Source organism: Papio anubis, chromosome 11, assembly GCF_008728515.1.
Source record: "Papio anubis isolate 15944 chromosome 11, Panubis1.0, whole genome shotgun sequence".
NCBI classification, from domain to species: domain Eukaryota; kingdom Metazoa; phylum Chordata; class Mammalia; order Primates; family Cercopithecidae; genus Papio; species Papio anubis.
This window is the reverse complement of record NC_044986.1, coordinates 57,774,603-57,828,882: the sequence shown is the minus strand read 5'-3', so window position 1 is coordinate 57,828,882 and position 54,280 is coordinate 57,774,603. Positions and strand designations below refer to the sequence as shown.

At 37.4% G+C, this 54,280-nt stretch overlaps 1 long non-coding RNA gene across 3 annotated transcripts; it reads left to right on the top strand.

The window, feature by feature from the left end:
• The first annotated feature begins 33,071 nt into the window (after window positions 1-33,071).
• On the top strand, window positions 33,072-39,474 carry LOC103887592. Of its 3 annotated transcripts, none has more exons than XR_001906445.3 (5): window positions 33,072-33,425; window positions 33,708-33,827; window positions 34,501-34,552; window positions 35,368-35,433; window positions 37,896-39,474. It is a non-coding gene; the product is annotated as an uncharacterized LOC103887592 (long non-coding RNA). The 3 variants fall into 3 exon arrangements; XR_001906447.3 differs by having other exon boundaries at window positions 34,498-34,552; XR_001906448.3 differs by lacking the exon at window positions 35,368-35,433.
• The last annotated feature ends 14,806 nt before the right edge of the window (window positions 39,475-54,280 follow it).

Genomic DNA, 54,280 nt, shown 5'->3' with positions numbered 1-54,280 from the left:
CAAATGGAACAGAATAGAGTACCCAGAAATAAATCCATACATCTACAGTGAACTCATTTCAACAAAGGTGCCAAGAACACACGGGGAAAGGATAGTCTCTTCAAGAAATGGTGCTGGAGAAAACTGAGTATCCATCTGCAGAAGACTGAAACTAGACCTCTATCTCTCACCATATACAAAAATCAAATCAAAATGGATTAAATACTTAAGTCTAAGACCTCAAACTATGAAACTACTAAAAGAAAACATTAGGGAAACTGCAGGACATTGGTCTGAGCAAAGATTTCTTGAGTAATACCCTACAAGCATAGACATCCAAAATAGACAAATGGGATCACGTAAAGTTAAAAAGCTTCTGCAAGCAAAGGAAACAATCAACAAAGTGAAGACTCAACCCACAGAATGGGAAAAATATTTGCAAACTGTCCATCTGACAAGGTTTAATAACCAGGATATGTAAGGTGCTCAAACAACTTAAGAGGAAAAAAATTGTAATAATCCAATTTAAAAATGGACAAAAGTTCAGCCAGGCGTGGTGGCTCACGCCTGTAATCCCAGCACTTTGGGAGGCCAAGATGGGCAGATCACAAGGGCAGGAGATCGAGATCATCCTGCCTAACATGGCGAAACATGTCTCTACTAAAAATACAAAAAAAAAAGAAAAAATTAGCCAGGTGTGGTGGCAAGTGCCTGTAGTCCCAGCTACTCGGGAGGCTCAGGCAGGAGAATGGTGTGAACCCCGGAGGTGGAGCTTCCAGTGAGCCGAGATCATGCCACTGCACTCCAGCCTGGGCAACAGAGTGAGACTCTGTCTCGGGGAAAAAAAAAAAAAAAGACAAAAGTTCTGAGTAGACATTTCTCAAAAGAAGACAAACAAATGGCAAAAAGGTATATAAAAAATGCTCAACATCACTGATTGTCAGAGAAATGCAAATCAAAACTAAAATGAGATCATCATATTCTAGTTAGAAAGGCTTTTATCCAAAAGACAGACAATAACAAATGCTAGTAAGAATGTCAAGAAAAAGAACCCTTTACGCTGTTGGTAGGAATGTAAATTAGTATAACCACTATGGAGAACAGTACATAGGCTCCTCAAAAAACTAAAAATAGAACTACCAGATGATCCAGCAATCCCATTGTTAGGTATATACCTAAAAAGAAAGGAAATTAATATATCAAAGAGATATCTGCATGCCCATGTTTATTGCAGCATTGTTCACAAGAATCAAGATTGGAAGCAACCTAAGTGTCTATTAACAGATGAATGGATAAAGAAGGTGTGGTATATACACGTAATGGAACATTGTTGTGCCATAAAAAGAATGGAATTCTGTCATTTGTAACAACATGGATGGAACTGGAGGTTATTATGTTAAATGAAATAAGCCAGGCACAGAAAGACAGACTTCGCATGTTCTCACTCATCTGTGGGAGTTTAAAAATTAAAACAATTGAACTCATGGAGATAGAGAGTGGAATGATAATTACCAGAGGCTGGAAAGGGTGGGGAACAGGGGGGAGGGGGAAAGTGAGGATTGTAATTGGGTGCAAAAATATAGTTAAATAGATTAAATAAGATACAGTATTTAATAGCACAATAAGGTGATTACAGTCAACAATAACTTACAGTACATTTTAGAATAAAGGAATGCAATTGGAATGTTTTTCGCACAAAGAAACGATAAATGCTTGAGGTGATGGATAGTCCATTTACCTAGATGTGATTATTACACATTGTATGCCTGTATCAAGATATCTCATGTAACCCATAGATACATACACCTGCCATGTACCCATACAAATTAAAAATTGTAAAAAGTCCACTTACTTACATAGGTGGAATGTGGTTGTTTTTTGTCAGTGATACAAGGGGTGAGCATTCATAATATTATTTCCATAATTATTACTTTAGCCACTGGACAGAATTGTCTTCAGTGGCCAATTAATATATTGAGGATGGTTTCACTTGTATGGAAATCATGTCTTTTTATTTTTTTAATTGAGACAGGGTCTTGCTGTGTTGCTCAAGCTGAAGGACAGTGGCATGATCATGACTCACTGAAGCCTTGAACACCCGGGCTCAAGTGATCCTCCTGCCTCTGCATCCCAAGTAGCAGAGACTACAGGCACATGCCACCACACCTGGCTAATTTTTAAGTATTTTGTGGAAACAGGGTCTTGCTATGTTGACCATGCTGGTCTCGAACTTCTGGCCTCAAGTGATCCTCCTTCTTTGGCTTCCCAAAGTGCTGGGATTATAGGCATAAGCCACTGAACCATTCTGGAAATCATGTCTTGTTATGGGGCAATTAAGGCATAAAAATTTAACCAATTTTTGTATTACATTAGTGGAATTATTGAAATAAGTATGAGGTAATAAGAAAAAGACAAATCTCCTACCCCTATAGAAAAATAATAATGTAAGTGAGTGTATCTCAAAAGAAAAGATAATGAGAAGAAAGACATGAAAAGTGTTCAACTTCACGAATGTTGAAAGAAATGCAAGCTAAAACAATCATAGCTCCTCTTGCCCATCAACATTAGCAAACATGAGGGCAGGACAGTCTCATGCACTTTTCGTGGGCATGTGCATTAGCAGTATTTCTGGATGTTCGTATGACAATATGCATAAAAATTTTTGCATACTCCTTGACTTGGAAATTATATCTCTAGAAATGTGTCTTAAGGACATAATCATAAATGTCTGCAAATACACCTATAATTTTTAGTCTAACATTGTTTATAATTGTAGGGGAAAAGGGAGAAATAAGGTAATGTCCAGTAATGGGTTAATGATAAAGTAAATCAAGTCAGACTCATAAAATGAAATTTTAGATGGTTACAAAGTATCATATTTGAGAAGTTGTTAATGATAAATTAAGCGAATACAATGCCAAGTAAGATATATACAACATGATGCTCATTTGTGTATCTATCTGTATAATTATTATAATATATGTTTATTTAATGGAAGAACTAGAGGAATGTTGTCTAAAATATTAAATGTCTTTTGGTGATTTTTTCTTGTTTATTTGTACTTTGCAAGTTTTCTGCAATATATATGCAACATTATTTTTACTTCTTAATAGAAATTTACAAACTTAAGAATAGAGAGAGCAGTATAATGAACTTCTGTGTAGCTATTCCTCCCATTTCAACAATTATCTACTACACTTCTTTAAAAAGAAAAATGAAAATATTTTTTAAAAGTACAATTACTCAGAAACCATTGTGCTCAAACCTCCTGGAGCAACTTATTAATTGTAATTCTTTATAAAGAATTTGTTATATTTTCCCTTGAAAAACGTTGTGTTTTCACTGCCAAAGTCCTGGTTTTCAAAGCTTCGGCCTACTCACCAACAATGTTTGTATGAGAAAGCTAAAAGCATTTCAGTGTTGTTAATGAAAAAAGTAAATCAATAATGTGATTTCTTATTTTTTTATTCCAGTAAAAAACACATAGGTTTTCTGGCAGTTTATTACTATTTCTTTGAACACATAAACAAGAAACGTAAGAACAGTAAGATCTAAAAGGTGATGTAGCCAGCCGTGTGTGTGTGTGTGTGTCATCTCTTTTCATCTAGTTTAGGGATCAGGGCAGAACTTGGTAAAACACATTTCAGTAACAGGGCTGTCTCTCTGCTCTGCAATCAGTTTTGGGGGCACTTTCATTCTTGAGTTCAGAATTTGAAATGTAGTCTGTGCTGTGCAAGCAGATGTTTATAAGGAGCTTGTAGAAGAAGGTAAGAATCAAGGGTGCTCCAAAGGATTAGGTGCCTATATGCCCAAAAAAAGGCTCCTGTGAGTTTAAGTATTTTCCTCATTGAAGCATAAAAGACACAAAGAAGTGCAACAACCACCATTCAGTGTATTTCCAACTAAAAACCTCACCTCTAGATTCCTGTGTTTCTACTGAGCTTTAAAGGCACATTTTTCACACTGTGTGTTAGTGGGAGTGTGTGCATTTTGATGGACTAACCCCTCTGGTGAACTTCAATGTGTGCTATTTTAAAAAATCCTGGATAACTTACTTTTGGAAAGTGGATATTGTTTATTTCTTTAATTTCCACAAGGCCCAATGCTGTGGTTCCAATACACTGGGTATAACTGGACCATAAAAATAATAAATGCATGACAATATGAGTATAAACATAATACATGTCCTGCATTCACATGGCAAATTGTCAATATCCATTGACATTTGTTCTTATGGCATCTATTAAGGCCACACCATATTTATTAACTTTGGTTTGATTACACTGCTCCATTAACTTGGTAATTTCATTACAGTTTAAGAGGGATTTTAGCTGCCGGATTTAGTTTAAATTTTATGCAGAAGTCCAGAAGTCCTTGGGCAGTGAACACATTTTATATAAATCAAATAAATAATTAATGAATGAGAGCTATTTCAGAGAATCAGAAAACAACAGAATCAGGATCAGATAACTTTTCAATAACACATACTGAGAAACTGTTCATAGAGATTAGAATCCTAAAGCTGTGTCAGGTGTATTCATATACTTGTTAGTCAAATATTGTCATGTAGAAATATCCATGTCAGAGGGAAACCGCTTCAGTCACAAAATTGGTCTTCAGCTCACATAGACTGTGAACAACAAAGAGAGATGCTTACATGGGGCAATAGGATGAGTAAATTTGCTTGTTTCTGAACTCATTTTAAACACGATATGGCAGATATTTGATGAGTAAAATGCTTCCCTGATTTAAAAAAAAAATCCTATAAAAGTTGCCAAAAGAACTGGTTAGGAGTGAATATATTGGGTAAGGACCTCTTTAGCATGTAGTCAGTCTCATCTGTAAAATATAAAGATGTCATTCTGTGTTATTTTAGTTACTATCTATTGACAAATCATAGATTACACCTAGGTTTGACCTTTCTGTTCTCAGCCCACTTATTTGTTTAATTTATTGTTCTCTTTGAAAGCCCTAAGAACAAAAAAGAAAAAAAAAATGTTTTCAAAGCCTTGAAAACAAATGAGTAAACACATGTTCTACTTATCATTTGTCAGACTGAACAAAGCTCTTTGGATGTGCTCAACAGCTTTTGGAGGAAGACAAACACTATCAGTGAAATAAATGAACAATTTCATTGGGATCAGAAAGTTTCAACAGAAGCTATTAATTTTTATGAGCATTAACTCTGACAAAAATCTATGTATCTGTAGGCTCCCCCACCATATTAACATCAAGAATAAAGAATCAGGCAATTCAGATGAAAATTGTAGCATATGGTAGGGTCTTTAAAATGGTGGGAAGATAGGCCAAAAATTATGTTTGTAAATTTCTGAAATGATTTCCAGAAACACATTACAGGCTAAGTGCTTTATACAGTATGTATTGTTAGCAGGTGTTGTGAGCACTTTATTTCTTACACACAATGCTGACATTTTACTCCTTTATACTCTTTAAGGGAACAAGCAGCATAATTGGAATTCCTTTGAGAATGATTTGTTAGTTATTTTGGACCTTTACAGGGAGTAAATGGTAAATAAGAGCTGAGTTTTTGGACATTAGTATCTATTGGTTGAGCAGATTATACTGTAAATTTTAAAAAGGAAGGGCAATTTAGGCAATGATACTAACAGCTGCACGGTTATTGTGTAATAGTGGCCCACCTGGGCTGAATTGTGAATTGCAAAACAAAGCTGAATGCTTTCAATTCCATGATGTATTATGCTACAAGGGAAGCTCTCAGCTAAGCAAAATGTAGAGCTACTGTCAGACCATTCCTCTGCCAAATTACTACTGCACTGAAAAATGACTACAGTGATATCACTTGGTGAGATCATCACAGTCTACTTCTCTTAATGTTTCCATCATTTCCGATCCCAATTTTACATCTCAGTAATTTATTTTCAGTAATGAAGTGTTTTCTCCTCCTTCACTTTGGGAGAGCATATACTACATTTAAAAAAAACTTATTCAGCTATTTGAGAATGAAAATACATGCAGTTTCCTCCCTCCATCATGAGCAATGTAATAAGTGAACAATGTCTAGCTAATGAGTTACTTGTTATGATTTATACTGGTAATGTGCAATTATTTTAAACATAGAGGAATGTTCTTATAAGTGGATTAAACGCAGCGAACATAAGCCTTCTTGTACTTAAGTATTTACTACCAAATGATGTGACTGATTAGCTTTGTTCAAGTTTACTCACAAAGAAAAAAAAAAAAAAGATTCCTACATCTCCATCAAGATCCTGACTTTTCATTTCTCTAATTTTCCTCCGTACTCTATAGTGTTGAAGAGAATAATGGAGGCTTCTCGAAACATGAATTCTTAGAAAAGGAAGGAGTTGAGACATAGGGAAACCATGTGGTCTTGCTGTGAATCATTACAGATATGAGCCAAAGAAAAGTTGGGCATGATACCAAGCATTGTTTTCTTTCCAGGTTTTTCTAAATCTGGCCGAGTTTTACAAACACTTCAGGGGAAGTTCAGAGTTCTGCATTTTATTCCTAGATCTTTCATATGACCCTGAGAAGTCACTTAAGCTTACAGATGTGGGGGAGATGGATTTTAAGCCACCTTTCAAAATCGATCTGTAATAAAAGATATTCATTTGGATGCTTTCTCTTCGTACACACTCAGACGAATGCATGGAAACAGTGATATTGTATTTTGATGCAAAGAATAACTCAATTTTTAATAAAGTGAATGGCTGCCTGCATACATTTGTTAATCAGTTTTCTCTTTACTTGTTTTCTTCCAGTAATGTGGTTTCCATTATACATTTCAATTCTGCTTCATTGCTGGTAAGCATCTGTTTTAAAATACAGTTAAAAATTGGTACTCTTGGTCCAATTCCAAGGGGCAAAATCAGCAGGAATAAGTAATCCCACAGCCTTAAGAAGAACCTTCTTAACCATGGAAAGAAAAGCAATAAGTACTAAACTTTGAATAAAAGAGCCATAAATGAGTCTGGAAGCCTCATTTACATTGTAATGTGCATACCAGCATGATGTCATTATCAATTAGTGTGAGTATTTTCTAACAGCCATCTATTCGGAGTATGTAGTCATTTAGTTTATGGTTATGATTGTAGTGTGTGTGTGTTGGTATCAGAGAGAGAACACTAAAGCAGCAATGTCCATGGCAAGTAGTAATACTGAAAAAATTTATGCCAGTCATGAATCAGTCCTCCTTCATTTAATATTATTTATTGATAGGAGGTAGGTAGAGTACCTCAATAATCCATGTGTGTTGAATAGAATAATAAAAATCCAGACGTAATTTAATCTTTCTACTGTATGAGTTAAAGCAATAAATAAATATATGTATATTCTTTTTTTGTCAGTCCTATCACAGTGTAATTTTTTTTCTTTGGGATTTTGGAAAGCTATCGTTATTGTTGAAACTAATATTTCATTCTCTGTGTTTTGTCTTGCTCGATCAATTTCATTATGTTTCAAGACTACTGGTGCATGGATTAGTGTAGTCTGAGGTGTGAGGTGAGACTGTTCTCTTGAGTTTTGGGTTTATTCTTTATAATTCTGTGAGAATAAAGGACATTTGCATGGACATTCATGTAGAGGTGTGCAGCGATTTTGATGGAGCAACTATGCATCCTAGGCCTGGTTTCTTGCTTTTAGACTGTCTTTTAAAATTAAATTTCCTTTATTTCTACTTCCTTCTGTACATATGCTCTGAAATATTCCATAGATTTTTTAAAAAATCCTGTTCTTTGTTGCATTTCCACATATAAATTCATCCCAATGATTATTAAATATTTTCTGATTTGTGAATTCAGAATACAACTATGATAGCTGAGACTCACGAATGAAAGGTATCCAGGTTGTTCATATATTTGTGGAGAGTATTTCTCAGTGATATTATTGAAAAATATAATGGGTTATCTGAGAAATGTGCATGTTGCTTAAGAAAAAGAAAATGCTGGAAAATGGTGCTTGGTTTACCTGTACAGTAAAGTACAAAATAGTAAACAAAACAAAGCAAAACAAAAAAGCAACAACACCTTGTTTCTGGACTCTGCTGTAAGCAGGCTTTTTTTTTTACCTGAAAGGCTGTGTGTGTGTGTGTGTGTGTGTGTGTGTGTGTGTGTGTGTTTTCGGGACAGCGGTATCTATTGGTCTCCGGGCTGTCAGGCTGGGGCTGTGGTGCTTTGCTGTGAGCACGCTGCAGTTTGGTGACCTGTGTAATGTTCTGTGTCTTTGTTAATCATACAATGGAAGGACTGAATTTACTGAATCATGTGCTTTATTATAACTCCAGAAGTGCACCGTAACCGCCTGGTGGGAACTTTCTTGGAGGGAGTTATTCTGGTTGCAGTCACTATGTAAATACATCTCTTCAATTCCTGTAAAATGGCACCAAGACATTCTGCTACAACTGAGTTAAAAAGCAAAATAACCCTTTTGATAAGCTTTCCTAGTGGAGGTTTTTTATGCTGCATTTAATACTTCATGGTGTTAGCATGCTAAATTGCCAGGGTGGTAATTGAATGAGATAATGTATGTAAGATCGCACCGGTACAGTGCCTGGGAGATGGTGAGCGCTCAACACATGCTAAATATCCCACAATGATGCTGGCGATCCACTGTGTTCACAGTGCGTATTAGGTTTCAAGTGGGCATCCACCTAACTGCTTTGTTCGAAAATTTGGATGTGCTCCATTTTTTCCCAGCACACGAATGTGTATTTTTTAAAAAGCTTATACACTTTTCCACCTGATTCCATTCTCTCTTTTTCTTACACTTTATCCATCAGAATCCTAACTCGTGTCCTATCCATCTCTCTTGCTCCATCGTCCTCTTTCCTGCATCTTATTATAAACACTCTCACGTTTCCCTCTAAGCCCTGCTCATAAAATCCTTCTTGATCCAGCCTTCTCTTTAAGCAATTAACTTAGGTTTATTCATTCCTTCCTAGCCAAACTTCTCAAAAGAGCTGACTACTTGATGTCACCTCCCAACTCCCGTATAATTCGAAAATAACCAGTGATATGGCAGAGTGAATATAAAGATACAAAGCGGTCTGTGCAGCATTTAGTGATCAATTGCAAATTGAATGTGAATGAGGAAAAAGAAGATGCTTCCTCTCTAAGTCATCCTCCCAGTATTTACATTGGGAGCCTGGATGGTTAGTCATTGCCTTACATACTGTGGGGGATGCCAAGAGAGGAAAGGCATGGTGTCTATCTCCAAGCTGCCTATGAACTGCTTGCACAGAGGACCCCATACATAGCAAGAAAATTGAGAATGAAAAGGAGTATCAGGTGGGTGGTCCAGGCAATGTAAGTCATGGAGTCAAGTGAAACAGGCTCCTTAGTGCATACGGAGGCACATTTGAAACTGAGGTCAGCGAGGATCATGAAGACAATGACTCCCGAGGTTAAAAGGCAAACAGACACCCCTTGTTTGGGAGGGGAATAGTGGCAATATTGGAGCTAGGTTTAAAGGTTGGGTCCTTTAAATGTGACAAGGTTGAGGATACAGTTCCGGGGGAGGGAATAGTATGTAAATATGGTAAATGATTTAATATGGTAAAATGTTTTCAGTAGTCAGAGAGGAACAATCTGGTTAAGAAAGAAAATTCTTATGGGCGGGTAATGCAAGTCAGCACAAAAGTAGTACCTAATGCTCACGTATTCAATAAATACGTTTCCTGGAAAGTGAAATAAATAAGGATTAATGTATTTTGTTCTTTAGAAATCATGACACCTGGCTCTCTTGCCAGTGAGTGAATGCTCAGTCACTAGGCTGTCATTGTGGCCAGTCTTACCTTTATATAAATTAAGCAATTGCATTAACTCTTTCAGGTTTTGTGGGACTCTATCATTTGCTATGTGAATAATTAACAAATGCCAGTTAATACACTTGATGTATTAATAATGGATGCTACCTACAATAGAGAGTGTTACTGACTTCCTGGATGTAATTTTGATAAATATTTGAATGTGATTAATGTCAGTGCATTTTTTACTATAAGTATCTCAAGAAATTATTGAGTTATATGGTACTCTGTGGGGCAAATTTAGGAAGGAATTATATTATGCTTATTAATTACCAGATACTTCACAGGTCTTAAGTCATTTTTAAATTCCACTAAGTTCATTATGCTCATAAGAATAGGGCTAAAAGGGCTCAATTAGCCCCACCTTTCCCAGAATGTAACTTACTCCTCAAAGCCACTCATCAGATTTTACATGGCCAGAGGTTCAATTAATAAAAAACATTGTTCTTGTGGCTTCCAGTCACCCACAGACTTAATGTGCTTATTTATTGCTTAATGGCAATATTTTATTGGTATCTATACCAATAGATTTGTCAGATTTGGTTATTCTGTGTAATGTTGCAAAATATTCCTTATTTTCTTTTCCTTCTGAAAGTTTGTGTTCCTCTAAAGAGGTTCTGTGGAATAACATTCCACTAGTAATTTTGAGGGGTGCTGCCAGTGGGGTCTAGAGCTATGGGAAGTAGAAGGTGCAAACAGAATGCATTTGCTTGTTTATATACAACCTGGTGGATGTCTAAAGAAAACTGAGTATTATTATGATTGAGAACATTAAATCATGTCATCAAAGGAATTAAATCAGATCATAAAAGGAATATCTACTTAATTATACAGTAGATGATTTTAGTCTCCTATTCAAAGACTACACCTGTAACCTCACATAGTGTTGCTGTGAAATCTTCCTCCGACAAGGCTCACTAGACACTAAGAGCTGAAAGGGAAGTTAAGTATTGTTCAGTTCAAATGCTCAACATGACTAATCATCAGGGTTTTAGTCTAATTAAAACCACAGTGAGATATCAACTCATACCTGTTAGAATGGCTTTTATCAGAATGACGAAAGATAACAGTGTTGGTGCGGATGTGGAGAAAAGACGCCCCTTGCACACTGTTGGGGGGAATGTAGTACAGACATTATGGAAAACACCATGAAGGTTGCTCAAAAAATTAAAGATAGGACTATCATATGATCCAGCAGTCCCTCTACTGGATACATATCCAAAGAAAATGAAATCAGTATCTCAAAAAGATACCTGCACTCCTGTGTTCATTGCAGCAGCATTCACAATAGTCAAGATATGGAATCAACCTCAGTGTCCACCAATGAATGAATGGATAAAGAAAATGTGGTATATATACATAGTGGAATACTATTTGTCCTTTCAAACAGTGAAATTCAGTCATTTGTGAAACATGGATAAACCTGGAGGACATTATATTAACTGAAATAAGCCGGGCATGGAAAGATAAATATCACATGATCTCACTTATATGTAAAATCTAAAAAATTAAACTCATAGAAACAATGAATAGAATGGTGGTGGGTGGTGGGGAATTGGGGAGACATTGGTCAAAGGATACCAACTTTCAGTTAGAAGAAAAATAACTTCAAGAGCTCTGTTGTACAACATGCTAACTGTAGTCAATAACAATGTATTGCATGCTTGAAAATAGCTAAGAGAGTAGATTTTAAATGTTCTTACCACAAAACAATTTTTTGGTAAGAAAGTGTGGTATGTGAAGTGAGGCATATGTCAATTAGTTTTATTTAGCCATTCTACAATGAATATATATTTTGAAACATCATATTATACAACATAAATATATACAACTTCTATTTATCAATTGAAAGATAAATTAGTAAAACAAACAAAAAAGAATTATTTAGTTTGCCAGGCTATTTGCCAAATGAGGAGCCTGAGGCCCAGAAGGTAGCTGAATTACCCAACTTCTTGCATCTAGACCACATCTCTTCCTTGTACCACTCTGCCACTTACATGAGGGCCCTGGATTCTGAAAGTTCTCTGAGATTCTATGGTTCATTATTTTGTTGTGCTTTGGAATCATTTGGTTTTTTATTTTTCTTGTGAGTGCAGGATATATTTCGCTAGTAATACAAACTACTTTTTGTAGTTTAGTAAATGAAAAATATTTACATAGCTGGGCGCAATGGCTAACGCCTGTAATCCTAACACTTTCGGAGGCTAAGGTGGGTGGATCACCTGAGGTAAGGAGTTCGAGACCAGCCTGGCCAACATGGCGAAACCCCATCTCTGCTAAAAATACAAAAATTAGCCAGGCGTAGTGGCACACGCTTTTAATCCCAGCTACTTGGGAGGCTGAGGAAGGAGAATCGCTTGAACCCAGGAGATGGAGGTTGCAGTGAGCCAAGATTGTGCCACTGCAATCCAGCCTAAGTGATGGGAGCTAGACTCAATCTCAAAAAAAAAAGAAAGAAAGAAAAGTATTTACATACATGGAGGATGTAGTAAAATTACTTTTCATTTACTAACGTTTGGATACATGGTGGGTTCAGAGGCTGAGCTTTGCTGTCTGACCGGCATGGATCCAAGTACTGACCGTGCCACTTCTTCAGTGACATCTGATAAGTTACTTAACCGAAACCTCAGTTTCTTCATGAGCAAAATAGCATTTGTTTAGTTATATGAGCATAGTGAATAGTCAATAAATATTGCCCTCATTATCATTCAATCAATACTTATTGATCAGTTGAATCCGGAAACAAAATTCAAGGGCTTCATTATTACCTTTAAAAATGTTGCTCATTCCATATTTTTAAAAAAGTGATAGTGATAGTATTTAGAGACAAAATTTGTGAATTTGTTCAAGTATGTTCCTTATTGGTGATATTTCTAGATTTATGAACTTCATGACCTATGGGTGCTGAACTTGTCTGAATGACACAGAACAAAAACAACCCAAAAGGTAATTTATTGACTTACTGGTGAGTCAGAGGTAGGTCAGATTTCAGGCCAGGTTTGATCCAGAAATTGAAACCATGTTACCAAAGATCCCATTTACTTTCTGACTATCCTCTTTGCCTGCCAAAGTGTCTACTTCATCCAAGAAAGGCTCAGTTTCTGGGAACTGAATGCTTCCTAATTCAGATTAAGCAGTGAAAAAGAGAAAATCTCTTTTGGTAGCTCTCAAAGAAGAGTATAGAAATTTATTTGTTAAAGAAACTCTCAGCAAAGATCTTCTTGTGTTTCATTGACCCCCACTAGGCTCTGGTTGTTATGTCAGAGATTGAATGTGTTAATTGGTTTGCCAGAATCCATTTCTGGTGTGGAGAATGGAGTCAGCTTTTCCTGCACTAAATACTGTGTTGGAGAAGCAAGGACACTCAAAAGAAAATTAGAGAAGGCTTACTAAGAGAGGACAATGGATAAGGGTAGGCCAAAATATGCACTACATATTCCCAAAGCTACTGGTGTGTCCCAAATTTGAGGTCTAGTGTTAACTGTGACCACAGCTCTCTATTTTATATAACATCGAATTCTTTGCCCGTACACTGATTAAAACAGGCATTATGAACATAGCGTATTAGCATGGACGTATTTAAAGAATTACATCTATTTGTACTCAAACTTTCTCAATCTCTTCTCAAAGCAGTGACCCACAGAAGAGTTTGCTATTCTTAGACAGGAGGTCTAGATTAATTATAATAAATATAGCACATTCTGAGCAATTCTGAATCTGGAGTGTGGTATTTGAAGCTTTGAAACCAAAGACAAATTACTGGCATTATTTTGTATTATCATGTAACTGAATTTTCATCTTCAGAAAAACGTCTTATTAAGCAAGATAGAAATGAGGTTGGAATGGATTCATTGGAATCATTTTGGCCAAAAACATATTTTCTACTTTTAGCAAATTACAGCATTATCAACATGTAATCCTTCTTATTTTCCCACATGTTATTTAACAAAATATTAGTCAAGTTGGAAATTATTTTTTTTGTTGCTATCAAGGAAATGTATGCTCTCAGTTCTGGCATCCTTCAAGCATTTACAGATGATGCTTCACAAATGTCTGAGGATACAGTGTTTATCCAAGCTGCAGTAGACTAAAAATAATCATGGCTCCAAAGTGGTTTGCATCCCCATGGAGAATATATACCTCACTGACAGGAAAATTATCACAGAACCAAACGATACTAAGCACAACAAAGTGATGCAACCATAAACTCTCAGAGAATTTTCAGAATACAGAATTATTTTGGACTTTGTGGCTTTTGAGTGCACCAATGAGCCTCATAATAGTGGCTGAGCTCCCCGGAAGAATGGCAGTATTGTGGACAGTCTGTTAGTACTTGGAGCCATGGATTTTTTTGAGTCAGATGAAAGACACAAATGCTCAAACCAGAAAACGTCTTTTCCACCCCAAATTTCATATAGAATTTTGGGGGGTTCATGTACTCCCTAAAGCTAATTTTTAGACCTAAGTAAATATAAACCATTTTTTATCAGAATGCAAAAATGAAGCCCGACTTCCTTGAATTTTAAAATTTAATATCTGGCTTCTTACTGGCAAAGATGTAGTGATTTGAAAGACCTGAGTTCAGTGTTCCCCAAAATATATTTCTAGTAGTTTAATCTAACAGGAATAAGAACCTATGAAGGAGTAAGAAAAATGTAGCATCAATGGATTCTTCTAATGCCTTACACTTAGGTACAATGAATCTTATATAAATTAATGAAAAGTCAGTCTTAAAATTATGCAGAGCTAGCAGCTCAATTCCAATGCTATAAAAGTAATAATGGGCAAGTATTATTAAATGATTCCCAGTTATTTTGGTCGTACACAAACTACTTCATTATTGTACAATTTTTAGGCTTCTAAATAAGGTTTTCTTAATATGTGAATTCATTAGAATATGCCAAGTAGTTAAAGTGCCTGGCTAGTTTCCTTCAATTTTTTGCTTTTATAACTTCAGCGAAATTTATTTTAATGAATAATATATTATGTTTATGCTGGTATACAAACAATTCCATGAAGATATTTCTGACATTCTAGATTTTAGAGTCGATTTTACTTCTGTCTTTTGATTTTTATAATTGCTAATAAACCGAGTGTTTTCTAAAATCAATCTTCTCACCAGAGAGATCCGAAACATCGACTCAAATAACTGAAAAAACACGACTGGTCCTAACACTGAGCAAAACTAGGTGGAAAATTTGTAATGATTTGTAAACATTTCACACTTATTATGATTCAGATATGGACTGTGGCCCAGAAAAGATTTGGATTTATTTTGATTGTCCCTGTAATTAGCTCAGCAATGTTTTTCTAAGTTATGATTTCATGCTGACTATTAGAAGTTGCACATTGTTGAGATGCCACATGTAAAGAAGATATGGGATTATATGGCAATAATTAAACACACTATAAGGTAAATTGAACAGGACTGCAAACCAAGAAAACATGAAGTAAATGTAACATAGATAGACTTAAGAAGGCGAACTGATATCTTGTTCTGTGTTTTAGATAAAATTCTAAGCACATAGCCCAATTCAATTTTGCACAAGCAGAGAAAAACTACAGTGCTAATGAGAAATATGGGCTTTACTACTATATTGTTACCCTCAGTGTGGAGATCAAGGCACCACGTGTTGGCCCACATGCTATACCACTGATATCTTTTCTCCTGGGATGAATGACAGCAGGACTGGCTACTAGTTTGTGGGGCCCAGTGAAAAACGGAAATGCAGGACCCCTTGATCACCATTCATTAAGGATTTCAAGATGGCGACCAAAAGTTTTAGACACAGCATGGAGCCCCACCTGAGGACCTGGACCTGTCTTGGTAAAAAGAGAAGAAGGGAGTTATAGAGGTGCTTCTGAATTCTATCTGTCCGTCTCTCCCACTCCTCCTGGGCTGGGCGGAGATGTTCAGAACAGGACGAAGGAAAGAGCCAGCTCTCTGTTTGGTACAAGTTTTGAAGGCAAGTAAGATGACAAGGGCTGCTCCTTTCTAAAATCTATCCTCAAGATAGGTTGTGAGGATTAATGAGTTAATATCAGAAATTGCTACAGGGTAAATCTTCACTTGCCTAAAAGAGCATAAAATTTTTATTTTGTCTTTTATGCTTTCTGACAATCCCTTCAGTCTGCCACTAGGCTTTTAGTGGAGCGTGTGGAGAATTTAGGACAAGATGATGAATCTTACTCAAGGGCATCTTGATAGCTTTGCAAACTTAATGCAATAATGTAGGTCTTGGGCCCTGTGTCATGAAGTAAACAAAGACAGCTGAAATTTCAGATAAAAGAGGCTATAGCTCATCTATTGTCATTATTTAGGAGACAAATTACGGCAATGGGTATTTTTTTCCCTTAAAATCCCTTTTATTATTGCATGTCTAGTTAATTTTATTTTGAACAACTAGAAAGCTACAAAGATACTCTGTTGAATGTTTAAAGCTGTACTTTATTTTAAACAGTGCATACAAAATATATTTTGGCCTTGAAAAGTTAAAAAAAAAAAAGGTAGGTTGTACAACTTGGAAGCTAGGTAAAGCCCCAAATGAAGGCTGTTGGAAGAACTAGGACAGAAGGAAAGTGGCAGTCTTCTTGGGTTTTGCACAAATGTGAGAGTCCAGAGTCCAGAGTCCACATGGGTTCCTGCTCTATTGCCACAACCTGAGCTGTGCCTTTGGTCTTAGGAGCCACTTGAGGGCATCTACTCTTCTGAGTTGCTAAAAAAAAAGTGCTAATGAAGCATTTAACACTTGTAGTGGGTTGAGCTAAGAAAGAGGCTGCCTATAAGCAGGGAAAATAGCCAGAGGCAGTCAAAGATAAGAAGGGAAGGGCAGGGATGCCAGCATACATCTAACAGTTTAGGACAGTAACTGGTTCAACTTTATTTATTTATTTATTTATTTATTTATTTCTGAGATGGACTCTCTCTCTGTTGCCCAGGCTGGACTGCAGTGGCTCGATCCTCCTGGGTTCAAGCAATTCTCTTGCCTCAGCCTCCCTAGTAGCTGGGACTATAGGCACACGCCACCACACCCAGCTAATTTTTGTATTTATTTTTATTTTTATTTTTAGTAGAGACAGAGTTTCATCATGTTGGCCAGGCTGGTCTCAAACTCCTGACCTCAAGTGATCTGCCTGCCTTGGCCTTCCAAAATGCTGGGATTACAGGAGTGAGCCACTGTGCCTGGCCTGGTTCAACATTTAGACTTGGAGGCTTCTTTTTCTTTTATCCAGTGCCTGCAAACCAGTTCCTGCCTTCAAGGAGCTTTCAGACTTGCAGTGGAGATCAGGATATCAGTAAGTGTGGAAAATACTGATAACCTTGTGAAGGATTTGAAGAGGATAAGAGAAAGAGAGAGAAAAGGAAAACTTTACTAAAGATGGTGCTTTCAGGAGTCAAACCTTGAGGGCTATTGATGGGGAAAATGGGCGGAAATGGGAAGGCAACAGGGACTGTACTCTGAAGAGAACATTATGGAATACCGACTGTACCTGGATGGAGCAGAACACTTTTCATGTATCTGTCTCCTGCAATCTTCACAATAGCGCCATGAGACCAACTGCTAATTAGCTTGTTTTTGAGACAAAAAAGGCCTTTATTTCATTAGAGACCCACCCCTGCCTCCCAAAATGGAACATGATTAAGATCCTTAGAATAGCTAAACAACAAAAAGATTATGGTAACCCCCCTGTATAATTCAAAATAAAAATAAATCATAACACAATACATTCAAGTGTATGCTAGAATTAAAACATTAGCTTATGTTCTGAGTTTTTCTCAGGTCTATGTCCTGGGTGAGTTAATTGAGTATGGGCTTGCATCAGGTTTGAGTAGCTCTTCAGCTGCTGAACCCTGGTGAGGTGCTCCTAGCTAGCTTACTGTCTGAAGCAATACTGCACCCAAGGGTGACAGAGCCAGTAAGTGGCAGAGGAAGGATTCAAACTTAGGTCTATCTGACCTTTGATAATATGGCTTTTAAGAACGTGGCTTTCCCAGTGAGCCATGCCTGGGGTAAGTCTAACTCCTGTGTGTCTGCTCACCTCAGGGGAACCTGCTCATCACTTAGGCGCAGACAAAGAGGTCTTAACAGAACATCTGTGAAGAGGTAAAAGGCTTCCTGGGACTCTCTGTAAAACTTTGTCAAAGGGTTTTTCAGTGACATAAACTTCCTCTTATCTATGTTGTATTGTTACGTGAGAAAAGCACGCTACAGAGAAATATATATATATATAGCAGGACCCCGTTTTCTCCTAACAAAATGCTCCTATATTTACATTTGTAGATGCTGTCATATGTTTGTGGGGTTACCTTAGGTCCTTGGGGAAGAAAAGGATAAAGAAAGCTGAGGAAAAATGATTGATTCCTAGTGTGATGTGAATGAAACATATGCACTGTATCGCAGTCAGGCCTCCAGCATTGCCACAAATAGGTCATCTTTGACTGTTCCTATGAACATGGTTTCAAGGTAACGTGGTTAAAAGAGAGCACTGGGCTGGGTGCGGTAGCTCACACCTATAATCCCAGCACTTTGGGAGGCCGAGGTGGGCAGATCACCTGGGGTCAGGGGTTTGAGACCAGCCTGACCAACGTAGTGAAACCCCCATCTCTACTAGAAATACAAAAAGTAACTGGGCGTGGTGGGGGCACACTTGTAATCCCAGCTACTCAGGAGGCTGAGGCAGGAGAATTGCTTGAATCCAGGAGGTGAAGGATGCAATTGTGCCATTGCATTCCAGCCTGGGTGACAAAAGTGAAACTCCTTCTCAAAAAAAAAAAAAAAAAAAAAAAAAAGAAGCACTGATTTGTTTAGATGCTGGAGCTAAGGTCAGTTTTGGTCTTGGATTTCTTTTGTTATTTGAGTTTGGCTTTTTCTCTAAGATAAAATAATAAAACAAAGAATTCCCCCAATCTGTGGACATTTGTGCTTCTAGGTGTACAGCCAGCAATGACACACCTTGTAGCATGAGAGGCAACTTCACCAGGCCTCTTGACTCCTCTCTGTGCTTCTATATAACTTTGTTTTCTTTATTTTATATATAACTTTTTTTAAAGACTGGGTCTCACTATGTTGTCTGACTGGCCTTGAACTCCTGGGCTTAAGTGATCCTCTGACCTTAGTCTCCCTCCCAGCAAGTAACTAGAGCTACATGTGCACGCCACTGCACCCCGCTCCCCTCTGTGTTTCTAAAGGGGGGCTACCCACTCTGTTCTCATGGGCCACATGCTGGCAGTGACTGAAAGTCCCTAACCACACAGCCCTCCCTGCAGTCAACAGTAACAGAGGGAGCCCTCTGGGAAGTTGGTAAACAGCAATGCGCATGACCTGTCTAAAAGGGGCAGGCAAGGCTCCCCTCTTGGAGGCTGTTGCCTTTCCGGATGGTGAGCCCAGTATCTTCAGTTCTTCCAGTTCTTCTCGAAAAGTACGAAATTCAGATTAGAGGTGAGCACTCTTTGTTTTTAATGAGTGGCACTGAATCGGATCTGAAAAAATGCTATGCAAGCCAAATTGGATACATTTGCAATCACATGCCATTGTGCCTTGAAGGGGAAAGGGCCTATTTCAATCCTTTAACAAGAGCTCAGGAAAGTTCAAGTGTATGGCTTTTGGATGGGGTGCCATATAATGTGGGTGAAGTGGTGGAGTGTGGTCTTTAGGTTGGGGAAAACAGAACATATATGAGAGATTTCACAAAGTCACACACTGGGGAAGAAGGGTAGCCGTGGTCCCATAAAAAGATATTGTTGATTCTTTTTGCTGATTTTTCAGTTTTGCTAAGTATCTATCTTTTTCCAATTATTTTCTCTGTCTTAGAAAATTGAACTCTGGAGCTCGAACTCCAACAGTGTCATGCTACTTCCATAGGAGGGAAGACATTCTCACTCCAATGCGCGTGCACACACACACACACACACACACACAGCCCACACAGCCCAAGCATGAAGAAACGTGAAATGTTGTTTTTCTCTTTTGATTACTTAAGACTGAGGGGTAGGAATGGACTGAAGTAAATACTATAGTGCGTCATCGCATGTTCTGAATTCCAGCATAATTCAAACACCTCCCACTAAGATTTGTCATTCTGCCTCTAGGCAGGACTGTTCTTAAATTGTGCTTGACGTATTTAAATTGTCCTTGACCTGTGGTATTCATTAAGCCCTCCTGGGAATCAACTCTCCTTAGAAATTCTCAGAAAGTATCTTTCTAAAAAATGAAATTCTCTATCTCTATCAAAAAGATAAAGGTATTGCCTTCACTCTGCTGTATCTTAAAGGGCAAAAAAATGTAGGTTATCATGTAGACAGTAGAATTAAGTCAGTGCCAGCAAGAATTCAAGAGGGATGCCTTATATAGCTCATGACTTAATATCGGCAAAAGCCTCCTCCCCAGTCTGTCTTCAGAAAAGAGGCACAAGAATTCTGGAACATCATACTCTATTAATTTTTAAACAGTGCTGGAAAACTACTGCTTTTAAAACATGGAAATATTAAGAATTGTTCTGTGCCCAAAACAGATATTCTTATTTTAGAAAGTGCTTCTTCACCAACTATCATAACATTCTTTTGCAAAGAGCTAGTTAAAAAGGAGTAAAATTTTTTCTGCATTGCAAGTCTGTCTTCTGTGTTCCGTTTCAAGCCAATAGCTCATTTTATGCAGGCACAAACCAAGAATTTTGAAATTTCTGAGTCATCATCAGAATAGCATATTCTCCATGATCTGAAGACACATTTCTTGATAACACTTTGATTACTATATCCCTAGATGGATATCTCTGGTACATTGTCTGTCTAGCAGCCATATATTCCCACCTATTTGTCTTGGTAATTTCAGGCTCCAGAAGAACATATGGGCCATATTCACAACTTCTACCATTTTCAGTGTTTATCTTTATTCCATCAAATTTCCTAAGAGTTCTTTCCATTTCCCTTCTGTCTCTCTGTTCTCTTCATTTTTTTGAGTGTGCTGATCAGTAATCCATCTTTGTAGAGCTCCAGTTTAAAAGTTTGTGGGATAGGGAAGTTCAGTGTTAAGAAAATGGCAAATCCATAGGCTCAGGTTTTAGTCCTGGCTCTGTCATTGTTTAACATTAATAATTCTTATAGGTCGTTTAGCACTCCTATGTCTTAGATTCGCCACTTACCAAATGCAGTGACAGCAGTTTCCTCCTACCAGCTTAGCAGGACTATAGTGGCAATGAATAATGTACATGAATTACTTTGAGATTCTTTAGAAAACTCTTGAGTTCTTGACCTCACTCTGCCAACAGCTCTGTTTGTAGCCTGTGGAAGTTGCTCTGACTGTTCCTTGCTTTGGTTTCTCCACCTGAACAATCTGAGTGATAATTACTTTATCTACTTTACAGAGATGCCTGAGTTTCCATAGGCAATTGTGCTACTTTGAAAAGAATTTAAGGCAGTATGGCCTAGCTTCTGGAATAGAAGGAGTAGTGCACTATGGCTATCAATGGCCTGTTATGTGTAGACACCTGCACTTTATGTTAATTATATGATCTCTCATAACCTTTTACCGTCTCTGCCACTGTTTATAATAATCTCTATTTTTCATGCAGATGAGAAAACAGGCTTGGTATGTGAAAAACTGGTCGAAGGCCACAAAACCTAGTAAGAGGCAAAAACCAGAAGTTGAATCTAGTTTGTCTCATTTTTGAGTGTTTTTCAACTTAAATAAGTTATGGCTGGTATATTTTTATTAATTGTTTTTTTTGAGATGGAGTTTCACTCTTGTTGCCCAGGCTGGAGTGCAATGGTGTGATCTTGGCTCACTGCAACCTGTGCCTCCCTGGTTCAAGCAATTCTCCTGCCTCAGCCTCCTGAATAGCTGGGAATACAGGCATGCACCACCATGCCTGGCTAATTTTGTATTTTTAGGAGAGATGGGGTTTCTCCATGTTGGTCAGGCTGATCTCAAACTCCCGACTTTAGGTGATCTGTCCACCTTGGTTTCCCAAAGTGCTGGGATTACAGGCGTGAGCCACTGCGCTTGGCCTATTTTTATTAATTTATATACACGTTGGTATAATTGGCCTTTATTATAAAAATTTTGGAATATATAGAATTTTGATCTAAACTTCTGAATGTCACCTGTTCCTGTATCAAAGACAATGGCAACTTTAGAAATGACTTTAGGGACAAAGTAGCTGAGTATGGTTTCTAATAAGAGTTTAACTACAGATGTCACAAGGAAGTATATACTGTATTAAATCTATAATGACAGAAAGCAGATCATTTATTGCCAGACAAAGGGTTGGTGGGAGGCAACTTTGGAAATGGCAGAGGGAACCCTCTGGGTTGATGAAAATAGTCTATATTTTAATTGTGTTTACCTAGGTTCATAGATTTGTCAAAATCTGTTTGTCTTCACACTTAAAATGAGAACATCTTACTGTCAATAAATTTTACGTCAATAGACTTGATTTATAAATTACAGATATTATCATTCAATTGCCATCTGATCGGGCAAGTGACTTAACTGTTCTGTTTCATATTCCCTCTGTGTACACAGGGACTGTACCCACCTCAAAAATTGGGGGAAGTATTCAATAAGGTAATCCATCTAGAGAGCTTACCCTCATACTTGTCCATAGTAGGCACTCAACATATGCTTATTCAGCAAAAATATGTATCAGACATTGTTCTCAGTAGTAAATAAGACGAAATTCCTGCCCTCACTGGGCTTATATTCTAGACTTGGGGAGGCAGAGAGTAAGCAGCAGGGAGACAAAGAAATGACCAAGATACTGTCAAACAGCAGTGAGGGCTGTGAAGCCAGGCAAGCGGGGATGCAATAATGACTGAGGATGGCGATCATTTCTCTGAGTGGTCCCTGTGAGGAAGTGTCCTTTCCAGTGAGACCCAGATAATATCAAGGAGACAGTCACAGGGAAATCAGGCTAGTGTTCCAGGCAGAGGGAACAGAATGTGGAAAGGACCCAAGGTAGGAGCCAGAAGTAAGAGGAGTAAGCCAGAAGTTAAGAGAAGCAAGCCAGAAGTAAGAGGAGTAAGAGGTGAGTTTGGGAAGCAAAGCAGCAGGACAACTCAGCTCATCTACGCGATGGGAGGATGATGGAGATCTGATAGTAAGTAGTGAATCTAAGATGTAAGTGTGTTAAATGACCTATAAGAATTATTAACCTTAATGGGAAGGATGTGATCTGATTTACATTTCAATGAATTTCTTTGGCTGCTGCGTAAGGTATGGATTCTAAACGTGTGAGAGAAGAAGCCGGGAGACAAGGAAAGAAATACTGCTGCATGGCCTAGGGTAGTAGGAATAGAGACGGTGAGACGTGGCCAGATTTGGAATCTATTTTGAAGCAGAGAAAATAGGAATGCCAACAGTTTTGATGTAGCAAAGGATAAGGCATTTTTTTTTTTTTTGGCTTGAACAACTAGGTGTAATATTGTTGCTGTTTACTGGCTTGACATTCACTGATTATATTTTAATATTACCGAAAAGCCATTTAGTGAGCTATTAGGTATTATATCATAAAGTGTTTCTGGGCTAACTACTGATATAAAGTGTGTGTGTGCTAAGTATTAGCTTGGGGTCAAATCCTTAGCTTTAGATTTTAAGCTCCCTATTTGTAAAGTAAATGGTTGTGCTGGAACCATTTCCTACATCATAAGGGCAATTGTGATTGCATGTGAGTGTGCATGTGTAAGTGTGAATGTGTGTGTATGTGCAGTGTGTTATTGAGGCTCCAGAGTTCTGCTTTCAAGAGTGACATTAGAAGGTAGAGCCTAGAATTTCTTACCAACAGGGGTTTTGAAGTTACCCCTTGCTCACTTCACTTGTACTTTTCTACAACTCTGCATAGTCTTTATGGAGATGAGATTTTGCCCACCTGTGGTTCTCTCATTATTTCTCTCTGTTTCTAAAGCAATGAGAATTCTACCAGTCATCCCCAGTATCTCTGGAGTGGCAAGTCGGCAAATGTCTAGGAGATTCCTCTAGTTTCCTGTCCTAGCTTAAAGTTCAATGGCTGAAGCTTAATTGTAGCACTTTGGTGGACAGGTTCAAAGTCAACATCACAGTCGTTGATGAGTACAGCTTTCCCTCAAACCTTTACTTTCTTCCTCACAGATTATTCTTCTTGCTTCCCTCTGCTTGGATCTCCCCTTGAAAAGTCACTGGAAGTTTTACTCAGTGTGAAAGACTACTCTGGGATAAATCATTAAACCACATTTCCCAGGGGAAAACTGATAGCAGGTGGAAGCTTTAATTCAATAATAATAATTAATAATAAGTAAACAGTCGTTGCAGGCTGTTGAGCACATTCTACCTGCCAGTGCTTTATAGGAATTCTCTTTCTTAATCCTTCTAGCTAACTCAAACGTTCTCTTGTGCAAACTTGTAAAGCATTTTTTTTTTCCTACTTCTAATAGTGGGTTACACAGGCACAGAGAGTAAGGTAATTTGCCCAAGGCCACACAGCCAGTAAATGACAGAATTGAGACTTAAACTCAGGTCTGTATGGATCCACATTCCAAATTTGTAACTACTAAACTATCAGACCTCAATCCATCTCAACTGTTGAAAATGGTATGCTATAGCAAGATTTCCCAGAATCTTGGCTGGTAGTTTCTTGGCTGCATATTAAATCAATACTGTGATGCTGATCGTGGCACGTAGAGAACAGTACCACTAACATGGTGGCTACTGCCCTCACTAAAAGCCAGATTTTTGGTTTTGCTTATATGGATGCCTCCACTTACACGGATGCATCTTTTCATTATGGTTTTGGCCTTCCATCAAGACATGGAAAATAGCATCACCTTCATATTCAGACTCAAAGTTTCCTGATTTTATGTGGGCCAGTCTATGTTTTTTTAAGTACACCTTTAACCCCTAGGTGTTAATTCACTAAGAATCTGTTCATTAATATGATGACTAATATATTATTAATCATGAAATTGTATATGCCTCAAAATCTCAGTCAGACCAAATACTTACAATACTTCCTGTCCCTATATGAGGAAATTCAGATATGTGATGTTTAGCAAGTTAGTTCAAATGTTGGCATTGATGACTGACAGAAAGCACAAAGACTATTTTTCAGATTCATGTTGCTTTAAGTTCTGGCCAGAACATGTGAACGGAAACAACACACACGAGAGGAAGGGTGAGAGAGACAGAGAGAGAGAGAGAGAGAGAGAGAGAGAGAGAGGGAAAGAGAGAGAGAAAGAGAAGAAACACAGAATGTATTCACATGATATTGCTGGCCTGTTTAAAAGCAGGAAATGCTGGAATTGTGTTTGAAAGCATGATCTCATGGGATTTCTACACCACTTCAGAGGAATGAAGTATTTGGTTTACATACATAATCAAACACTGGGAGCTGGCACTAGAACCAGCCCAAACAAAACCTGCAACTCTTCCATTGCTACTTGCAAACTTTATTTGCTGGAATTGGAAACCCAAAACTATTCGCCCTCTTATGACAATTTATTATTCAGAGATGATGTCTTTATGTGACTCAGATGTACTTCATTTGAGTGATGGAAAAATGGAGGTCTGAATCACAGAATACTAACAAAGCGATGCAGATGAATCTATTAAAGTATATCTCCTCACTGTTTTGTTTTTGACTTTCAATTGGCACTTTTTCTTGCCTCTCAGCTTTGAAACTTGAGAATAAAATGCCTCTGGAAACAAAGCAAAGCAAAGCAAGCTGGAGTGTGTGTGTTATACAGAATACTGAGAGAGATCTTTATGCTGTTCACAGCTACAGCTGTCACCGATTTTTCATCTACAGTAAGGTCAGCCAGACAAAAAGACCCAAGACAACACATTCAGTAGAGTCTTTGTTCCCATCTCAGCCTAAAAGAGATAACTTCTTGTGGTGACTTCCAATTATGGTCATAGTGATTTTTCAGCACATCGTTGGTTTGGATTAATTGTTGGTCATATGGGAGAGTCCTTTCAAGCTTCTAAAATAAAACAAATGTAGCCTCTGTTAATGATGTTCACCCCAAAGCTTCAGAGATAAATTCCCTAACTTTCCATGCTGGAACCTCCACTTTGTTTTGTGGGGAAAAGGATTCATTATTAATTCAAAATGAACGTTAAACATAAAGAACCTACTCTGTTATTCAGTGTTTGATAATACAAATTACTATTGAGATCCTTTCTCCAATTTGCTCTGTTTTCCTTCAGAACTTTTTCTCCATCCTTTTTCACCTCTAATGGCTAGATAGGATCAATCTTCTACTTATTAGGTACTTAAGGAACAGTTAGTAAACTAAGGTTTAAGGATTATTCAACTATCAATGGAATCCATCTTCTAGTTATTTATGGCTATTAAAATGTAAAGTTTTTGCACGTATCTTCTTTCCGTTCATATTAAGCATAACAGAAGGTAAATTTTAAAAAGCCAAGGAACTTTTATTCCTAGTCTTCCATATTTTTTATTTCAAAGATATGATTTAGAAATGATTTTTGTCTTTGTTGAAACATTTGATATATAAGATGTTTGTTTTTGAGGATTAAACAGAATCAAGAGTACCAACTTAATTTGTCCAGTAGAGCTTCTTTTTTTTTCTTAATGTTGAACTTCAGCTTGAATGGAGATCAGTGTCTTCTGTGTTTTCTTCCCAAAAGATTGTCTGATGTTCTGTCTGCTTCCAGAACTTCATTTTTATAAAAAATTCCAAGAGAAGGAATTTCACCTGTACCAGGACCTGTGCGAAACAGGATTTTCCTTGTGTTACTCTTTACTTTTCTCTGTTACTCGTGTGGCTACATACTGAATAGAAAGAGGTAACACAAGCCTTCACAGACCTCAAAATCTATAATTAAGAACTGGATCTGACAAGGTTTTTTTTTTTTTTTTTTTTTCCTACTGACAAATAAATGACACTTAAAAAAAAAAAAGCAAAAGGGCAAAAATTGTTCCTTCTCTTCTTCGTGGAAGAACACAGGGAGGTGATTTTTTTTTTTTTTTTTTTTGGTAAGTCCTTACAATGAGTACACTGTTGACTTGGCATGCAGATCAAAAGACTGACAGATTTAATTCATGTTTCCATGCTATACAAACAATGACATGTACAAGCCAATCTGGGCTGCTTTCAGCAAGTAATTGAAGGTAGTGCAAACACAGACTTTAAAAGATCAGTGGTGCACAACTGAACTGTTCGACAAAAAGAGATCCGACAGCGCATATTCTTTTTACTGTTTCGCTGAGATTCCTCTTTGCCTGCCCTCTGCCCTGCCCTTACCCTCCTGGAATTAATAGCGACTGATAGCCTGTGCATTGTGTCAACGGAAATGGACACACGCACGCTGTGTATTAACTCGCTTGTCTGCTGCTGGGTGAAGAGATAAGCTCTGAGAGTGCACAAGAATAATCTGAAGACGCCTGGAAGTTAACCACGAGAAATCAATGTTTGCATAAGCTTCCATTACACAGGCAGTACTTTTGCTCTATAATGGGGATGGTCTGGGTAATAAGGTAATAAATTCATCCACAAATATATAAAGGATGACCCTGCAGGATTTTTACATGACATTTTCTGTGGATCTAACTTGGTTGGAAAATACAGGAAGCATTTTTCTCCGGTAATTTGTGTACTTGATGTATTTTTTTTTTTTTCAAATTGCATGGTACCAGCAATTTGGTTTTTAAGTACAATAGTCTTTGAAAAGTACTGAAGAAAATGAATAGAAAATCACCAGCATCATAGCAAATTATCCCAGGTCAACACATAATGCTTTCATTTTCTAGATGTCTCAATTTAGGCAGCTACTTTGGGCATTTTCGTGTAAGGATGCTTATAAGTATTCCATGTTTAATAATACATTTTCTGTTGTGTGTTACCGTAGGCTAACACCATTGTATGTGTTATCTTCCACATTAAGGTTTCACAAGAAATGGATTTAAAACAATGTAGCCAGAGGCAGTGCTTTTGCCTAAATGTTTCAGATGAATTATTTGTTGAAGATTCTTGCCTTTACTCTAGGGTCATAGATAATTTCTCATGATTCCTCCTCAATTATAAAACAATCATTGCTTTATACAAAAAAGTTTTAACATGTGGTTTCCAAGTTTTTTTAATGCCCAGAGTTTGAACATTTGGAAGTTATCTATCCCATAATAATTAATTGGCAAATCTGTTTAAGAATAGTTGGTCTTGCTTATGACTGCCTTAAAAAGATTTACATACACATTGCTAGCTTAGTGTAGAAAAAATTAGAACTTCTAAATAAGCAGAAACAACAAAGAAAGTATCTATTAATATAATACTTTTACCCCAGAATAATTATTATTATCATTTGAGTCATATCCTTTCAAACTGTATGCCCATTCTGTTAGGAAATAAATAGGAAGCTTGAGTCATTAATCATTTTGGGTATATACATGAAAGTTACTGTGTTTTGTTTTGTTTTTGTTTTTGTTTTTGAGACAAGGCCTCACTCTGTTGCCCAGGCTGGAATGCAGTGGCACCATCTGCAACCTCTGCCTCCCAGGCTCAAGTGTTCTCCTGCCTTAACCTCCTGAGTAGCTGGGATCATAGGCATGTGCCACCACCGCCTGGCTAATTTTTGCATTTTTAGTAGAAACGGGGTTTCACCATGTTGGCCAGGCTGGTCTCGAGCTCCTGACCTCAAATGATCCTCCCACCTTGGCCTCCCAAAATGCTGGGATTACAGGGGTGAGCCACTGCACCTGGTCAAAATTTAATGTTTTTTTTTTTCTCCCATGGAATTGTGCAGAGTGCTTTTCCTAATTCATCTTTTTCTCTACATTGAGTTTCTTTTATGCATTTCTTAGATTCTAGAGTTTTTGAGTAGGAAGGATCAGCCTATGCAGGTCTATTATAAGGTGGGAAATGATAAAGTAATATTTTCTGAATCACATGGACTGATTAGTGGCAGGGAGAGAAACTGGTAAAGATAAGTGATTCCTAAAAACTCTGAGCACAAAATGAAATCTTTGAGAATCATGAATGTGAGGGACAGCCAAAGAAATTGGGCAGGCTTAGTCTGGAGAAAGAGCTTCAGATAAATTTAATTGTCTTTTTATTAGAATGGTTACCATGTGGAAATCTTTGTGTCTTAGTAGTAGCTGCTATAACCAAAATACCATAGATTGGGTGGCTTAAACAACCAATGTTTATTTATCACAGTTCTGGAGTCTGGAAGTTGCAGATCAGGGGCCAGCATGATTGAGTTCTTGGGGAAGATCCTCTTTCAGATTTACAGTTGGCCAACTTGTCTCCTTATTTGGTGAAGAGGGGTGGGTGGGGAGAAGGAAGGAGAGAAAATGAGGGAAATGGAGGGAGTAGGGAGTCAAGGGAGAGGGACAGGGAGGGAGAGAGAGCACAAACTGTAGTCTTTTCTTATAAGGACTACTAATCTCATCACGAGGGTTCCACTCTCATGACCTAATTACCTCCCAAGGGCCCTGTCTCCAAATACCATACCATACCATCACATTGGAGGTAAGGGTTTCAACACAGGAATTTTGGGAAACACAAACATTCAGTCTATAACAAGTGCTGCAGAAGAAAGAAAAGTAAAACTACAGTACAGCTTGGAAATTACCACAAGGAGACTTGAGATCCTATTGACAAGGAAGAAGGGATCAGCAACTGGAAATTTTTCACAGCGGTATCAGCTGCATTTAAAGTACTGAACTCTTAGTCATTGAAGGTAACTGGGGGATGCAGAACAGCTTTCAGTCAGGGTTGCTGGATGTGGGTTTGCTTCGTGGGGAAAAAAGTTAGACTATGTGAGAAACCTCCTTCTTCTTCAGAACCATATTTCCTTCATGCCAGGCAGCCTAAAGGGCCCAATACTGTAAGAGTAAGGTTGCATGTATATATCATGTTGAAACCTAAATGGCAACTGCACAAAAACTGTGAGCAGTAACAAAATCAGTTCTGGTTTATATGGTTGTTTGAATAAAACCTCCAATTATCAAAATATCAACATCTCTTTGCCTATGCCAGATGTAAGACATAATTTTAATTCTAGAAACATAGAATTTACAATCTTCAAAGTAATCAATAGGAATTAGAGCTTTTACTTCAGTGGTATGGATTCTATATCTCACCTCAAAATGGATGTCATGAGGAAACCTAAGAAAACAGGGACTGATGTGTAACACATTTGATTAAGTGAACTGTGTTCATTTCGTTTTGCGCAAAATCTAATCAGTCTGCATATGAAAGCACTGCAATAGCATAGTCTAGAAGCAAGCAAATATAAATCACCACTTTGGCAACCAACCAAACCAGCAGGGAACAAACTATAGAGATAATTCTTAGGTAGTAGAATAATCGCATAACCCACATGACTTTATGTTATTCCAGAGACAGAACAGGCTTCAGCATTATTCCTAAATACTGTGCAATATCTGCTAATTGTAAATCAGGACGTTACAAAGAGAAGGTGAGATGATCATTGTAAATTAGGATATTACAAAGAGAAGAAAAGAGCTATAGCTAGAGACAGATGCTCCAATTAGCAAGATATCCACTTCCAAATTATTATGTTTTCAAATAAATTCTGACATGCAATTTTGGAACATTGGAAAATAATACTAAACCAGCCTGAGTAGAAACAGGAAGTAAATCTTGGCAGAGCTGTAAGCCTTCAGCGTATTCCCAATAATTCATTGCATCGTTGAGTAGGGGGTGGTGCACAGAATGATTTTCAAAACCAGTCTTTAACTTGAGATGGTTTCCCCAAGCTTGGAGTTATAAATTGAAACTTGCGAAGTCAGAAAAAAAAAAATCCTGTTATTACTAAATCAGGTAGTTCATCTGGATAGTTTCAATTGATCTGTAAAGACCCTCATGTTCCAAAGTACCAAATACAGCTGAAAAGCCTTATGAGCTTACCTTTACCCTTTGGTCCATGGTATGCATCATTACACATCTCAGCAAATCTGTACTGATCTTACTCACAGGCATCAAGTTCTGTTTTATTTCCATTAAGTCCATTCATACCATATAGTTGTGACCAATGTACGTCCATAAAAATATTAACCCCACTCCCATCCCCCCCAACCACTAATGCATAAAAACCAGTTTTTTCATAGAGAAGAGGACATGAGATGTTGAGTTCAGAAAGCTCCTTTCTTGATAGTAGGGGAAAGAAGAGAAGGGCAGTGTGATCCACAGGTGACCTATGTCAGAATCAGCCGTATGCTTCCTACAAAACAAAGCAACTTCTAGGCCCATCCCAGGCCTATGAAATCAGATTCTGTGTGGGTTGCAGTAGCATTTAAAATATGCTCACTAGGGATTTTATGGCATTCACATTTGTGTATCATCGGCTTGAGGAGAAGTGTTGGGGTTCTTTTCTCCAGCACTCTCCACAACCTAGAGAATTTGTGGGTGATGTAGAATCGGTATTAAGTAATGAGTACTGGAAATAAAAAAGAAAAGAAGGCCAAGGGAGATGAGATGAGGAAGAAAAACATGAGGAATGACAAGTTGGACGATCAAATAATTTGAAGTCTGAATGTCTGAGTACAGACTAATGTATGATATATGTAGACATAAGCTATTGAAATCAAAAGCAGTGGTTGGGGGATAGAGTGAGAGAAGGATATAAAACGGCTGTGTACTTAAGCTGTCATTTATGTCAGCCCATTGCCTGTCATTGGAAATAAGCTGAGAACCCCCTTTGTATAACACAGTGATGAATCTTGGAAAATCTTACAAGCATGTTTAAGTGCCATTTGAAACTCAGCTGAATCTTTTCTCTTTGAGTTAAGTTGATACAGCTGTTGCCAATGTGATGCTAGTAATGATGTTTTATGCCAGGCAGTATTCTAAACCCATTAGATGTATTATTTCAATTAATCTTTACAATACTTTTCTCCAGTAAATGCTGTTAATCTTCCTGTTTTACAGATAAAGGCACTGAGGCCCAGAGAAGTTGAATACTTTTTCAAAGTTTCAGTTACTTGGCAGCAAAACTAGGCTTTAAACATCGAATACTGACTTCAGAGCCCATGCTTTAAGCGAGGATGCTGTTCTGCCTCAAACTCTGGGACTATGTTATATAGCAGGGGCCAGCAAATGTGTTCTGTGAAAGGCCAGATAGTAAATATTTTAGGTTTTGTGGGCCATAAAATCTCTGCCATTACAGCATGAAAACCATAGACAAACTGTAAATGAATAGACGTGGCTATGTTCCAATAAAACTTTATTTATAAAAACAGATGGCAGGCTGTGGTTTGTGGACCACTGTTCTATAGTATTTTAAAAATGTCTACTCTTCATGGTGATGTAAAAGAACTACGAGTTTCTATTTTTAAGGTAAGACTTCTGTGAGCAAAGATTTTGTATTCTCTACTGATGTATTTGAAAGATTCTACCCCTTATTTGTGTCAAGAGGCAAAAGGGCATGTGCATAGAGGAGCTTCCAGAAGTCATGATGGGCCTGCTTTGAGGTCTTCACACTGCCTCACTTAGTTGCCCCTGTGATCAGAAACACAAATTCATGAAACAGCCAGCTGGGCTCAGGGGTGGGGCTTTCTAGAAGAGAGACAGGTTTTACACATGGAGAGTGTAATTCACCTGGAAGAGGGTCTCACCTGTGATCCAGGCTTCTTTCTCTCCATGCTTTCATCTCATGGGATGACCAAACCAGGCAAGATCAATGAGTCTGAGGACTACACTGGTATATGTGCTATATGTGCTATAAGCTTTCTTGCTTTGCAAATGCATATTCCAACTGAACACTGTTTGCAAACGTTTGCTTCCTATTTCATCAAAATGAGAGGACCTTTCCAGGCTATACTCTTTCAGATGGCCTGTTAATGAGTGACTTGCAAAGAGTAAATATTATTGATAGTGGCTCTCGGAAATTCTCTATAGCTCTACAATTTCATTTTTCTCCATCTGTGAATGGGGACTATGACAGCTGCCATACTTCACAGAACTGGGAAGATGGTATGAGGAAATAGACACCAAAAAGCCTTGATAAGTTCCAGAGGGCCAAAATAGTAACTCTTGTTGGCAAGGGTATTCTATAAATCATTTGGGGTCAGGGAATTATACCCACTGCCTATGTGTGTACAGGGGCTTGGTAAGTTGATGGCAGCAAAGTAGAATTTTCACTATAAAATAGCACTGGACAAGGTTCTCAGTTATAAGTGGAAGCTAAGCATCGGGTACACACAGATATAAAGATCGAAACAACAGACACTGGGAACTACTAGAGCGGGGAGAGAGAAAGAAAGGGGCAAGGACTGAAAAACTACCTACTGGGTACTATGCTCACTATCAGGTGTTGGGATCATTCATACCCCAAACCTCAGCATCATGCCGTAACAAACCTGCACACATATTCTCTGAATCCAAAATAAAACTTGAAATTAAAAAAAAGCACTGGATAATATTTTCAATTGTTGAACTAATATTGTTATTATAGTCATGGTAGAATATTCTGCAACTGTTTGAGGGGATGTCAATATGTACTGCAAAAGGGGAGTGATGGCCTTCAGGTACACTGTGATGATATATGGCAAGAGTGAATGTTGGCTTTGAATTCAAATGGCTTTCAGTGATAACTGGCATTTGTTTGTTTGTTTGTTTTGTTTTAGGAAAAAAAGTGAAAGAATAAGTCGTCATCTAACAAAACTGGAAGAAGTGGAACTGGGACATCAGGTACTGCTCAACACTCTATCAACAACACTCTATAGAGTGATTCATTTCCCTTGCTTTTTGTAGGCTGTGCATTTGGAAGCTTTAGCATTTATATAGCCAACAGCATGGACTGTCTCAGTGGCCAGCAACTACTTGGTGACATAGGGGAGACTGATATAAAGGAAATAAACCAGATGGGCTCTACACAACTCTTCAACGTGTCCACAAATCAAGTTTAAAGCTAAGAACTTGAGGATAACTTATTTGATTTTTCATTTCTTTTCTTTTTTTTTCTTTTGGAAGGAGTTTGGATTGATGAAGGTGAAATAAGTGTAATTATGAAGAACAGCAGAAAGGGCAATATGGCCACAGTTGCTCGATAGTAAACCTGCTAAAGTTGTTGATAAAGTTCTAATTTTTATTGTAAGTACTCCCTGTTTATTGAGCACTTAACTCTGTCAGTAACTGAGAAAAGAACTTAAATTGTTTCTGACTGGGTGTGGTGGTTCACGCCTATAATCCCAGCACTTTGGGAGGCAGAAGCGGGCCGATCACCTGAGGTCAGGAGTTTGAGACTAGCCTAGCCAACATGGTGAAACCCCATCTCTACTAGAAATACAAAAAAATTAACTGGGCGTGGTGGTGGGTGCCTGTAGTTCCAGCTACTGAGGAGGCTGAGGCAGGAGAATCACTCGAATCTGGGAGGCGGAGGTGGCAGTGAGCAGATATCATGCCACTGCACTTCAGCCTAGGTGATAATAAAAAAAGAGCTTAAAATATCTCATTTACCTCCATGATATCTCTATGAAGCAGGAGATTTTATTTTCCACATTTTTTACAGATGAAGAAAATGGCCAGAGACACACAACTAGGAAGTGGGATTTCAACCCAGATCTGTCTGAGGCCAAAAAATAGAGCATGTAGTCACTAGTTAGAAAAATACAGGGATCACTGTGAACTGAGCTTGGTTCATATGGAATATGTAGTTCTATTCTACAAGAATGGAATTGATAAGTGACTTCGAGGATATGATGAAAGAAGGGGGAAAGACAACATTTAAAAAGTTTTATTAATTTTTAAAATTCTTTTGGAGAAGGAACACAAGAAGTCACAGTGGAAGACATCTCAGCTGAGGTGCCCAAACCAGTGTAAGTATCCCTTCCTCAGCCCTTCCCCGGCCACGCAATGGAGGGGCGCGCCTGCTCATTACTTTTGCTCTCGGCATTCTATTTGTTTTTTCACCATATGAACTGGCAGAATGTGAAATGATTATATTTACATATTTTATTTTATGTTTATTTCACTCCACAAGTGCTTGTTCTTATTCATCATTGTATTCCCGGCACCTCCTATTCACAGGCACACATGAAGCACCTAAAATTCCATAGTAATAATCTTTACTGAGCACTTACTGAGCGCTAGGTGTGCTTCCAAACACTTTACGTGTATTACCTCCTTTAATCTTCACCATGGCTGTCTGAGGGAGGTGCCCATTATTAGACTCAGGGGGAGGATGTGACTGTGTTCTCTGTGGACTCTTTTATTCATCATGGCTCATTTTCATTCCTTGCCCTGCAGCTCCACTGCCTGCCATTTAAATGTGTTTTCTTTCTTAAGTCCATAACAAATTGCTAGATTTGTTTATTTATATTTGATTGCTTGTTTATAATTTTATATGATGTGTAATACATTATATTTAATGCACACGTATACACACATGCAGACACACACAGAGATTTACCTTGTTTTTTATGAAGTTGGGTTACACTTGCTGGACAAATCTCTGATAATACCTACCCATAAAGCTTAATTAAAGTCACTTTCATATACCAGCTAAAAAAAGAGAGAGGAGCTCAGTTTCCAGAAAGAAAGAACATCCAGAAAGGGAAGGAATAAAGTCTATTTAAATATGTATCTATTGAGTTTCTGTTTTGTGTTCCATTTATATCCCTGTGCTTCTGAGGAATACAAGTGAAATTCAAGACCGAGTCACACCATAAGGAAGTTTACAGCTCTTAAAATCGTGAAGGTATGGGCCTTCTTGAGAAAGCTTTTGGGAAGAACAAATTTACCTTGAAGTTTGCACAAAGCCCTTAACTTGCACATTAAGTTGGCTTGCTGGTAAAAGGATTTATAAAGAACTATAGAGCATAACTTAGTAAACATCTACCCCAAACAACTACTCAGTGTACATGTGGGTGGGGAAAAAGCTTCTACGCCTAACAGCCAATGTTTAATAAAATGTTATATTAGCTTAGAATAAAATGAGAAAATAGGAGTTGAGCAGAACTCTAGGTTGGAAAATCCAGGAGGGATAAGAAAAAAAGGCAAAAATCAGCTAAACATGAGATAAAGCTGAACTAGTTCAAGTACAGAAGGTGAAATTATTAATAAATTCATGTACAGAGTAAATATTCAATAGACATTTATTTTGAATGATTTGATTTCAAAAATACTTATGAGAAGTAATGGCCTCTCTCTCCACCCACGTGTCAGTACAAGTCTTTCACTCAAGCAGAAGGAAAGATTAGCTATTTATTTTTAATCATCCTTGAGAACAAGGCTCATGCAAGAAATTGCTTCATTCTCTTATCTTCCTGCACCATCCCACACTTTGACTATCATAAATCATTCTCCCTCCCTTCCTCTGTTCTCTGCCCATGGGACCTGTGACTTTGATTTTGGACACATTTGTGCCATATGGGTAAAAGAACAAAGTAAGTTCTTTATCTGTTTCTATAAACAGCCCAGGAACAGGAGGCTGGATCGAGGGAAGTTTATACAGGAAAAGGCATGATGTATTTGAGTCGTGAAGGGAGGTTAAAGAGAGGGGTGTGACCTAAGGAGATTAGAGGTGTCACCTTAAAGGACAACTTAAAGGGAGAGTGTTGTTATTAAGAGGCAATCATCACAATTTGTTTAAGATTTAAATTAGCCTGCTTTACCTTTTTTTTTCTTATTTAAAGAGCACTTGTTAAAGGCATAGCCATTAACCTGTAAAAGGCATGAATCTAAGTGTTAAAATCCTCTCATTGAAAATGTTCAGGGGTCATTGGTAGATGACATGCAAAAAAGATATTCTACATCATGTTTCTGTCATGCTGAGACTGGGGAACTCCCTGGCACGGGCCCGACACACTAGAGCCAATCTCTCTGTCTTTTCAACTTGGAAATCTGGAATGGTAGCTTTTGGAAGAGTTTGATTTATTGAAATATGTGTAATGGCACAAGAAGCAATATCTTTGATCACTGGTTCCCAAATCATCTAAACAGGGCTGTTCAAACTGGCTAAAGAACAAATAGACAAGTAGGCATATGGTCACAGCCTGTATAGGTTCACCAACCTGAACATTTGCCCCAAGGCACACACCCTCCACTCTGTACCATAGAACAGATGGAGGAAAGGAAGTGGACTAACTCCATGGAGAAGATCTGACAAAGGGAATCATCTGCCTGCTTTACTTTCTTGACAGCTGTGGTTTCATGTAGGTTATCTAGAATAATGTGTCTCCCTCTCCCCTCTCCCTTCTTTCCCTTCTCCCCTCCGTCTCCCTGTCTCTCTCTTTCTTCTTTCTCTTATTCTCCTCTGTCCTCTCCAGAAAAGTTATCAAAGCTCTATAACTCTACAATATATATCTATATGTGTCCCTCCATTCCTCCCAATTTGCCCCCCTCTCCCTTTTTTGGGGTTAGCAACTGATAAGGTTTGTGCACATTTGGCACGTGTAAGCTTGTCATAAAACATTCAACTATTTTTGGAAATTGAACAGGGCCTAAAAGATATGTAGATATATAACAAACACTTTGGAAAGAATGAGAAAAATATGGGACTAAGTGGATTTATAAATTAGGCATCTATCAATGTTGCAATTTGGTTTTGATAGGTAACTGTTGAACAAGAATGCTTTCCTGAGTAGTTGGCTCCTTTAGTAGCCTGGGAAGGGAACTGGCATTTTTTGGGGTGGGGGTAATGTTTTGTTACTTTACTTTAGAATCACTTTGTTCCTAATCAGGGAAAAGAGATTAAGCTTATATATATAAGCTTCTTTGTTGGACAGAAGAAATTATTAGGAATTCCTTTTCTTGACTCTGTAATATTTTCTAGAGCATATTGCAGTGCCTCAGTAATTTCAGAGTGATAGAGCTAAAGAGAGAGAGCAGAGGCTCTGAGTGCCTGGGTGCCTCGCCCAAGGGCATGCTCCCAGGGATGCCATGCTCCACACGGGAAGAGGTCTAGATCTGAACTGTGGACCAGGAAGAAGTTCAGCCTTGGCTAGTGCTGTGCTCTCACATGAAATTTCTACTCTCTCTGATTCTCTCTTTCCTCCTGAGCAAAACAGGAGGTTCTAGTAAGGCTGTGGTGAGGATGATCAAGAAGCTATGTAAATTTTAGGGCACTGTGTATACAGAAAGTATGCAGATGGGAACTTAAGTGAAGTGATGGGATGTGTACTTCGAACCTAGTTATCTTTTATTGTTAATTTTTTCTAGAGCGAAATGGTATTCAGCCAGGATCTGCTGAATTCACTGTTGGAATTTTGAATCCTTTTGGGGTCATGACTTCTATGAGAAGTTGATTCAAGCAATGGAGCCTCGCCTCAGAGAAATGTGCCTGTATGCGTGCTCACACATTTTGCAGGCATATATAATGTTATATCCTGCCTCTGTCAATTCCAGCAGGGCATAGTGGAGTAAGCATAGACTCTGGAGACTGACAGACCCGAGTACGTGCTCTAACCCTGCTACTTGACAGGTTCATGACTTTAAATAAGCTAGTTAATAGTTAATATTTTGGAACTTCACTGTAGTTTTTTCAGCTATAATACAAAGATAACACCCACCTGACACATCTTGGCTTATAGGGTGGGCTTATGTATTGGGTTCCCAATAAGTGATATAAGTGGTAGTTATTTTTGCTTTTCTTTTCTCTCTACATTTGACATGATATACACCTCACAAGATCCTGCTGTTGTGGAACTTTGAGTGATGTATTGATCAAAATGACCCCAGGGAGATTTCCAATATTGTCAAATTAGAGAAAAAGAACATTTTAACAAATATTTAAACTCACTATTGAAAATGTTCTCAACTTGGGAACATTTAGTAGCCGTAACCACCATAAATGTTTTTACTGGAAAGGGTAGAGAAAGATGTACAACAGACGGACAAATGCAGTTGTAAATCTAATTGAACATTTTAAAGACAGAACTCTTGTCTGGGTGATGCCTATCATTTAGACTATCATGGAGATATAAATTTGTATTATAGATAAAATAAAATATTTTGAAGTCAATTAGGCTAACATAAGGGTTGTATTAATGGGATAGTTCACGTTTCTGGCTTTGTCAGTTTCCTTGACTTTAGCGTCTTTTAATTTCCTTTATGTTGAATAATATGCTCTGGTTTATAGCAACCACTCTTTCCGTATGGGCCATTTCTGTCTTGTTTTTTCTGTCAAATGGTTTCTTTTCCCAAGTTTCTGATGTTAGTCAGTGTAACATCTAACATAATTTGGATTCCCCTTTATGCATTTGGTTTTAAACAATCACATCCAGATGTTGTTTTCATTATAGCCTGATTCCATTCAATAAAGCTTGGGTATGTCAGAATGTTTTACTATCAACAGCTTCCTTCACTTGCCTTTCAGTTCACAGTGATTTAGATTTTCCCACAATCTTTTTGTTTCCAGTATAAGGTAATATCGCCAAAAAGTACTTTAGAGGTCATTTAGCTGTGTTACAGATGAGGAAAAATCCCTTTGGAGCCTGCGCCCAATGCTAGTCATATAGCCAATATTTGGCAAATCTGAGAATAAATGATGGATCTCACTTCCCTCTGGTTACTCCAAGCTTGAGCACTACATGATTGACCACTAAAATATTTTTAAACTTAAAAAAAAGTTTCTCTCGTTTATGGAACTATATTCTAAATTCAACCCAGAAAGATACTTAGAAATCCCTAAGAATGGCTGGCTGCAAATTAGAGACGTTTCATTTTTTGCTTTTCTTTAAATATGTAATTTTTAAAGCAAATCACTACTTTTGTGTCTCTGAATTTGGAACAAATTTGTACTTCCAACTTCTATATTCTTTGATTTTTTTTTTTTTTTTTTTTTTTTTTTTTTTGAGACAGTTTTGCTTTTGTTGCCCAGGCTGGAGTGCAGTGGCGCGATCTCGGCTCACCGCAACCTCCGCCTCCTGGGTTCAAGCGATTCTCCTGCTTCAGCCTCCCGAGTAGCTGGGATTACAGGCGCCCAGCTAATTTTTTGTATTTTTAGTAGAGATGGGGTTTCATTTCATTTCAAGCTGGTCTCGAATGCCTGGCCTCAGGTGATCCACCCACCTCGGCCTCTCAAAGTGCTGGGATTACAGGCGTGAGCCATCGCACCTGGCCTATTCTTTGTATACTTTAAACAAATAGATCAGTTTTTAGGCAGTAATTCTTCTCCATTTAAGAACTTTCCAAATGTAAAGTCTGCAAATGAGGAGCAGTGAAGTCATCAGTAGATTATATGTCATTTAGGGCTGTAGGGGTATGTGTAGAACTACAATATTTTCCTCACTAGAGAAAGAAAAGTTTAAAATCTAATTCATGTGGAAGGGAAAAACCAAGAAGAACTAAACCTTTCATTAAACAATACCAAAAATAATATGATTTAGAAAACGTATACTGTAAATGCTAGTGCATAAAAATATCTCCATTTTAATCACAATCCACTTTTGATTTAACTAGTATTGAAATGAGGAATGCAAAGGCAAGTTTAAAGTCTTTTATTTTATTTTTTTAATGGGAGATCTGCCAACTACTAGCAATTGAGTAATTATTTTTCCTCACAGGGCACTTTGGGCTCATTGGAATGTGGCTTAAGATAATAATCAGATTCAAAGACATTCTGATGCCAGTGGAACATGGAATTTGGTTATGATGCTCTTTTCAGGAATATATTAAGCTTTATTTAGATAACTGAATTCCTATTCTGTTTTAGTAGGATGTATGTGAGGTAGGCAAAGTCTTCATTTCTGCCACTAACTTAAAAACCCCCAAAGACTTAACCTATAGGCTTAGAAGACTCTGATTTAATTATTTATCCTTCATTTTTAGTAATAAACATCTTTGGCCAGGCGCAGTGGCTCACGCCTATAATCCCAGCACTTTGGGAGGCCAAGGCGGGCAGATCATGAGGTCAAGAGATCGAGACCATCCTGGCCAACATAGCGAAACACTGTCTCTACTTATACAAAAATTAGCCGGGCATGGTAGTGGGCACCTGTAGTCCCAGCTACTCGGGAGGCTGAGGCAGGAGAATGTTGAATCCGGGAGATGGAGGTTGCATGAGCCGAGATTGCACCATTGCACTCCAGCTTGGCAACACAGAGAGACTTCATCACAGAAAAAAAAGATAATAAAATAAAATAAACATCTTTTACACAACCATCATATAAAGGGTACTGTGTTTGATGCTTAGGATTAGAAGTTAATTTTGTTTAAATCGGTGTTACCCCCACACATGTGTTTAGTAGAATACTATTTTTTTTAGAAAAATAAAATATGCATAAAAACCACTAATAGTGAATATTTAGACATACCATGTACAAACATTGTATTAAATACTTTATGCATATGATACATAACATTTCACTTAGTCCTCACAAAAACCCTATGAAGTAGGTACCATTATATTTCATTTTTCAGAAGGATCATTGAGGATTAGGAAAGTTAACTAAGGTGTTCCAGGTCTTATAGCTAATACAAAGTGAAGCTCTACTTGAATACGTTCTGATTTCGGACTTGATACTTTCAACCCTCTGACACAACAGTGCCTCTAGAGGACTTCAATGGTTATTTCCCAAGATGGGCCAGTTCAGTTGATGCTAACTAAGATTTAACGTTAAAGTTGAATTATTTATACTCATTTTTGGAATCATTTGATGTAAATTTTAATGTACCTAAGATTTAATGTCTTGTAGGTATATATTATTATATCTGAGCTAACTGCAGCATCCAGAATTATGATTATTAATTTTCAATTCAAGTTCTGTGATTCTTTGTCAAAAGGCTTGAGTGATAAGGGGTTTACCAAAAAATCTTGGAAGCTGAAGGCAAAAGGATGGTTCATAGAATAGCACTTAAAGGCTGGCATCCCATGATTCACAGGGCAGTTTTCATGCAAGGTGATGATGAAATTTCTAGGTATGTACATTGAACTTGTTCCACATGTCTGTGCCATGAATATGCAATATACTCTGAAAGACTAGAATGACTTGGAGCACTGGAGTTGTGAAGCATGGATCTCTGGTTTGCTCAATAAAAACTATATACTCCAGGCTCACAAGACTTAGCTCCTTGAATATGTGACAAGGCAAAGCTTTATAAATTAAGTAGCATTAAAATTTTGCAAAATCTAATGTGCAACTCAAACCTTGCATCATTGGTCTGGACCATGGGTTGTTCTGAACAACAGACATAATTTTAAGCAAATGGAAGTATGAGAAATTTGAAAAAATAATTGAGCATGTCTATTATTAGTTCCTTGACTCCAAATTAAAACATTAGTACTGGTATAAGACTGGACTGATCACAGAAAGACAAGTTATTCTTATCAACAAAATGATGAGCTGTGTTTTACAGAATGATCTTGCCTCCTTGCTGTTTATATTACCTAATACACAGCATGTACATGAAAAAAATCTTTTATGATAATGTATCCTTCATCTTGGAGATCCATCTTGTATCTTTACATAGTTAAGGTTCTGAAAAGTCTTCCAGTCTTTTCTAACTCATGGTTTCTCAGTCTTATTTCACCACATAATACCATTTTCCAGCATCAACAGGGAACTATTATTGTGTATAAGACGGCAATGTTCACCTGGGAATAACCATTCTGATTCAAAATGTCTCCTTTCCCAATAGCTCATGGATTTCTTTTTGTTTCTTTTTTTTTTTTAATTTTTCAAAATTTCAAACATACATAGGAAGAAAAGCATAATAAGTCCTACATACAACATACATATAACAACTATTTAGATTTTTCCATCTATTTTTTGAGGTGGCTTAAAGCAAATCTCAGACATTATAATGTTTTATCCTTAGATATTGTGGGATGCTTTTATAAAAAACAGATTTCCTTACACATTTACCATGTCATTATCCCTTCTAACAAAATTAACAATGCTTCTTTAATGTCTGACACACGTGATTTTCAAGTTTTCTAAATTATTCCCCATATGTCTTCTTTTTAGAGTGCCTAATCCAATGGCTTTCCATGTATTCACAGAATTATGCCTTCATCACCACATCAATTTTAAAACATTTTTATTACTCCCCAAAAGAAACCCCACTCCCCTGAGCCATCATCCCCAAATGCCCACATTCTCCCCAGCCTTAGGTAACTATGAATCCACTTTCTATTTTCAGACGTTTGACTATTCAGGATATGTCATACAAATAAAATCATACAATATGTGATCTTTCTTACACTTCCATACATTTTCAAGGTTGTCAATACTGTAGCATGTATTATTCATTTCTTTTTATAGCCAAGTAAATTCAATTGTGTGGATATACTACATGTTATTTATCCATTTGTCAGTTGATGGACATTTGGGTTGTTTCCATTTTCTCATGATTTCTTAATTATAAAAACCTTTATTATGAAAAAATTACAAAGATATGTAAAAAAAAGGGGCTATAATAAACTTTCAAGGGGTGTCTCACAGTTTCTACATTATCAATTCCTGGCCCAGTATAAATTGGGTTTCATCTACACTTCAGAAATTTCTTGCTGTCCACATTGTTTGAAATAAACATTAGACATCACATTATTTCATGTGTAATATTTCAGCATATGTTTATAAATGACAAGAGCTTCTTTTCCTAAAACATGACATCACTTTCAAACAGAATAAAGAAATCATGAGCTTGAAGACACACTATTTGAAAATACACAGAAGAGATAAAAGAAAAAAAAAGAAAAAAAGCATGCCTACAAGATCTAGAAAACAGCCTCAAAATGGCAAATCTAAGAGTTATTGACCTTAAAGAGGAGTTAGAGATTGGGGTAGAACGTTTATTCGAAGAGATAATAACAGAGAACTTTCCAAATGTATAGAATGATACCGATATTCAAATACAGGAGGGTTATAGAACACCAAGCAGATTTAACCCAAATAAGACTATCTCAAGGCATTTATTAATCAAACTCCCAAAGGTCAAGGATAAAGAAAGGATACGAAGAGCAGTCAGATAGAAGAAACAATTACTATACAAAGGAGTTCTGATACGTTTGACAGCAGACTTTTCAGTGAAAACCTTATAGGCCAAGAGAGAGTGGCATGACATATTTAAAGTACTGAAGGAAGAAAACTTTTACCCTAGAATGATGGGATATCCAGAGAAAATATACTTCAAGCATGAAGGAGAAATGACTTTCTTAGAAAAAACAAAAGCTGAGAGATTTCATGAACACCAGACCTGCCCTACAAGAAATGCAAAAGGGAGCTCTCCAATCTGAAAGAAAAGGATGTAAAGGAGCAATAGGTGCAAAACTCACTGGTAATAGTCTACAGAAAAACACAGAATGTTATAACAATGCAATTATGGTGTGTAAATTACTTATATCTTGAGTAAAACGACTAAAAGATTCACCTATAAAAAATAACTACAAGAACTTTTCAAGACATAAACAGTGAAATAAGATATAAATAGAAACAACAAAAAGTTAAAGTGGGTATAGTGGGGATGAATTTGAAGTGCAGAGTTTTTATAAGTTTCCTCTTTGCTTATTAGTTTATCTGTTTGTTTTTACAATCAACGTTAAGTTGCCATCAGTTGTAAGATATTATTTGTAAGCCTCATGGTAACCTCGAATAAAAAAATCTACAACAGGTACACAAAAAAATAAAAAACAAGACATTAAAACATAAAACCAAAGAAAATCAAGTTCACGTGAAGAAGATACGAAGGAAAGAAGGAAGATAAGACCACAAAATAATCAGAAAACAAATGACAAAATGGCAGGAGTAAGTCCTAAATAATCAATAATAACACTGAATGTAAACAGACTAAACTCTCAAATCAAAAGACATAGAGTGGCTAAATGGATAAAACAGAAAAGATCCAATGATCTACTGTCTACAAGAAACTCACTTCACCTATAAAGACACACATAGACTGAAAATAAAGAGAGAGACAAAGCTGCTCCATGCAAATAGAAACTAAAAAAAGAGCTGGGGTAGCTATACTACATCAGGCAAAATAGATTTCAAGACAAAAACTATAAAAAGAGACAAAGAAGGTCATAATATAATGACAAAAGGGTCAATTTAGCAAAAGGATATAACAATTTAAAATCTGCTTGTACCAGTGTTGTATCCAATACTGGTACAACCAGATATATAAAGCAAATATTACTAGAACTAAAGAGAGAAATAGACCCCAATGCAATAATAGCTGGAGACTTCAAAACTCCACTTTCAGCATTGGACAGATCATCCAGACACAAAATCATTAAAGAAACATTGGACTTAATGTGTACTACAAGTCAAATGAACTTAATAGATATTTAAAGAATGTTTCACCCAATGACTTCTGAATACACAGTCTTCTCTTCAGCACATGAGTCATTCTCAAGGACAGACCATGTATTAAGCCACAAGTCAAATCTTAAACACTTCAAAAAAATTGAAATTATGTCAAGTATCTTCATTAACTACAATGGAAAAAAAGTAGAATCCATAAAAGAAGATTTTTGAAAACTATGCAAGCACATGAAAATTAAACAATATCCTCCTGAATGACCAGTGGGTTGATGAAGAAATTAAGAAGGATTTTTTTTTTTTTTTTTTTTTTTTTTGAGACAGAGTCTCGCTCTGTCGCCCAGGCTGGAGTGCAGTGGCCGGATCTCGGCTCACTGCAAGCTCCGCCTCCCGGGCTTACGCCATTCTCCTGCCTCAGCCTCCCGAGTAGCTGGGACCACAGGCGCCTGCCACCTCGCCCGGCTAGTTTTTTGTATTTTTTAGTAGAGACGGGGTTTCACCGTGTTCGCCAGGATGGTCTGGATCTCCTGACCTCGTGATCCGCCCGTCTCGGCCTACCAAAGTGCTGGGATTACAGGCTTGAGCCACCACGCCCGGCCCAAGAAGGATTTTTAAAAATTTCTTCAAACAAATGAAAATGGAAGCATAACATGCCAAAACCTATGGAATACAGCAAAGGCAGTACTAAGAGGAAAGTTAATAGCAATAAGTGTTTACATCAAAAAGTATAAAACAAAACAAAACAAAAAACAAACAAAAAAACCTTCAAATAAGTAACCTAACAATGCATCTTAAAAAACTAGAAAAGCAAGAGTGAACCAAACTCAAAATTAGCAGAAGAAAAGAAATAGTGATGATTAGAACAGAAATAAAAGAAATTGCAACAAATAAAAAACAATACAAAAGGTTAATGAAACAAAAAGTTGATTTTTCGAAAGGATAAACAAAATTGAGAGACATTTAGCCAGACTAAGAAAAATAGAGAGAAGATTAAAATAAAATCAGAGATGAAAAAGGAGACATTATGACTGATACCACAGAAATTAAATGGTTAGAGACTATTATGAGCAACTATATACCAATAACTTGGAAGATCTAGAAGAAATGGATAAATTCTCAGATACGTATAGCCTAATAAGATTGAACCATGAAGAAGTCCAAAGCCTGAATAGACCAATAACAAGAAATGAGATTGAAGCATTAAGAAAAAGTCTACCAGCAAAGGAAAGCCCAGAACCATTGGTTTCACTGTTGAATTTTACCAAGTATTTAAAGAACTAAAACCACTCCTACTGAATCTATTCCAAAAAATAGAGGAGGAGGTACTATTCCAAACTCATTCCATATAAGGGCAGTATTATTCTGATACCAAAATTGGACAAAGACTCATCAAAAAAGAAAACTACAGGCCAATATTCCTGATGAATATTGATGCAAAAATCCTCAACAAAATACTAGCAAACCAAATTCAGCAAAATATTAAAAAGATCATTCTTCATGACCAAGTAGGGGATTTATCCCAGGGACGTAAGCATGGTTCAACATATACAAATCAATGTGATACATCATATCAACCAAGTGAAATACAAAAGCCATACGGGATTGAGGCTGAAAAAGCACTGTGTAAGATTCAACATCCTTTCATGATAAAAACCCTCAAAAAACTTGGTATAAAAGGAACATACCTAAACAGAATAAAAGCCATGTAAGACAGGCCCACAGCTAGTATCATACTGAAAACTGAGAAAAACTGAGAGTCTTTCCTCTAAGATCTGGAATAAGACAAGGATGCCAGGTCAGGCATGGTGGGTCACACCTGTAATCCTAGTAGTTGAGGAGGCCCAGGTGGGTGGATCGCTTGAGGCCTGGAGTTTGAGACCAGCCTGGGCAACATGGAAAAACCCATTCTCCACAAAAAAAATACAAAAATTAGCCAGGCCATCCCTGTATTTCCTGAATTTGAATGTTGGCCTGCCTTGCTAGGTTGGGGAAGTTCTCCTGGATAATATCCCGCAGAGTGTTTTCTAACTTGGTTCCATTCTCCCCGTCACTTTCAGGCACACCAATCAGATGTAGATTTGATCTTTTCACATAATCCCGTATTTCTTGGAGGCTTTGTTCACTTCTTTTTACTCTTTTTTCTCTAAACTTCCCTTCTCACTTCATTTCATTCATTTGATCTTCAATCACTGATACTCTTTCTTCCAGTTGATCGAGTCGGTTACTGAAGCTTATGCATTTGTCATGTCGTTCTACTGTCATGTTTTTCATCTCTATCAGTTCGTTTACGGACTTCTCTGCATTGGTTATTCTACCAGGAAATACAGAGAATGCCACAAAGATACTCCTCGAGAAGAGCAACTCCAAGACACATCATTGTCAGATTCACCAAAATTGAAATGAAGGAAAAAATGTTAAGGGCAGCCAGAGAGGAAAGTCGGGTTACCCACAAAGGGAAGCCCATCAGATTAACAGCAGATCTCTCAGCAGAAACTCTACAAGCCAGAAGAAAGTGGGGGCCAATATTCAACATTCTTAAAGAAAAGAATTTTCAACCCAAAATTTCACATCCAGCCAAACTAAGTTTCATAAGTGAAGGAGAAATAAAATCCTTTACAGACAAGCTAATGCTTAGAGATTTTGTCACCACCAGGCCTGCCCTACAAGAGATCCTGAAGGAAGCATTAAACATGGAAAGGAACAACTGGTAGCAGCCATTGCAAAAACATGTCAAAATGTAAAGTCCATCGATGCTAGGAAGAAACTGCATCAACTAATGAGCAAAATAACCAGCTAATATCATAATGACATGATCAAGTTCACACATAACTATATTAACCTTAAATGTAAATGGACTAAATGGTCCAATTAAATGACACAGACGGGCAAATTGGATAAAGAGTCAAGACCCATCAGTTTGCTGTATTCGGGAGACCCATCTCACATGCAGAGATACACATAGGCTCAAAATAAAGGGATGGAGGAAGATCTACCAAGCAAATGGAAAACAAAAAAGCAGGGGTTGCAATCCTAGTCTCTGATAAAACAGACTTTAAACCATCAAAGATCAAAAGAGACAAAGAAGGCCATTACATAATGGTAAAGGGATCAATTCAACAAGAAGAGCTAACTATCCTAAATATATAGGCACCCAATACAGGAGCACCCAGATTCATAAAGCAAGTCCTTAGAGACTTACAAAGAGACTTAGATTCCCATACAATAATAACGGGAGACTTTAACACCCCACTGTCAACATTAGACAGATCAATGAGACAGAAAATTAACAAGGATATTCAGGAATTGAACTCAGCTCTACACCAAATGGACCTAATAGACATCTACAAAACTCTCCACCCCAAATCAACAGAATATACATTCTTCTCAGCACCACATGGTACTTATTCCAAAATTGACCACATAGTTGGAAGTAAAGCATTCCTCAGCAAACGTAAAAGAACAGAAATTATAACAAACTGTCTCTCAGACCACATTGCAATCCAACTAGAACTCAGGACTAAGAAACTCAATCAAAACCACTCAACTACATGGAAACTGAGCAACCTGCTCCTGAATGACTACTGGGTACACAACGAAATGAAGACAGAAATAAAGATGTTCTTTGAAACCAATGAGAACAAAGATACAGAATCTCTGGGACACATTTAAAGCAGTGTGTAGAGGGAAATTTATAGCACTAAATGCCCACAAGTGAAAGCAGGAAAGACCTAAAATTGACACCCTAACATCACAATTAAAAGAACTAGAGAAGCAAGAGCAAACACATTCCAAAGCTAGCAGAAGGCAAGAAATAACTAAGATCAGAGCAGAACTGAAGGAGATATAGACACAAAAAATCGTTCAAAAAATCAATGAATCCAGGAGGTGGTTTTTTGAAAAGATCAACAAAATTGATAGACTGCTAGCAAGACTAATAGAGAAGAAAAGAGAGAAGAATCAAATAAATACAATAAAAAAAATAAAGGGGATATCACCACTGACCCCACAGAAATACAAACTACCATCAGAGAATACTATAATCAACTCTACGGAAATAAACTAGAAAGGCTACAAGAAATGAGGATAAATTCCAGGACACATACACTCTCCCAAGACTAAACCAGGAAGAAGTTGAATCCCTGAATAGACCAATAGCAGGCTCTGAAAATGAGGTAATAATTAATAGCCTACCAATCAAAAAAAAGTCCAGGACCAGATGGATTCACAACCGAATAGAGATACAAGGAGGAGCTGGTACCATTCATTCTGAAACTATTCCAATCAATAGAAAAAGAGGAAATCCTCCTTAACTCATTTTATGAGGCCAACATCACCCTGATACCAAAGCCTGGCAGAGACACAACCAAAAGAGAGAATTTTAGACCAATATCCCTGATGAACCTCAATGCAAAAATCCTCAACAAAATACTGGCAAACTGAATCCAGCAGCACATCAAAAAGCTTATCCACCATGATCAAGTGGGCTTTGTCCCTGTGATGCAAGGCTGGCTCAACATACACAAATCAATAAGCGTAATCCAGCATATAAACAGAACCAAAGACAAAAACCACATGATTATCTCAATAGATGCAGAAAAGGCCTTTGACAAAATTCAACAGCCCTTTGTGCTAAAAACTTTCAATAAATTTGGTATTGATGGAATGTATCTCAAAATAATAAGAGCTATTTATGACAAACCCACAGCCAATATCATACTGAATGGGCAAAAACTGGAAGCATTCCCTTTGAAAACTGGCACAAGACAGGGAAGCCCTCTCTCACCACTTCTATTCAACATAGTGTTGGAAGTTCTGGCTAGGGCAATCAGGCAAGAGAAAGAAATAAAGTGTATTCAATTAGGAAAAGAAGAAGTCAAATTGTCCCTGTTTGCAGATGACTTGATTGTATATTTAGAAAACCCCATTGTCTCAGCCCAAAATCTCCTTAAGCTGATAAGCTACTTCAGCAAAGTCTCAGGATACAAAATCAATGTGCAAAAATCACAAGCATTCTTATACACCAATAACATACCAACAGAGAGCCAAATCAGGAATGAACTCCCATTCACAATTGCTTCAAAGAGAATAAAATACCTAAGAATCCAACTTACAAGGGATGTGAAGGACCTCTTCCAGGAGAACTACAAACCACTGCTCAGTGAAATAAAAGAGGTCACAAACAAATGGAAGAACATACCATGCTCATGGATAGGAAGAATCAATATCGTGAAAATGGCCATACTGCCCAAGGTAATTTATAGATTGAATGCCATCCCCATTAAGCTACCGATGACTTTCTTCAAAGAATTGGAAAAAACTGCTTTAAAGTTCATATGGAACCAAAAAAAGAGCCTGCATTGCCAAGACAATCCTAAACCAAAAGAACAAAGCTGGAGGCATCACACTACCTGACTTCAGACTATACTACAAGGCTACATTAACCAAAACAGCATGGTACTGGTACAAAAACAGAGATACAATCCAATGGAACAGAACAGAGGCCTCAGAAATAATACCACACATCTACAGCCATCTGATCTTTGACAAACCTGATAAAAACAATAAATGGGAGAAAGGATTCCCTATTTAATAAATGGTGCTGGGAAAACTGGCTAGCCATCAGTAGAAAGCTGAAATTGGATCCTTTCCTTACTCCTTATATGAAAATTAATTCAAGATGGATTAGAGACTTAAATGGTAGACCTAAAACCATATAAACCATAGAAGAAATCTAGGTAATACCATTCAGGACATAGGCATGGGCAAGGACTTCATGTCTAAAACACCAAACGCAATGGCAACAAAAGCCAAAATTGACAAATGGGATCTAATTAAACTAAAGAGCTTCTGCACAGCAAAAGAAAATACCGTCAGTGAACAGGCAACCTACAGAATGGGAAAAAATTTTTGCAATCTACTCATCTGACAAAGGGCTAATATCCAGAACCTAAAAAGAACTCAAACAAATTTACAAGAAAAAAAACAAATAACCCCATCAAAAAGTGGGCAAAGGACATGAACAGACACTTCTCAAAAGAAGACATTTATGCAGTCAACAGACACATGAAAAAATGCTCATCATCACTGGCCATCAGAGAAATGCAAATCAAAATCACAAGGATATACCATCTCACACCAGTTAGAATGGTGATCATTAAAAAGTCAGGAAACAACAGGTGCTGGAGAGGATGTGGAAAAATAGGAACACTCTTACACTGTTGGTGGGACTGTAAACTAGTTCAACCATTGTGGAAAACAGTGTGGCGATTCCTCAAGGATCTAGAACTAGAAATACCATTTGACCCAGCCATCCCATTACTGGAGATATACCCAAAGGATTATAAATCATGCTGCTATAAAGACACATGCACATATATGTTTATTGTGGCACTATTCACCATAGCAAAGACTTGGAATCAACCCAAATGCCCATCAATGACAGACTAGATTAAGAAAATGTGGCACATATACACCATGGGATACTACGCAGCCATAAAAAAGGATGAGTTTGTGTCCTTTGTAGGGACATGGATGCAGCTGGAAACCATCATTCTCAGCAAACTGTCACAAAAACAGAAAACCAAACATCGCATGTTCTCACTCATAGGTGGGAATTGAACAATGAGATCACTTGGACACAGGAAGGGGAACATCACACACTGGGGCCTATTGTGGGGAGGGAGGAGGGGGGAGGGGGGAGGGATAGCATTAGGAGATATACCTAATGTAAATGATGAGTTAATGGGTGCAGCACACCAACATGGCACATGTATACATATGTAACAAACTTGCACATTGTGCACATGTACCCTAGAACTTAAAGTATAATAATAAAAAAAAAATTAGCCAGGCCTAGTGACAAGCATGTAGTTCTTGCTTCAGGAGGCTGAAGTGTGAGGCTCACCTGAGTCCAGGGAAGTTGAGGCTGCAGTGAGCCATGATCACACAAGTATGCTGACTTTTACTACTGTTATTCAAAACAGTGCTATACATCTTAACTAGAGCAATCAGACCAGAGAAAGATATGAAGGGCATCCAAATTGAAAAGGAAGACATAAAATTATCTTTGTTTACAGATGATATGATCGTATATTTAGAAACACCTAAAGACTCCACTAAAAAACTATTAAAACTGAGAAACAAATTTAGTAAAGTTGCAGGTTACAAAATCATCACATAAAAATCAGTAGCAGTTCTATGCCAATGTTGAGCAATCCAAGAAAGAAATCAAGAAAATAATCTCATTTACAATAGCTGCAAAATAAAATAAGATACCAAGAAATAAACCTAATCAAAAAAGTAAAAGTTTTCTACAATGAAAACTATGAAACATTGATGAAACAAATTGAAGAGGACACAAAGATATAGAAAAATATCCTTGCTCATGGAATGGAAGAATCAATATTGTTAAAATGTCTATACTACTTAAAGCAATCTACAGATTCAATGCACCCTATCAAAATAAATACCAATTACATTCTTCATGGAAATAGAAAAAATAATTTTAAAATTTATATGAAACCACGAAAGATCCAGAATAGCCAAAGCCATCTTGAGCAAAAGGAGCAAAACTTTAGGAATCACATTTCCTGACTTTAAATTATACTATAGAGCTATAGTAACTAAAGCAGCATGCTGCTAGCATAAAAATGGATTCATAGATTAATGGAACAGAATGAACAACCCAGAAACAAATCCATACATCTATAGTGAACTCATTTTCAACAAATGTGCCAAGAACATATAATGGGGATAGGACAATTTCTTTAATAAATAGTGCTGGGAAAACTGGATATCCATATGGAGAAATATAAAACTAGACCGCTATCTCTCAGCAGATACAAAAATCAAATCAAAATCGATTAAATACTTAAACCTAATACCTCAAACTATGAGTCTATTGAAAGAAAACTTTGAGAAAGCTGTCCAGGACATTGGACTGGGCAAAGATATCTTGAGTAATATCCCACAAGCATACGCAACCAAAGCAAAAATGGGCAAACGAGATCACATTAAGTTAAAAAGCTTCTGCATAGCAAAGAAACAATTAGCAAAATTAAGAGTCAACCTACACAATGGGAGAAAATATTTGCAAACTGTGCATCTGACAAGGGGTTAATAACCAGAATCAATAAGGAGCTCAAGCAATTCAATAGGAAAAAAATCTAATTTGATTAAAAAATAAGTGACAGTTCTGAATGGACATTTCTCAAAAGCAGACATACAAAGGGCAAACAAATATATGAAAAGGCGCTCAACATCACTGATTTAAAAAAAGCAAATCAAAGCTACAATGAGATATTTCACTCCAGTAAAACTAGCCTTTATCCAAAAAACAGGCAATAATGAATGTTGGCAAGGATATGGATAAAGGGAAACTCCTGTACACAGTTGTGGGAATGTAAATAGTACAGCCAGTATGGAGAACAGGTTAGAGGTTCCTCAAAAAACCTAAAAATGGACTACCATATGATCCAGGAATTCCACTATTGAGTATTTATCCAAAGAAAATGAAATCAGTGTGTCAAAGAGATATCTGCACTCTCATGTTTATCACAGCACTATTCACAACAACCACAATTTGGAAGCAACCTAAGTGCCCATCAACAGATGAATGGATAAAGAAAATAGTACATTTTCAGCCATAAAGAATGAGATCTTGTCATCTGCAACAACATGGATGGAAGTGGAGTATATTATGTTAAGTGAAATAAGCCAGGCACAGAAAGACAGAGTTCACTTGTTGTATTAGTCTGTTTTCATGCTGCTGATAAAGACATACATGAGACTGGGTAATTTATAAAGAAAAAGAGGTTTAACAGACTCACAGTTCCACGTGGCTGGGGAGGTCTCAATCATGGCGCAGGGAGAAAGGTACATCTTACATGGCGGCAGACAAGAAAGAAATGAGAGCCAAGAAAAAGGGGTTTTCCCTTATAAAACCATGGGATCTTGTGAGACTTATTCACTACCATGAGAACAGTATGGGGGAAACTGCCCCCATGATTCAATTATCTCCCACCTGGTTTTTCCCACAACACATGGGAATTATGGGAGCTACAATTCAAGAGCAGATTTGGGTGGGGACACAGCCAAACCATATCACTTGTTCTCACTTATTTGTGGGAGTTAAAAATTAAAACAATTGAACTGATGGAGATAGAGAGTGGAATGATGGTTATCAGAGGCTGGGAAGGGTAGAGGAGGTGGAGGTGTTTGGATGGTTAATGGGCACAAAAATGTAGTTAGGGAGAATGAATAAGATCCAGTATTTGATAGCACAACAAGGTGAGTAGGGTCAACAATAATTTATTGTATATTTAAAAACAAGTAAAAGAGTAT